The sequence below is a fragment of the Calidris pugnax genome, unplaced genomic scaffold, assembly GCF_001431845.1.
Source record: "Calidris pugnax isolate Ruff unplaced genomic scaffold, ASM143184v1 scaffold435, whole genome shotgun sequence".
Taxonomy (NCBI): domain Eukaryota; kingdom Metazoa; phylum Chordata; class Aves; order Charadriiformes; family Scolopacidae; genus Calidris; species Calidris pugnax.
The window spans coordinates 2176419-2247412 of NW_015091240.1; the positions used below are offsets into that span (position 1 = coordinate 2176419).

General features: G+C 47.4%; 2 protein-coding genes across 2 annotated transcripts; both read left to right on the top strand.

Moving 5' to 3' along the window:
- Positions 1-20050: 20050 nt before the first annotated feature.
- On the top strand, positions 20051-44652 carry TH (tyrosine hydroxylase). The gene is made up of 13 exons (XM_014960085.1): positions 20051-20154; positions 24657-24860; positions 28551-28725; positions 29494-29582; positions 29798-29865; positions 31610-31660; positions 32539-32684; positions 33082-33217; positions 33353-33422; positions 33759-33815; positions 34430-34525; positions 34694-34827; positions 37768-44652. The coding sequence occupies exons 1-13, from the start codon at positions 20065-20067 to the stop codon at positions 37925-37927; spliced, it is 1476 nt and encodes a 491-aa protein (XP_014815571.1). The 5' UTR covers positions 20051-20064; the 3' UTR covers positions 37928-44652.
- Positions 44653-54524: 9872 nt separating this feature from the next.
- INS (insulin) lies at positions 54525-57815 on the top strand. The gene is made up of 2 exons (XM_014959946.1): positions 54525-54711; positions 57679-57815. The coding sequence occupies exons 1-2, from the start codon at positions 54525-54527 to the stop codon at positions 57813-57815; spliced, it is 324 nt and encodes a 107-aa protein (XP_014815432.1).
- Positions 57816-70994: the final 13179 nt, after the last annotated feature.

The following is a 70994-nucleotide window of genomic DNA, read 5'->3' on the forward strand; positions in this document are numbered from 1 at the left end:
CATTTCCCCTTCTTCTGTCTCCAAGTGTCACTTCTCAGCACAGCCAAGGAGCTGTCGAGCTTCCTGTCCCCTCTGGTACTTTGGAAGGCACCCACCGCAGCCACTGTGCCCGGCAAGAGGGAGTGAGAGAAATGGGGGCAGAGCAGGGTGGGGGGATGGAGATGACAGCAGCTGGAAGGCCCTCCATCTGCAAACGGATCAGGCTTTCAATCCCAGCCATTGTGGGAACCTCCTCATGGATCTATTTATTTATTTTTTAAAAATATTTTCTTCCAGCTTCTGAAGCCCTCCAGTGCCAAGCTGTCATTTTGCTCTTTTAATCATATTTTGTGTCTGTGCTGCTCTCTAGGCGAGTCTGTGAGCTGCTGTCAAGCTCTCTCAACACTTAACCATTTATAGCCAAAAAAACATGCGGAGTTGTTTTTCTTCTTTCTGGAGGACAGATCCTTCCCCACTTTTGCCTCCTTTTCAGAGGCTGCTGGAGCTGGTGCTACAGTGGTATTTCAGTGGCAGCAAGATTCCTGTGAAGGAGCAGGGAGAACATTTGGAGAAGAAAGGAAAGGCAGTCCTCAAAGAACACCCTTGTGGCTCCTGGTTTAGCTCAGATCTAGGGCCAAGGGAAATAAGAACTAAATATTCTCAAATCTTTGCTGTTCCCAGTAGGTATCCAAAGGGGAACAAAGGTGTGAAATGGTGGTGTGGAAGAGAAAGCTAAAATGGATTCAGTAACATGCATTTTGTGTTTGGCAGGTAGCAGTTACCAGAACCCCCAAGAGGAGGTACCCAGCTCCTGACATCCCTGTGCTCCTTCAGCTGGGTTTGCTCTGGTGCAAGCTGTACATCACCAGCAGAAATTGTTGAAGCCCAAAGGTCTGCCATATCACCTGGAAGCATGAGCCCTTCCCAACAAGTCTAGGAGCAAGGAGGCAGGATGCTATTTTAACCCAGAAGACGCTTTTCTGCACAGCATCTGCTTGAGCAATCTACAGAAGTGGCACTCAGCTGCCCTGGCACATTTGCTAGTGCCAGGGACATCACACCAAAGAGAAATTTCAAGCAGAGACAATGCAACCAGTGTGTGGAGAGCAGGAAAATACCTCCTGTGCTTTTTACTGTTTGAATTGCATCATATAGAGAGACCAATGTGAGCACATACCACCCACCACAGAGTGGTATGGAGGCTGTCCCTCAGAGCAAGGGCAGAGTAGTGCTAGAAAGAAGCTCAGACCAAGGAAAACAAGATTAATAGCCGTTTTGGGATACCCAAGTCTCATTTTTTAAATGATGGAAGAACTGCCTCTTTCCAGATGGAAAGCAGGCAGGGAGGTGGCCCTACTTCCCTAGGCTTTTTGTGCAAGTAAGTGGCTGGCTGGGCAGCAGAGCTCTCCATTCTGTATATTCGTGGAGACCCTTGTCGCTGGGTAGAAGGGGAAAAACTCATCCAGAGCTGGTGGGAAGCAGAGCATCCTACACCAGCAATGGCCACACTAACCTTTTTACATGCTGCAGAGAGACAGCTTCCAGGGACTTCAAGGGAGCTGCTCCAATGCCTGGAAGGTGTACCTCCCTCACCTTCCCCCACTCTCACATTCTGCCTGCTCTCACCCTCCCTTTCTTCCAGCTACAGCTCTCCTCTGCAGTGCGGTCTCTGCAAAGGGACACCTCTGAAATAAGAGGTCTTGCTGCATCTGCCAGTCAGTCACGTCCACTGGCTGTGGCAGCAGTGACAGTGCCCCCCCGTCTTGCAAAGACAACACCTTTGGGTTTCAACCCATTGCATGGATCAGCCACTAGGCTTACATTACTGTAAGCAGGGGCAGGTGGTGAGGACAAGAATGTTGCTGGGGTATAAACAGTGGCAGGATGTGATGGGGAAGATGGTGCACCGGTGCTGCAGGAGACCTGCTACAGGCAATTGCCTGTGACATCCAGGGTGAGTTTGCAGGGTTGGTAGTTAGATTAAAAGTGATCTCCCTCACAGAAGAGCAATTTTCCCCATGGCAGATCTCTCAGACTCAAGCCCTGCAAGATGCACGTGTGTCTGGCTACAAAAAATGCAGCTGGGTTGTGTCCTTGGTCGGAGCAGGGGAAGGGCTGGGACGCATGCCTGGGCCCCCAAAACCCCACCATGAAGCATCACTGCAGCCTCTGCTGCTTTCCCACTTCGAGTTGTGCTCCACATGCTTCTCTGTGGACCTGAAAACTTTGCTTGCCCCTCTGACTCCAAAGTGAACAGGTCCTGTTTATTCTTCATTATAATAATTAATGCTATTACTTTTATTATGGGGCTACCTAGAATCTGCCTTCCAGGGATGCATTAGAGGAGACGATGGCCAAACACACGGGATAGGACAGGCTCTGCCCTGCAGTCTTGATAGCCAGGGGTGCACATCTTCCTGGACTTGGAAACGTGTTGGTCACACTTCTAATTGACTGCAGGTGCCAATTTGGCAAAACACAGTTGTTGAACACAGTTTTATGAACATGTTCCTCCTCTTGGATTGTTTCCCACTTTGCTGAAGGAGTCACAGATAAGAAGACCTTGCCAATGCTTGCCTGAGACTTTCCAAACCTGTTTATTCTGGTCTTGTTCTGGCCATCCAAAGAATGCACTGCTGGGATGGAGATAGAATCACAGAATGGTTAGGGTTGGAAGGGACCTTAAAGATGATGGAGTTCCAGCTCCCCCCCCCGCCATGGGCAGGGACACCTCCCACTAGAGCAGGTTGCTCAAAGCCCCATCCAGCCTGGCCTTTAACACTTCCAGGGACGGGGCATCCACAGCTTCTCTGGGAGTTGTGGATTACCTGTTCCAGTGTCTCACCAGCCTCACAGTAAAGAATTTCTTCCTGATACTCTTTAAAGGGACTCTTTAGCAGGAAGTGTGGCGAGAGGAGGAGAGGTAATTGGTTTTAAACTGCAAAGGGGGAGATGTAGCTCAGGTGTGAGGCAGACCCAGGGACCCCCAGGTGCCGTCACTCCGCGCTGCTCTGTTAGCAGAGAGGCGCCTCATGTGCTTGTCATCAGCAGGGCTGTGTGCGGGGGGACAGCGCGGCTGCCCCTCGGGAGCGAGCTTGCCCGCGCTCTCCCTCCTCCCCTCACCGCCCCGCAGCCGGGAGAAGAGGGGGAGCGGCGGGCGGGGCGGATGGCGGGGCGGCCGGTGGACCCGCAGCGCCGCCCGGTGCGCTGGGGCCGTACTGCCGCCGCTCCGCTCCGCCGGGCACCGCACGGCTCGGCTCGGGGGACACCCCGCCGGGCGGGTCCCCTCTCAGCAAGGGAAGCTTTCGGGCCCGCACGTCCCTTCACGCCAGTCCCCCCCGCTTCGCCCTCCCCGGGGTAAAGCGGCCTTTGTGGCAGCGATGAGCCGCGGGGTCACTGCAGGGGCGGTGGCTTTAAGCTGGAGAAGAGCAGACTTAGGTTGGAGATTAGGAACAAGTTCTTCACTGTGAGGGTGGTGGAGCACCATAACAGGTGGCCCAGGGAGGTGGTTGAGCCCCCATCCCTGGAGATATTCAAGGTGAGGCTCGACGAGGCCCTGGGCAACCTGGTCTACTTGGGGGTGTCCCTGCTGACTGCGGGGAGGTCGGGCTAGATGACCTTTGGAGGTCCCTCATGGACCATTCTATGATGATTCTATGATCCTCTCTGCCATGGGGGTGCTGAGGCACACAGGACAGCTCACCAGCCGTGAGGGATGACTCTGAGATGCCCCAACACTCAGTGCCACGTTGAGGCCACATAGAATGATAGAATTATCTAGGTTGGAAGGGACCTTTAAGATCATCTAGTCCAACCATCAACCTAACTCTGATTAAAAAAACATCACTAAACCATGTCACTAAGCACTATGTCAACCTGTCTTTTGAATACCTGCAGGGATGGTGCCTCAACCGCTTCCCTGGGCAGCACAATACAATGACAGCTCCCTTTTGTGCCCCAGCATTTCCTTCCTGCCCATGTCCTGTCTGCCTTTGTCCAGCTCCACCTGGGCAAAGTGTGTGAGGTCCAGCTGCCGGCGGTGGAGCCCCAAAGCAGTGCACAGCAACCTTGGCCTCACAACAGGCTGGAGGTACCTGCCAATGGAAGCAGCCCCTAGGAGCAGGAGGGTTTTAGCAAAGGTCTCCCTGCTGCTCGGATGGCAGCTGCACCTCGCAGCTCCTCATGGTGCACCCTGCTAGAAAGTCACTTGTTTATCATGGCCAACTCCTTTCTGATAGTCTCAGACATGCAGACTTTGTCCCTACCTTGCAAGGGTCATCAATTTAATCAATTTTCCATCATAAAAAACACACTGCACAGAAAACTACAGATCTTGCAGTATTCACTGCACCACCAGTTCATTCCCAGTCTGCAAAGCTTACCAGCTACCACAATTTTCTTTCAAACCTCTGGTTAAGATACCAAACAGTGCTGGCCAGAGAGGATGCCATCCTCTTTTTTACCAAGTGTGCTTTGCTTTGGGCTAGTTGTCCACAGTTTTTATACCGCCCCACTACTCTGCATTTTACCTCATCTCCCTAAATAGAAAAGCTTTCAGCCTGTCATTCGGGGTACCTTAAATTAAGACTATGTTATTTGAAAGGGCTTTGCCATGTTACTGCCCCATACCAGCTCGGATGCTCTGCTCCCCATAAGGTGATGGTGAAATGGAGACCTGCCCTTGCACAGAAGTCTTTTTCCCATATAGAAATCCTGTTTTCTTATTTCCCTGCACCTCCCAACTCCAGCTGCCTCCGGTGTCACTGCAAAGCGCGACCGAAAATCTATACTTCTTCAATACTCTGTGCATCACCCAGGAAAGGGCTAATAGGCGAGGCAGACCACTTGAGAGGCCGATCGATGGACCCGCCTGATTTTGATGGTAGGTGTCTTGCGGAGCGAAGCGCTGTCTAAACCCTCAATTACCCTTCCCTCACCTCTCCCTGCCTCCTGACAGCCGCAGCGGTGAAGCCCTCTTCAGCATCTCTAAGCAGACCTCTGCCTAATAAATGGCTGCAAAATGCCAGCACATCCCCGAGCCGCTTCAAGAGGTCACTATTTAATGCTGAAAAGAGATGCAGTGGAGGGAAACCGCCCCATGCCTCCAGTTATAAGGAAAATAGGAAAAACAGGGAAGAAAGGAAAAAAGCAAGTTTTAAAAATATATAGTAAGAGGAACAGGGGATTTAAAACATTTTCGAAACAGTTTCAGGTGAAGCCTGTGATCCCAGCTTTTCTGAAAACCAGGCCCAGGTGTGTCACTTCAACACAGGTGTCTGAACTGAAGCCTTTTTGGGTGTCCTGGGTTTTGATTGTGGAGAAAGGGAGCGGAGAGGCTACAAGCCCTGCCCCACCGTGGGGCACGCTTGGCTTTGGAGCCATTCCCTGTCCCCTGCTGTGACATATCCCAGGGCTGCAGGAGGGGCTGATGGGGAGGGAGCAGCAGGCGCCCATCTGCAAAGATTATCAACAATCACCCTGAAGTGAAGCACGATCCGAATGAATGGGTAAAAACAGAGAGAAAGAGGGTGAGTGAACATGCTGTCACGAGCAGATGAGGGACAGAAGGCTTCTGCAGGCTGGGACTGCACATCCAGCTGGAGTCAGCGTGCTCGGCTTCCTGGAAATTCAGCAGGGGAATGAGATTTCAGGCTCCCTCGTGCCCATCTCCACCCATTAAATAAATGAGTGTTTACTGAAAGGAGAAGAGCTGTTCCAACCCCTCTTGTTTCAGGAAACCACTTTTTCCTTACTGACATCTCCTGGTAGAAGTGGCTGGCAGCGGAGAGGAGAAGAGGAGCAAACCTGAGAGCTGCTGAGGTTTTGCAATCCTCTTCTGTTGCGTTCCCTTCAGGCAGAGCTTGCCTGGTGGGAAGACCCATGGGAGAGCTCCGTTTTTCTGCCACACAGTCCAACCCCTGGCTGACCACCAGCAACCCATGCTGGGGCAGAGGGAAGGCTTGGGAGGAAGGGTAAGGAGAGACTTGCAACATCAGGGACATTTATGACCAATTCCTTTTGCAAACAGTGAGTCACGGTGGAGAAGGGACCTGAGAGAATGGTTTGGATTTCTCTTCACGGATGTGTCTCTGATTACAGTTCTTTGAGACTGAACAGAGTTTTGATTTCACTGACCAAAAGGCAGGGTGGAGATGGCTATAGGACTTTAAATCTGCTTTCCATACAAAGTAAAAAGAGGAGGGTTTTAGATCAGCTTTAGCTCCTATTTTAAGGTCAGTTGGCCCTCAGAGGGAGAATTCAGCTTCAAGACCATCTCCCAGATATCTCTGGGCCACCACTTCTCAAGAAAACATGAGAACTGAGTTTCTTTCAGCCATGCATATGGGGAAATGGGAAGAAATAAAACACTTCTAAAGTCCTGCACAGCTGTGGACTCTGGAAGAAGGGGATCTGCTTCTCAGGTCTTGCTAGCAAGAAGAGAAGCCTAAAAACTTACCTACCCATGGTCAATCCTACCACCTAGAGTGAGACAGGAGAATAAATGAGAGATTATCATAGAATTATAGAATCATAGAATAGTTTGGGTCAGAAGGGACCTTAGAGATAGATCATTGACCCCCTTGACCTGCTGGCCGTGCTTCTTTTGATGCAGCCCAGGATATGGTTGGCTTTCTGGGCTGCCTGTGCACATTGCCGGCTCTTGTTGACCTTCTCATTCACCAACACTTCCAAGTCCTTCTCCTCAGGGCTGCTCTCCAGCCATTCTCTGAGAGAATGGACTATGCGAGCTGGTGAGGCACCCGTGGCAAACACAATCTGTTTTGCTTACTGCATGTTGGAGGCCTGATGGGGCAACCATTACAGGAGACAGGGAAGGGAGCAGCACATGGTATTTTAATTACAGGAGAGCTTTAGAAAGGACCTGAATATGACTTTTCTTGATACTATTGAACAGAAATATAGTTATCTTCCTGCACCTTACACAAGTGGACAAATATCAGCCCTCTTCTGGAGAGACTCTGGAAGGAGATGAGGAGCCTTTCCCAGAGATAGCATCAACTACATGACCCACTGTCTCTCCTGGTCCATCTTTGCCAGCTATTGCTGGAGGACAGAAGGGGGGAGGCTCCCAGGCCATGACTCAGCATGGGGTCCAGCCTGGAGCACTGAGTCACTCTGTGCCACCACCAGCGGAGATGACAAGCCACCAGGCACGTCACAAGCAGCAGCCAGTCGCTCGTCCCCATGCTTGTTTGGCCCCGCCATTGCTCTGTCCCCATGGCTCATGGCTGCCCTGCAGGCGCTGGGGACACAATGGCACTGAGCAAGGAGCTGTGCCATTAATCTAACAGCAACTCAGATGTGTCATGGCAATTAGAAGAAAGTGGTGAGGTGTCATATTATCGACAAGAGCACAAAGTGACCCTTATGTAAAAATTCCCCCAGCAAACTGAAAAGTGCATTGACCAGCCAGAGAGAGGGCAACATTTTTTCCTTTCTCTCTCATTTTTTTTTTTCATTTTTGAGGTTTCTCAGGTGGGCTTTTCAAGAGGATCTCTTTCAAGAGCTACTATTTTAATTTTTTTTTTCTTTTCTCTCCATTGTTAATGCCAGAATGGCAGGGCAGTTCAGGTTGGAAGAGGTCTCAAGATACCCTGGTCTAGTCCCCTGTGCAGGCAGAGAAGCTGCATGGGGCTGCGTCCAGCCAGGTCCACCAGGACCCCTAGGGCCTTCCATGCAAAGCTGCTTTCCAGCCACTTGGCTCCCAGTATGTGCTGGTGTGTGGAATTATTCCCCTGCAGGGGCAGGAATTTGTATTGTCACTTGTTGAGATTCCCATCTGACCACTTCTCCAGTCTTCCAAGATCCCTCTGAAGGGCATCGTGACTGTCTGAGAAATGGAGACTAACCTAAATTTGAATCTAACTTTTAAGGTCTTGCTGGGCATGAGGAATCCCCCTGGTCCTTTTGGGGGCCATAGAAGCGATTAAGGCCCAAAATGAGACCAGTGGGAGCAACGTGCAAGGTCTTTTCCATCTTGGGGCATGGACTTCTCTGACAGAGGAGTTCAAAACACATTCTCACCTGACCAGCACCAAACATGCGATAAGCACTGCTTGCACAGGAGGCTTTTCAAATAGATCTGGACCAGGGGCAGATGTTGATTTAGGAAAAGAAGCAGCTAGGAAAGATGCTGTAAGGATAACTGGTCTCACCATTCCATCCAAGCCACCATTACTGCTCTGTGCCTAAGCTGCACTGCTTGACTGAGCGTTGGTGGCTGCCTGCTGTTCTCTAGGAGAGAGAACACTGCCAGGAGAGGAAAGCTGAAGGGCGACAAAGATGGTGAGGGGTCTGGAGAATAAGTCTTATGAGGAGAGGCTGAGGGAACTGGGGTTATTCAGCCTGGAGAAGAGGAGGCTGAGGGGAGACCTTATTGCTCTCTACAACTACCTGAAAGGAGGGTGTAGAGAGATGGGGGCCGGTCTCTTTTCTCAAGTCACAGGCGACAGGACAAGAGGAAATGGCCTCAAGTTGCGCCAGGGTAGGTTCAGGCTGAGTATTAGGAAAATTTTTTTCACTGAAAGGGTTATCAGGCATTGGAATGGGCTGCCCAGGGAGGTGGTGGAGGCACCATCCCTGGAGGTGTTCAAAAGACAGGTTGATGTAGTGCTGGGAGGTATGGTTTAGTGATGATGCTCCTTGTTTGTTGTGTGGGTGTCTATTGTTGTCAGTTAGGTTGACGGTTGGACAAGATGATCTTTAAGGTCCCTTCCAACCTAGAAGATTCTGTGATTCTGTGATTCTGTGAAAGCTTGTGCACACCCAATGCACAGCCATACCCCACTGCTGGCTCCCCGAGTTGTGCTGGAAGAGAAGATCACACTCTTTCTCCGGGGCTTTATTCTCAAGGAGCAAAATGGTGAGCAGCGCTGGATTTCAGCCTCGGGTCTGGCAGCTGGAATTGCCATGGGGACACCCCAGGAGTGGAAACAGGTGCCCCAAGTTGGGGGAGACCACAAGATGGAAATGGAGAATATGTTTTCTGCCCATCCGAGGTCTGGCAGGACCAGCATTGCCCCTGCCCTGGATGATGTCCCTTGAGACATGGCCCAGCAGGCGAGGAAAGTCTGGTACTGGGAGGCAGGATGACGAGGGGTGGTGGTGACCCAAATCAGGCAGCAGGGCCACACCAGCTCTGCACCATTTTCTCGTTTAAGGCGCCCAAAGGTGTAGGCCTCTCCCAGCGGGGATGAGGTCTAAACAGCACTGGCTCTGATGAAACAGGGGCTTAACAGAGACCTTCTCCAGGCACTACAGAGGCTGAAAAGCAGCCCTGCGTCACGGGGCGCGGGGAACAACAGGCAGCTGTCTCTGCACCAGCCCTGTGCTGCTTATCGGCCGGGCAGCGGGAGCATCTCCATTTAGGGATGTGTTTGCTTTGCCCGACTGCAGGAGTGCGATAGGGGCTGCGGTGAGACATGGGGGGCCCCACCACCCCCTGCCGCCAGTGTCAGTGCTACAGATGCCCGTGTGAACAGGCAGACCCTCGCTCCCTTCCCAAACCTCCACCAGGTCTAGCCCACGGCCGTGTGCCCACCTTCTCCGTGCTTCCAAACATGGCTGCACTGCTGAAATTGGCCCAGTTCACTCCACCCTAACCCCCACCACGGGGTGTGTGGAAGCCCCCTTACCACCTTCTAACCCCTCCATCTCTTTGAAAAGCACAGAGACATGCTCAGATTTTGTTTGGCCATTTCCAAAACCCCAGCACCAGGGTGAGAAGCTGTTTCTGCACACGGTGCTGGGATTGCATCCCAGCCTTGGCCCCCTCAGTTCCCCCCCTTACATCCCCCTCACCCCATCCTCAGCAGTTTCTTGGCCAATTTCAGGAATAAACGGCTGGCTAATGGTAGGGGAGGGGAAGGGTTGATCTGGCTCAGCGGGTGCTGTAATGACAGGTTATCAGGCACATTGATCCCTCTCCCATTTCTGAGCATTGGTGAGGAAGCTGCAGCACCCCACAGGCCCTAAAGGCAGAGCCCCCTGCAGCCTCCCAGAGCCTGTGTGCCCTGAGGCTGCCCTGGGGCATCTTTTGGGGCATGGAGGGCTCATTCTGAATGACCCAGGACTTGAGGCTGAATGTCTCTTTTGTGTTGTCACAAGGGGGACTGACTATCTGCATTTTGGAGGTCCTTTTGGAGCACTGAAATGGGGGGGTCTGATGGGGTATTAGTTGCAGTGTTGTCCCCTGCCTGCCAGGTAGTTTCTGAACTGATGGAGAGCTTTGATTAGTGCATGTTCTCCCCTAGTGCTGCTGCACCTGTGTCTCTCAGGGATCAAAAAGTGCCCTGAGCTTTCTTTAAGGTTCCTTTGTGGAGATGCCACTCAGCATCCTTACAAAATGAAATCTATTTTAGTGTACAGAAAACTACTGTCAGATGGAATATGTGAAGAATGTCAGGTGCAGTTGTGCTGAAGACAATGGGCTAAGTCTTTTTACACCCAAAGTAGTAAATTTCCCAGTATACTAAAGCTCGTGCTAGAGAAAAATTTGGAAAATATGACATTCCAGGGAAAGATTCTTGTGGGTTTTTTTATCATGGGAGCTTTTGTTCATCCCAGACACACCAAACAAGTGACTTGGGAAGTGGAGATTTGGTTACAGTCCTGAGGAGTGCTGGATCTGTAATAGCCAAACAAACCATAGGAAAGTGTTAAACTAACCTTCTGCCATCCCATTATCAAAAAGAAAAGAATAAAAAAGGAGATAATCCTTGTTTAAATATCACAAGCAGCAGCTGAGTCAGTGGGAGCTTTAGACTGGAAATGTCAGGGAGGAATTTAGATTTTCAGAGCAGTTGCTGCTCTGCAATTATCATAAGTCACTTACAAGGACCCCTTGTCTCTCGTTGCCCTCAACCACGCATTTGCAGGGACAGGGAGCAGAGACAAAACACATGGCCCTTCCGGGGACAGATAAGGGAAATAAACGCCATCCCACTAAAGGCACAAGGCAAATCCCTGCAGGCTATGGCCGGACTCCTGCTACTGTGCAGGTCAGATGGAGGAAGGGTAAGAGGAGTTGGGGGAAGACAAACCCACAGAAAGGGCGGGGAAGATATATGAGAAAGAGATTGCTGGAGAAAACTGCATGCTGGCTCCCCCCAGAAAGGCATTTATTTGCTTCTGGTGGTGTTTTGGGGTTAAGAATGAGAAGGGAGACAAAACAATGAAGATCTGGGGGTATTTTAGCCTCCTCTTCTTCTGTGGTGCTTTTCCTCCTGTACCAGCATGCCTTGTTGTCATCTAGCACGTCTCTGTTGTAAATTAAATAAGTGAAAGTACTATTAACTCTCCTGAGGCAGGCACAGCCTGCACCAACAGGGGAAGGATGAGCACTCAAAACGCATAATTTCCACCACATTAAGTGTTTCAGAGATACGCATTTTTCCAGCTGGTACACGTGGGAACACTGAAGACTGCCTCTGGTGTTTTCTTACCTGTTTTTTCTCACTAAAAATGTCAGGTTTCCAAGACCAGTCTTGACTGGGTGCGAGGTAGAAGGACCTCAGCCATGCTGTGCTGGCAGGAGTTGGTAGGGATCTACCCTGCCTTCCTGGCTGAGGACCTTAAGTACCCTTGCTCTGGCCTTGTGCTTTGTGAGATGGGTCATCACAGCCGTATCTCCTCCTGCACAGCACATGGGCTCTGATATCCCCATTAGTCTTACCCTGTCCTGTCTCTGTGTCTGATAGACACAATCTCCTAACCTGTTGTGGTTAGGACACTTCAAGAAAAGGAGAACATGGCTTTCCCAATATCCATTCAGTCTGCTCACCATCACTATTAAAAATGTATGTCCTACTGCTGACTTCAACTTTTCTTCTTTCCCTAACTTTCAGCTACTGGTCTTTTTGTTCTTCTCTACTAGATTAAAGGATTTGTATGTGTACAGGATAGTCCTGTCATTGGGAGGATAGGAAATGTAATCTCATAGACCCTGCTTTTCCATCGCGTCATCCCAGTAGCTTAATGGCAGTTTTACTGAAGTCAGGCATATTGCACCAGTATAGATCTCAGACTCCTTTCTTTACTTTCCATGACTGTGGATCAATAAAACTTTGTTGATACACCTTGAAGATCCAGAAGAGAAGCACAGGGCTTTGATGAGTCATCCTCTTAAGCCTGCTGGGTGGAATGAACCTTGCCATGGGTGATACATTTACATTCATCCTCTAAAAAGGAGAGGAAAATATTTTCTCATGCTCTTTCCCATGTATTTACTTGATGACTACCTGTTAGGAATAACAGTTGAGATCCTGAGTGGATGTGAATCAATAGGAAAGCTTTGACTTCACTCTGAAATGCTGGTGACAATTTCCAATTCAGAACTGGTTGTGTCTCCATAATAGATCTCATCCATTCCATGCTGAACGCAAAACACCTTTCGGCCTATAAACAGAACAATGAATAAACATTTGTATGAAGTCAATATGGTGACATTTTCATAGGTCTGAGACCCTTTGTGTGACTCCTAATGCTAAAATCACATCAGACCTTTTGTTTGACAGGCGGATGGTTTTTATCCTCCGGTGCCTGAGGAGAGAGGCAACCGAGTGGGTAAGAAGTTAGTGATTTTCTGTTCACACAGAAGTAGCACTGAGCTGCATTTTTCTGGTCCATCTTGCTGACCTGGAGCTGCAGTTTACTGCAAACTTCTTAAGGCTGGGACTTCCAAGGGTCTGGAGAGCTAGTAAGCAGTACACCAGACGTATTCAGCAATGCAGAGACCTATGCAGTTAGACTACAGGCAAGAGGACTGAAAGGAGGCAAGAGCCAAGTATTTCCATCTATTTCTGCATCTATTGCCCACTATTAACTGGCTCTTGGCAGTTGAAGGTTATTGCAATTACCAGCCTCAAGGCAGAGGGCAAGAAAGAAAGGCAGTAAGTTAAACGACTTGCCCACAGCAGTCAGTGCCCCATGTTCTCTGCACTGGTTGTTGGCAATAGGATTAGTGCTGGACATTTGATTTTTCTTGTCATAATGTTTCTGGTGTTTTCAGGCAGTTGTTTACCTATGTAACCTTTTTTGTTTTTTTTTTTTTCCTTTTTCCTCCAGAAAACCAAATTCACTGTCAAACTCAATGTTCAAAAATTCTGTGCCAGATCTCCATATGATAATTACTGTTTCTGGAGGGTTTTCTCACCTCTGTAGGAGCTCCTAAACTCCTTTTCAATCTTTATTCTGTTCTCTAAAAGGCTGCCTTTAATTTGTTATTAAAAAAAAATAAAATGCTGACTCCAGGAGCTAGGAGTGGGTATCACAAACATAAATTAAATTCACAAGGACTGGTAGTTCAGGAGGAGAACTGTTGCAATACACATAGGCTACCTTTCTGCATGAAGGTGACATTTCCTGACGACCCTGTTAAAGAAGTTGTCTACAAGTTGAAATACAGTGTGCCAGAGGTGTCAGCAATTAAGTTTACAACCCCACAAGATGGCATGTTTCAAGAGATGGTGCATTTTATTCCCCCATTCATGACTGTCTGCTTGCTGCTCAAGTTTCCAAAGAGAAAATTGCTCCTAAGTGCTTCCCCATTGATGCGAGACAAGGTGGTCATTTTGGATTCTGCTGTAGCAGGTGAATCATCAGTACAATATTTCTGAATTTTCACTCGCCTATTCTACATCTATTTCCAGAAACAGAGAGGGATTGCTGTTGCATTTTTTTCTGAAAACTCAGGGCTAAATTCTCGGTTCCTGGGGAGAAGCTGATTTTTTTCTCCATCCAAGTAGCCTCCCTTCCTTCTGAAAACCCTTTCCCCAAACAATTCTTTATTTTACTGGAAATCACATTATTTTCCTCTGAAAAGATGATTGCTGTAAAAACTTCCCAGAATTGCATTTTCATTGTTGGCCAACAAGAGGAAATTTGGTGTGTTTTCAGGCAAAATTTGAGCAGCATGAGTACAAAATTTTGAATCTGAATGTGGGGATGAAAATGGAGTTGTGAGATCGGCCAGCTTCAGGCTTCAAAATAGGGGTTGGAGGGTCATTTTATGTGTGTAATAGGAATATTCTCAGATTTAGCTAAAACCTGACCTGGCCTTCTGAAACGTGAAATCTCAGACACAGAGGTTTGCATTTAGCTGCTGAGGGTATTGGCCTTGATCCTTAAGTCATTGTTTTGCACCTGTGGAGCAGATCGAGCCCATACACCGCACTGTGAAAATGTACTGATGCATACCGAGGCAAAGAGGCACAAGAGGAAGTTGCACAGCTCTGCTCCATCTTCTCTAGGAAAGTGCATCTTCTGCCATATTTTTTTTTCTTTTTAACAGTTTTTTTTTTCATTTTGCCTTGGGATTTACCCACTGGTTGGAAGAACAGCTCCTGCAGCATGGTTCTTCATGTCCCAGTGGTCACCTCTGCAGTGGGGGCAATGGAGGGCCAGGACCCTGCATCTGGCCTGTCCACTGGACCAGGTGTGAAGCTGCTAAATCTCACCTGATATGGCAGAGCTTTTATCCCAGGGTGGCAGGAAACATCTTGCTGCCCTTACTGAGGAGGTAGCACATCTTTGCTGCTTGCACCCCCCTTCCCTTGGGCTCGTCAGTTGTGAGAGAGCGCGAGCACGAAAGTCAACATTTTCTAGATAATAGGCTGCAAAGTTAAGAGGGAGATGAGGTTTTTAATTATCGCTTTTTTTTTTCCTCCTGCCACTGCCCCAGTCCTAGGGAGGCTGCAATGACTTGGAAGCCTGAGGTGTCATTATGGGTTATTAAACTCCTTTGTGGCACTCAGGGATGTTGAATGGAGCTGCAAAGGGAGAAGAGAAAAAGACATCTCTTGATGGAGCTGGCTAACCCCCCTGTAATTGCTTCATGTGACAGACTGTAATTATTCAGGCTGCAGAGGGGAAGAATGAGAAAGAGCGGGTGGGTGGGAGAAAGAACAACAAGGGGACCTGGGCTTTCCATGTGGCCCTCAGAGTTGCCTTGGTAGTGATGGGAGATGGCAGCTCACCCTCACATCAGGTGACATCGTCCTTTCCCTTGGCCCTTGGTGGGGCACTCTCACAACGCAAACCCTGTCCCTGCAGCTCCCTGGGACACAGGAGAGACCCCCACCCTCTCCAGGCTGGGCTGGAAGTGCTTTTGCCACTGCTTCGCCCTGGGACTTGTGTCAAGACCACAGGATGTTGCACAGAGAACTCTCCAACTCCCAGATTGAGGGATGGTGATTTGGCAGATGGGGTTTTGCTCTCGGTCCCCATAACCAAAGTGCTCAGGAATGGTGATTATTGCAAACAATGCTTGAGGATGCACAAAATGACCACATGGATCCAGCCAAAGAAAATAATATCTTGCTCTTTTCTCTGCACAGCCAATCCTGCATCCAGTGGCAGGTGAAATGACTCTCTTGAGGACCAGCGGTGCTCTGCACCTTAATGCCATTTCTGAATCTTTTGGGGTCTGTTTTACCCTTGAGGGAAGCACAGCCAGAGCTGCTCAGTTTATGGGCTTTTCTGTCTGGGGACTAGTGCAGGAAAGCAATGTCCAACAGTGTTTGCTGTTTCTGTTTTATGTCAGATTAATCCCTTAAAACACACAGCTGGATACACATGGTACCCACACACATTCAAGGATGGTTGTGTGGTTGGAGTGGGAGAAACAAAGCAGTGATGAAGACCCATCCATCTGTTGTATTTCCTTTATAAAGCTTCCTAAAGGCTCCTCTTCCTCATTAGCAAATCTAGTAGTTAGTCAAACATGACAAAAGCTGAGACAAGCCTGGCTTGGTTTAACCAAACAGGCTCACAGATCCCAGAAGTCTTGTCTGATAACAGCAGAGTTTAAATGTGGACCCAAGGAGGTGGTTTATAGAAATGTAGACACATGAAAATATGGAAATGTCCAAGCTGTGGATGGTCTCCAAAAAGGTGAGACTTTGCCTTGGAAGGAGACAGGTGGAAAATTTGTTAGGAACTTGCATGGAAAGCAGGACTTCACTTTAGCTATGTGGAGTCTCTGTGCTGGAGAACTTTTCTGTGTAATACAGAATTCTCATCACCAGACAGGGATGGAGGGGTGACAGATTAGCAGGACTTAAAGAAGAAAAGAGTTGTATGCCTAATTTTTTATCCATATAAAGAAGATGAATTAAAAATCAAGGGCTTTGGAGTGAGATTATTAAGTAGAAGAACTGATGAGCTTAAATAAAGTACTGAATTTCACAAGGAGAAAAACAATATGTAATGAGACAAAAGAAAAGCAGAAAATATGTTCAAAGAAATTCCATCTATTCGTACAATAGTCTTGAAAATTACTCTGATGCTATTGGTGCTTTTTAAAGCCCCTGTTTGTCAGAAGAGCCTTCATATGCAATCTCTGAATATGTTACAGCCTGCAGGAAGCCTGAGTGACTCGTTCTGTTCCTATATTTGTTAAAGTACTTTACCAATTTTCTCAGTTCTTTACATGAACTGACATTTTAAGGTATCCTTTCAGCAAATTGATTACAAATTTGGATAACTGGAACTTGCTTTGATGATTGGTTTTATGTTTATCATGCCTGGCAAATGCTGTTCTAAAGAGACCTTTAAACTAAGTCAGTTACCAAAAAATAAAAGGTCTAGCAAAATGGTTCTTCCTTCTAATTTTAAGGTAAGAAAACAATATGAAGAAAAAGAGATCAAATTCATTAAATAATTTGAAATTTGTCTTTGTCTTAAAATTGAACCGAAAACCTCAAACAAAAAATGCTGAAATTCCATATTCTACATGCTGCATGAAAGGTAGTCCAATCCAAAAGAGTTCATCCAGAATTAAAAGTTTCTTTGATAAAAATATTCAAATGCAATTCTTGTGACTCTCCTAGCCAAGTCCCTTTTTCCTTCCTAAAGGAAATCCCAGTGAAGTTGGCCTGATCTTGGCAAGGCCTTTCATTGACAATGCTCATATTGTAACACTGTAGCACATTAGCAAAGTCTTTGAATAGTTTAAATTAAACATTTCTTGAGTGCTTATCTTAACTACGGCTTTCTGCCCTTAAAGCGTTTGCAGCATCATCCAGGAATACTTAACACCACCACTGCATGAAATGGCTCTGTGTGGCTGTAAAGCTGAACAGGACAACTTCTTCAGCAAAGCAAAAAGGCAATGGCTGCAAGAGGCATCTTCTTTGCTTTTTTATGTGTTTACTTTACTGGTATTAATGGATTTACAGAATCCCTAGTGAGGGCTCTCCACTGATGTATAACATGAAAGATACGTAAGTTTTATTTTTGTGGCCTCTTTTGGAATTGGTTCTTCTTCCTGACAGTCTTCATAGATTATCTTCAGATATCTAATATGGTCATAATTTGCTTTTTACTCATATATTTCCACATGAGATCTACTTTCTACATACTAGCAACCATTAATTGCAGAGTGGATTCAGTCTTCCTAAGGCAAGACACTGGTGTAACTTAGGACAAACACCTGATTTTTTGAAGCAGTGGTTTCTGACAGTCTACTGTCTTAATGCTTGCCTTTAATCCCCCCTATATCAGAAAGGGTACTGCAGATAAACTTAAAACCCCATAAAAATCCAAGGGTTTTTCCACTTGGTCTCTGGAGAGGATCAGATCTCTTGCAGGGTAAAAATCAGGATGAATTGCTGTGATTGGCTTCTGCAGGATTGTCTGGGGTGGCCATCCCTCTTCACACTCTGTGTCTGTGATTGGGGTAAAACAGAAATGTTCCAGCATGGGATTAAGCATCATACTGCTTGAAAGTCCTGTCTCTCAGATCCCTAAGAAAAGCCTTGCTTCAGAAAAGTCGGGATAGAACATGGAAACATGAAACAGCATGGGTGGCAACCTGCAGGAGATCCTAATCTTAAATTTCATGGAAAGATTACCTTCAGCAGGAACTGCTTTAAATGAATGCTGTGCCATGGTCATCCTCCAAACCCGTCATCCCCTTAGCTGGGAGGCAACCAATTCCCGAGCAGGTTGATGAGCCTGGCCATCAAAGACAGCCATCACTCCTTAGGTGGCAGCGGTCTCTCGGTGGCAGCGCCAAACGATGCCAATGACCTTCTGTTCTGTGCACTTGCTGGGAAAAATGGGCTCAAAGGGGTTTTGGAAAGGTGCAGCCTGCAGCGAGTGGAGCTGGGTTGCCTGGCTAAGGCGGCAGCGGGAGAGTGAGCGCTGCTATTTCAGAGTGGTGTTCCCTGCACCCCGACTTCTCCGGCTACCATGGTCCACCTTAGCCAGTGGCACAAAAAACCCACTGTAGGATTGTGCTAATTTCTATCCCCCAGTAGGGGGGTCCTCAAGGCCACCCCAGCAGCCAGGAGGTGACTGAGCCTGCAATGCTGCTCGTTGGCCAGCTGCTGGGCGGTGGTGATGACTCAGGACCTGCCCCTACAATGTTTTCTGAGAAGACTCTGCGGCAACAGGCAGAATTCCCCTCCATCAGTTTGGTGGGTTTTTATCTTGTGTTTCAAGCATCCAGGGTTTAGCAGAGGGCAAACAGAAGGTTTAGGAGACTCAGAGGGGATTAGGAATGAAATTAAAGTAAAACCACGGGCTGCTCTCAGTGTGCAAGGTGGTACCACATGGGAGGACACAGAGGCTAGGAAGAGAGGAGCCCCGATGGCTGCTTAACTCCTTCCTCTGGTTACCACTATATTGAACAGCAGGTTGTCCTCAACACCCACAATAAGAGAAACTGCTCCACCTGAGTTAATTTTTTTTTTGGCTTACAGCTGAGCCAAATCTTTGGCTACTGCCAACTGCTCGCTTCAGCTTCAACTTCTACCAACCTTCAGCCAGTTGGGGCTTCCCAAGCTGCTTTGGTGGGGCTGGCAGCTTTGATCATGCTGTCTGCTACCCAGTGCTTACAGAAGATGGCAAACATCAAGAGCTTTCCAGCCTCAAGGAGATCAATGGGATGTTGATCCTCCAGAGCTTTTGGTACTGCAAAGTCAGCAGCATGCTGGCACAAACTCAGCTGTCCCGCCACAGGAAGGACGAGCCATCAACACTAATCAGGTGTCTTCAGCAGATGTCTTCTAAAGAAATACCACAGTCAGCAAGGTTGTGGGTGAGCTCCCCGGCAGTCAGCCAGTTAAACACTACCAGCTTCCCCACTGCAAGAACTTGTGCCAGCCAGTGGCTTGTCCCCAGCATCGCGGTGGCTCCCACAAAGCAAGACCATGCATTCCCACAGAATTTTTTGGCATGGGACAGCTGCTGCAAATCTTCTGGGAGGAAAAGACCACTTTTGCTTACAGCAAAGCAGAGTCCTGGGATGGGTCCTGGGTTGGCACCCACTGTCACAGCCCCAGAGATTCTCAGGCATTTGGTCTCTTAGGAATTACTGCAAAAGGAGCAAAGCTCTTGGGAAAGCAGGGTTGAGAGGGTTTTTTTTTTCCAGGTTATTTTCTTTAAAGCCTTTTTCATCTCTGAGGACTCAAGAGATCTGATTCTGTAGTCCTGCTGTTAGTGTTACCTGGCCAAAGAAAGACATGAGGTGGTGGGAGAGCACCGAAACTCGTTTGCAAGGGGCCAGACACTGGGAGGTGTGTATGTGAGAACAGTGTCCAGTCCTGCAGCTGCCTTAGGGGAATCAGTGTTATTTTTCTATTCATTTGCTGCCTCAATGACAAGGCAAACATGGGGAAAAGAGAGCTAGAAGGGGCTGAACCTCTTCCTTCCTTTGATTTTGTCTTTTCACAGATCAAAATCCTTTTCTGCACCTTACAAGCTGGGAAAGCAAATGTGTTGGACTGAAACACGGCACAAGAGTCAACTCCATCCAGGAGAAGAGTAGGAAAAAACAGAGTAGAAATCTTTTGGGCACAGGCAAACAGGTGGGGGGAGCGTCTGGTCTGCGAAGGCAGGGTGTCTGCAATCTTTGTAGCGATTAGATTTAATGGGACAGAAACGTTTCTCTCCTTCATGTCCCCTCCTCCTCTCAGCCCGAGGGGGAGAAAGGAGGGAGGTGGTGATGGGGAGGTGGCGGGGGGGAGAGAAGATTTGAAAGAGTCTTTGACGTCAGCTCTGCCCTATAAAAAGCTGGCAAGGAGCTGGAAAGCAGAGATCAGAGCTCGTGGAAGAGCAAAGATGCCAACCCCGAACATCTCCACTTCTGCAGCCAAAGGCTTCCGCAGGGCGGTGTCAGAGCTGGACTCCAAGCAAGCTGAGGCCATCATGGTAAGACAACCCTACCCCACTTCTTTCCCCCCCTCTCCAAAAACTGCAGCCTCTCCCATAGATAGGCAGAGGCAGGCAGGGATAGATGGACAAACAATGTCTTTGTGGGAGTTGCCTCATATGGGCACCTCCGGGCTCCAGGCTGGCAAAAGGAAACTACCTGAACAGCTCTCTCTTACATACTGGTACATGTGAAATGCAGACATTCAGGGGGATGAAAGCTTGAACTAATGCAACACCCCCTCCAACCAAAAGCAAGGTAAGTAACTCGTAGACTTAAGGCAGGAATAACAAGGAATCCCCGGTGTGAAAGGCAATTTGAAAATCTTAATGCTCTCCTGATTTCAAGGCAATAAACTGCAGAGATTTCACGTGTTCCAGCATAATGAAAAAAGGTGGCTGTTATACCAGACAACATACAAGGCACAGGCAATTTAATCATTTGTTCACCGCTGCTGCATCCTCAGTTTGCCTTTCTCCCAGCACATCCTTCCCCTCTTTCTGTTCCCAGCCCTCCCTGGACGTGCTCTTAGCCCTGGGAATGCTCTGCACACACCAGAGCTGTATGTGTCAGGGAAAGGAGGGGAAAGCTTCCTGCTGAGCTGTCAAGTGCCTTTAGAAAGCTGAGTCTGGCCAACCCATTGGACTGGATATAAGGACAGGGACATTTCACCTCCTAACCCAAATTCTGGGGCAGGCAAGAGGAGCCTGGAGACTCCAGGCATGGGACAGTCCTGTGGGTAAGAGATCTGGCCAGGCTGCCCAGGGCAGCCTATGGCAGCGGGTGCACCAGGAGGGGACTCCCTTGGGATGCTCAGCAGGAGAGAACTGGGGAACAGAGCCAAGTTAGGGAGCAGGTGTGTTTGGCAAACGTCTGCAGGGTGACTCCAGTAGGTCAGTTACAGAGGTCCACATTTCCCTCCCCTACAACCACTGCCTCTTTCACCTGCTCTCCTCTTAATGCTGTGTGATGCTCTGACTTGGTAAAATCAGCCACTAAATAGGCAGAGATGTGTTGTGGAGGGCCGTGTGTGCTGGAAAGGAAGGGAAACATTTAGGAAACAAGGAGGTAAGCTTGCTTTCTCTAATAAATGGAAATCAGAGAATGTTTTCCTCTCACAACACCATCTTCATTCTCGCAAAATAATGAACACTGAAGTGCTTCTTGAAAACCTGGCATTTTGCAGGCTGCTCATCAAAATAGCACTTGAGAGGCTCATTGCTGTCTGGAGAAGGGGCGAGTGTGTGGTTATTACACACTCTGGGGTGCTGCTTCATGTTTGATGGGAAACAGGCCACTGAATGAAGGGGCCAGAGGAATTTGGGCTCACCAGGTGTGCTGGCAGGAGCATGGCAGCTTACTTGGGCTGAGCAGCTCCTCCATCCTGGGGCAGACATAGAAACTCAGCCTGTCGCTGTGTGTCTTCTTTGAATGGAAATTCTCAGAAAAATAAAAAATCTCCAAAATTTAGCCCCGTTAGCATCACTCTGAGAGCAGGCTGCATGAGACCTTGCCCTTTGCTCTCACCTGGCATAGCAGCTCTCCACAATCCTGTCACTTATTTTGCTGGCTTGTACTAGGCAAGAGGCATGACTCTGCATTTGCATGTGTCATCGTGTGTCCCCGACCCTCGTGGTGTTGGTGGGACCATGGGCAATCAGCCATCCAGCCCCTGCCCAGCCGTGCACCAGTTCCAGCAGGTCTGAGGTGTTTCCTTGCCGTTAACCCCCAGGGCCCAGCACCCTGCTGCAGGGGAAACTGCAAACTGGGGGGGAGAAAAGACCTTTGCAATCTCAGAACTCATCTATACCAGCAGGTATTTTACTTGTCAGCTGAGCTGGCCAAACATCAAACTCACACCATGGAAAAATCTTTTGTTAAGTATTTATTTTTTCTGCTGCTAATAGTTTTTACAAGACACCCTGGGACTGTAGCTGGAGCAGGGTTTGGTTACAGAACACACAAGCAGAGCCAGGCAGGAGACAGCAGTTGCAGGCAAACCAGCAGAAAGGAGCACCCAGGGAAGCAGGGGTAGGACATTACTGTCCCCATGCTGCAGGGAGGGGAATAGTCTTTACAATCTTTCCTACTTGCTAAAAAACAATAAACCAGGAAAAAAGCCAAAGTACTTTAGTTCAGAGCACAGTATTTTTAATGACACTGCTTAGGCAGGGTACTCTGAGCTACAGTAAATGCAAAGAATGAAAAGTTAACTAACCCATCATAAGAGGTGAATGACCGTATCAGACTCAGGCCCCAGTTCGGCAAATAAATATTTTGCAAAATCAAATGAAACTTCTCACTGTAGCTAGATATGCACTCAGGGAGCTAGTCAGAAATATCATGTGATAGTACCTTCTGGAGAAAGGAAGGTATTTCTCATGAGAGATCAGTTTGGTTAGTTTATATGCCAGATTCCTAACTTCCAGCAAAAGGCAGTAATACTCTGATGAGTGTAAATGTGAGGGGCAGAGGGGAGGAGGATGAGGTGGGGAGCGTGTGGCCAGGCAGCCTCTCCTGGCAGAGGAGGCAGCAGGTAGGCAGAGCCACCCCTTCTCCCCAGTGCTCTTCTCCCAAGCAAAATTCAGTGTTTTGTTGTTGTTTTTTAAATTTACCCACCCAAAACATACCAGCACAGAGATAAGCAACTTCCAGGACCCCTCGACAGGGACCAAAAGCCCCTGCTCCTGACTGCTGGGGGCCACCCAGTCCCAGCACGAGTCTGAGCTGTGGGGGCTGCCTCTCCCAGTGCGGCTTTCCAGCCACAGAGGTCTTCTTGCTATTTAATCTCCTTCCAGTAAGATTTCTAAATTGATTTACAGCCTAAATTGGGGTCTAATTTCCCTCCTCTCCCCTACTCCACCCCAGAAGTGAAATCCTGCTGCACCTCTGTGCCTTGGGGCACAGTGTGATGAAACATTCTTCCCCAAAGCACCGCCTGGCTTGGGATGGCTGCAGAGCCCAGTAACTGTGGCTAGCACAAAGCTGTTTGCCCTGCTTATTGCAGACTCTTTAAAGTAAACACCAGCTTAGCTTTAAACGTGGTAGCGATATAAAACACACACTTAGAGCTGAACACATGCTCACAAGCTTTTAGAAGTTATGCCTTAGGATATATATATATATAATATCTTCTCTCTTTGGGCATGGATACGGTACATTTAGACAAGCAGTAATATGTGTCTATTTGTTAGAATTTGTTTTTCTGTGCCACAAAGAATAAAGGGATTGAGGATCAGCAAATATCACTTCGGAGGTCCTTTATTAAAAAAGGACCAGACAGGAGTGCGTGGGCTGGTGACTAGACGTACTGCCTTTTTCAGGCTGCATTTAAAATGTTAGCTTTACACCTCTAAAGCATCCAAGAGGATTATCACAGGAAACATTAGTTACTGGCGGTAGGCTTTGAAAATCAAACAGAAAATGGGCTTAGTCGTTGAGCAGGCTGTCTTTTTAAAAGGAAAACATTCTCCAAATTTTCATAAGATAGGGAAGGCACTACTTGGTTAGCATCCATCTCTTTTCCAGGTATTTTCAATGCAATCAGAGGGAAAACCGCAGCCAGTCCTGCTCTATACGCAGATGCTGGGTGGCTTTATGTGCTGCTGCTTCTGCAGTGCTGCCCCAGGTTTCTTTTAGCAAGTTCTGAGGGTTTGTCATCTGGTTTGGGTATTGAACACAGAAAATTGGAACCAGCTGAGCTGCCTCTAAATGAAAAACTGGTTGTAAAAGACCAAGAACAAATAAGTTAGTATATGAACTATTTGTATAACAAAAGAACAGCAGTAATGGAGATAGTTTGTAGCTCACTATAAATATAAACAAGTGACCTAACATGACCCCAGACAAAGAGTTGCAGCATTTTAGGTGCAATTCCAAGTAGCAGAAGTCTACAGAAGTTTATTGGGACAAAATAAATCTATGGAGCAGTGGGAGGAATTTATTTTCCCAGGTCTATGGATGTGGTTCCAATTACACTTCAGTGTGCAAGCATCCACTTAATGTCAGAAGAAAATGCCATGTTGGATCTGCCCTGCGAGTACACCTGCAAACAGTTGATGTTTCCTGGCCAGGCCACAGCTGTAGGCTTCAGCTGTCCCTCATAGCATAACTTTTCTCAGATTACTTCAGGTTTGTCTAATGCCTCTCCACTTGAGTCCATCAGACTTTTGAAAACTGCATAAGATTGTTTCCTATTTTTATTTTTGAAGGCTATTGAAAACTATTGCTGGGGAAGGTGAGGGGAGAAGCCCACTCTCTAGTCATGCTACAAGGTTATTTTAAACAACTTTTTTCTAAAGCTCCACATTTCCAAAAGTTCAATTCTAAAGCCTTAGTCCTCATCACCACATCTTCCTCTACAAGCCAGGCAAGTCTGTCCAACATTCCCATTCTTACTCTGCTGAGACACATAGGTCACACCTCATCCAGCTACTGGGGATGCCTCTGATCTCCCCTACAGCTCTATCAGAAGTGTTATTTGTTTCTGTTCTGCCTCCAGTCTCCGCGGTTCATTGGTAGACGTCAAAGCCTGATTGAAGATGCCAGGAAGGAAAGAGAGGCTGCAGCTGCAGCCACTGATGCTGCAGAGTCTACAGAGACCATTGTCTTTGAGGAGAAGGATGGGAGAGCCATGCTGAACCTCTTCTTCATGCTCAAGGGAGCAAAGACTTCACCACTGTCCCGTGTACTTAAGGTATTTGAGGTGAGTACCTAACCTGTTGTATGGGACTCAAGGAACAGACTGCAGGTTTCATGGCTGTTCTGTGAGAAATATCACTGGAGTCTACTAAAAAAGACTCAGAGTAGGTCTGCCTGCTTCAAATCAATAATTAATTTTCTGATGTCCCCACTATCATGTCTTGGTCATGCCCCAGTGTGCCCTCACTTTCCGTCACTGAGAATGACCCATACATCTGTTTGGTAATGATGTTAAACTCTGGGCTTAACTTTACTTCGTTACTGGATCCAGCCACACAGTTTCACACTTACAACCCTCATGTCTTGCAGTGTACCCTGACAGCCTCCTCCACTGCTCAGCGCTTCCATTTCATGCACAGGCCTCTGATCTCACATTCAAAGCAAGCCACATGCCCTGTATGGCTACAGATTGAAGCTGCCTTACTTGTGGATCAAGGCTTTTGCAGTCTCTGAATGGCATTGCCACATTGGTCCTTGGTCAAAGAGTTACAGGAACAACTTCACCCTGGGTGTAAAACTGGTGTATTGATTTCAAAATTACCTCCCTACTTCAAGGACTAATTTGATTCACATGTTAGAGATTCTGTTGGTTTCCCTGGAGATGTACCCTGTATTTGGCTTTAATAACAAGGGAAACTGGTAACTTACTGAGCTTTTTCCCCCCCGCCAGCAATAGAATGTTGCGTTATCTAGAATCTCAGTATCATGAATGGAAAGACTGAGATAAGTGTTGCCTATTTTAACAGTAATCAAAGCATGATAACTTGCATTTATGTAGTACATTTTCATTTTCATCGTCATTTTTGAAGAATTCAAAAGTGTTTTGCAAACTGAGGTTCTGAGATATGTTTTATCTACAGTAGTTTAATTTCATTGCTTCAGCAGTGAGAGGAAAGGACAATTTGTTCCTATTAATCAGTCATGTGGGTTGTAAAGGGCCTCTGGAGGTCTCTAGTCCAACCTTCTGCTCAGAGCAGGTCCAGTCACATCAGGTTGCTTGGGGCTGTGCTTGTTGCGTGTTGAATATCACCAAGCTAGAAGTCCCACAGTACCCTCGGACCACTTGAGCAGTGTTTGACTGCCTTCATGCAAAAAGATTTTTCTTTTTTATTTTAATGTCCTTGCTTCCAGCCTGTACCCATTGCCTCTTGTCCTCCCACGGTGTACTTTTCAGGTGAGTCTGGCTCTGTTTTCTTTACACCCTCCCACCAGTTACTACTAGCCAATGAACAGATCTCTCCTGCCCCTTCATTTCTTAAGGCTGAATAAATCCAATTTCCTCAGTCTTTCTTCATACAACGTTGTGCTCCAGAACCCTGAGCATCATGGCAGCTCTCCACTCTACCTGCTACAGCACATCAATGTCTTCTTTCTATGGGACAAGGTACTCCAGATGTACTCTCCCCCATCCCAGATAGAGAGGAAGGATCACTTCCTTTGACCTGTTGTCAAAATTCAATTCTAAAGCCTCAGTCCTCATCACCAGATCTACAGTTCAGTATGTGGTTGGCCTTTCTTGTCACAAGGGCATGCTGCTAGCTCATATATTAATGCACATGCTAGTGATATAACACCTTCCACATGAAATGCAACCACTTCTGGGGTATAAAGAGTTCACCAGCAACACTATACAGCAAAACCACTACCTAACAGCTGTAAACATAAACAAAGTGTGTTTGAGGGGTAAGTATTTCCCTGAAATTGTAGCACATTCTAGCTATTCATTGCCCATGCAGTACTAGCTCTGATAATCTTATGAAAAGTGTTTAAGATCTTCAGCGATTACAAAATGTCTTGCATCTCCTCTTAGAGGACTGTTGCAAGACAAGCTATTTTCTGGGCAGCATATGGTTCTTTTCTCAAGACTGGAAGAATCTCTAAGGCAAGCTTGTCAGACAAAAGCCTTGGTATTGCCATGGTTGGGGTACCCTTCCTAGAAGTGCACAGCTGCCAGATAAGGCATGAAAAATTCACCAGTGTAACATTTCAAGTGCAACAGACTGCTTAGTGGGTAAGAAACATAGAAGTGTAGGCTCTTGTAGATTTTATGTTACACTGCATTTAAAGTCTATAATTTAAACAATTTTTAGAGCATCAAGCAAGAAGCAGAGGCAGCTTATGTTCAAATATTATTTGTTTCTTCCTGGAGCAATTTACTTGCTGCATCAAGAGCTTTTGTAGCAAAAAAGCTCTTTGAGCTTGTCGCAGAGAGAGCTTTAAATATAATAAAAAGACAAGCATGTCAAGCCACAACAGAAGAAGATTCATTTCCCAGATCCCTCTGGCAATGCAGGTACAAGATATGAAAGCAGACAAGCATAATGACATTTGCCTCATCATGAACCAGGCTGCAGGGAAGCTGGTTTCACTCTTCTGTATGTGTTACATGCAGCCAAAGCATAGGTAATGCAATCACAGCTGTCAGATTAATGCAAAGGTATTGATTGTTGAGGGGACAATGTAATACTGAATTCGGTAGGTACATTAAAAAACACGGTCCCAAATTTAATTTACCTGTGGCATCGCATCTGCTCCTTCTCATCTTTCTGCCTCTGATTAACAAGAGAAATCGTGTCCCTTCCTCTACCAAAGATCTTACATAGACTTTGGAAAGGTTGGGTCATTGCCCAGGGACTTGAGTTTGTACCGCCAGTTTTCACTGAGCGAAAGAAAATATCCACAAATCTACCAGGGCGTTTGGGAAGACTATAGACTCCCTTTTGTCTCCTCCTTATTCTTTGGGGCAGCTCAGTTCTGACAGTGAGCCCACAGGACCCCGGTTGGCAGGGTGAGCCCCAGAATAACGCCGCAGCAGACTGGGCAGGGTCCGGCCCCGCCGGTTCAGCACCACGGCCAGCGCCCCGCCGCCCGCCCACGCCCGGGCAGCTCCCGCCCCTCTAGGTCATGGCCAAGGCCTTCCTCCCCCAGCAGCACAGGGCACCTTCGCCTGAAGCGGGAGGTTAAAAGAGAGAGGGTCAAAGGAAGGGGCATCTTGCCGCATCAGTTTCCCCTCTGGATACCATCTTCTTCCCAGGGAGAAGTGGAGTGGAGCACCTCTCCTGTGAAGACAGGCTGAAAGTTGGGGTTGTTCAGTCTGGAGAGGACAAGGCTCCGGGGAGATGTCATAGCAGCCTTCCAGTGCCTAAAGGGGGCCTACAGGAGAGATGAGGAGGGACTTTTTATCAGGGAACGTAGCAATAGCACAAAGGATAATGGGTTTTAGGTGAAAGAGGGAAGATTTGGATTAGGTATCAGGAAGAAATTTTTCACTATGGGGGTGGTGAGGCACTGAAACAGGTTGCCCAGAGAAGTTGTGGATGCCCCATCCCTGGAGGTGCTGGATGGGGCTTTAGGCAACCTGGTCTAGTGGGAGGTGTCCCTGCCCATGGCAGGGGGGTTGCAACTGGATGATCTTTAAGGTCCCATCCAACCTAAACTATTCTATGAGTCTGATTCTTTGCAACTGTGGAAGTCTTGTTGATAGCTATTGACCACTGTGTGTCTGTCCAGAAGGAAAAACTGTGGAACTAACGGAAAAGTGTGTTTATCCTGGGGGGAGGGAGGGTGGGGAGAAGAAGAAAAAGACAAGGGGGAATCCCTCCCAAATGTATCTATATGGACATCTTTGGGAAGTACCAGAAGGTCTTTCAAGTGTTGTTTAATATTTTTGTTCTCCCTTTCCATATCCTGAAAGACGTTTGAAGCTAAAATTCACCACCTGGAGACCAGGCTTAGCCGGAAGCCCCGTGAAGGGACCGCTGAACTGGAGTACTTTGTGCGCTGTGAAGTCCACAGCTCTGACCTCAATACTTTCATTAGCTCCATCAAGAGGGTAGCAGAAGATGTGAGGACCACTAAGGAAGACAAATGTAAGAAACTCATGAATTTTTTCATTTTTACAGAGAGGCTGAGCTGTACAAACAGGGTGGAGACTTTGTTATTCCCAGAAAAAAGGAAGGTCTACTCTATGCTGAATTTAAGCAAAACAGAAAAGACTGCCTCAGGGACACCTGAATCCTGAAAGCCTCTTCCCTCCCTGTCCATTTCTCAACAAACTCCACAATCCATAGCCCATTATTCTGGGGCCAGATTGAAAAAAACAGAATAGGAGATGAAATTTCATGCTTTGTTCATACCTATCTTACAGAGTTCTCCATCCCTATTCCAGTGTTTTATATTATAAATGTAGTTTCCTACCTGTGTGTCAGAAACTCTGTACAGATCCAGCACTAAACTACAAGACTCTCCCCCTCCCATCCAGTTCTGAATACAGGGTGATTCTTATTGTAAAATATCCCTAGAGATCTACAGTCATCACTCAGTTGGACCTCTGGATTTGTTTTTAATGTGAAGTCTATAAGTAAAATCAAGTTTTCATCTGTTTACTTTTGTCATAAAATACTCTGCTGAGAGATGGGCAGGGAATTCATGAGATGGAGATTATGGCATTAGACCTGACTCTAGGATAAGAGCATTGAGAGCCCAGAAGGCACAGTTGCGTCATGTGCTGTTTATCATGTGTGTGCATTTGGTACACCAGGTCAGATCTATTTTATTCAACTTCACAACCCCTTCCTAGCAGGGGATGCTCCATCTTCACTTCCACAGGCAATTTTTCTCTTTCTTTCTCCCCACAGTTCACTGGTTCCCCAGAAAAATCTGTGAATTGGACAAGTGCCACCATTTGGTCACCAAGTTCGACCCTGACTTGGATCTGGATCACCCGGTGAGTTAGTCTGTGTGGGCACATCCTCATGTTGGAGTCCTGAGCCTTCCTGCAGAAGCAGGGAGCTGGAGAACACCTATTAGTGCAGTTGACCAGGGAACTGTATGCAATCACCACCATGACAGAAGTTTCTCCAGCAAGCGATAAACTTTGTTGGGTGAGAAATTTTAATGACTGATTAAAAATCTTGTCTCTGTTCCTCTTTTTCATTACAGGGCTACTCTGATCAAGTATATCGCCAGAGAAGGAAATCAATAGCAGAAATTGCTTTTCACTATAAGCAGTAAGTCTCATAACATTCGTGCAGGGATAATGCTGTGCCAGTGCAACCTGTTGGGAAGTCATTATGCTACCTTCACGAGACTTTTCTTCTTTTATGTTTTGTCTCTCCATTCAGCCTTGCCAGGTCTTTTTGTGTCCCTCTTCTCTCTGTGTGTTCCAGTTTTTTAATGAAAAAAATGGCTGTGGACATTAATTCATATATTGATAAAGCCAGAACACACCTCCTGCATAACAAAAGCCATGTATTATTCCATCAGACCTCACACTTCATTTTGAAATGTAGCATCTCTTTTAGAATGATACCTAGTTTGAGCTTCAGTGTTTCAAGTACTGAAAAAGCTACCACGTGCCCAGAAAACTTGTTCCCATGGTTCATTATCCTGGCTGTGAAAAAATGTGGGTTTTATTTCTAGACTTAACTTCAGTAGCTTTAGCTTTCACCCAGTGGATCATACATGTCTTTCATCTACTAGATTGAATTCTGCTATCAGGTTTTTTTTTGCTATGAGGGTATTTATAGACTAAATGATTCACCTCCTAACTCTCTCTGATAAATTAAATAGATTCTAGTAGTGGCCTCATCATTGTCTTATATAGATTTAAGGCTCTCTTGTACTCCTGCTTAATACTTCCATTCTGATATATGCAATGATAGCACTCAGCCTCTTCCCTACAACATCAAACAGAGCTCTAATATTCAGTTGGGTTTGTAAAATACTCCCTAGATCCTATTCAGTAACACTGCCTTCTACTGTAGCATCTCCCTCTCTGAGCAGGACTTAAAAGTAGATTTCTGTGTAGTGAGCTGGAAGCAGGCTATAGAAATTATATGGGTCACCTTCTTGAGCTACCCCTGCAACCAGTGTGATCCCAGTATGTCTTTCTGCTCTCTTAGGTTTCACGTTCTCTGCAGATTTGAAGCCTGGAATATAGACATTAATGTTTCTATCCTATACTAATACTAAATGCACAGAAAGTCACTGTGCTGGGAAGAGAGTCCTAAGGGACACAGAAAGAAATACTGTCCTAAGATGATGCACCTACTTAAGATATGTCTTCTGTCACATCTCATCTGCAGGTTAGCGTTTATGAGCCACGGTGTAGCATCCCTTCAGGCTGTTAACCGAAACGTAACTATGTTTTATTGTTATAATATGTGAATATCTCATTTGTTCAAATACAGAACACAGGATTTAGGAAATACAATTGCTAATTATGATACAGAAAAGGCAAAACTGTCAGTCTTGTTTGGTTCCCACTTATATCAATGTTATGCTTTTCTTTCCCTGCTGTCCTTAATCTTATTGACAATATATTTTTCTGCATTTCAAATGCATTTAGTTTTCCTTATTAGCTGCTTTTCTTTCCCAGCCACTGATTCGTTCTTGGAGTTATCATCCCCCTTAAGTTCAGGCATATGAAATTCATTTATTTTCACACAAAGTTTCAATTTTTTCCAGTGAAAACCAGATTTTCTTCTGGAAGATATTATTCCTGCTAAGGTTTTGTTCATCCCTTGTTCATTTATATCCTCTGGCTAGTTTAATGCTTTTCTCTCTACGTATTTGTTGCACCTGTACAAATGACCCAGTACTAGGGCTTTCTCTTTCCTGTCACCACCTTGTTTGGTTTAAAGAAGATTCATCAGCATCAGGCAGAGCTTCTCCAAAGTGCTTCCTTTTCAAAGGGAAGAGGAGCCTGGCTTGTGCTCTGCTGCTGTCTGTAACAGTGCCTTTGCCTTGCAGCGGGGACCCAATCCCTCGTGTGGAGTACACAGCCGAGGAGATCGCTACCTGGTGAGCGCTGATTTAATCTGTGACCTTTATTGGCTTCACCACTAGAAGGTGGGAATCAAAACCTAAACAGTTAGGGCGTGACCTCTTGAAAAATGTATCAGGAGTGCAAACATCCTACTTAATGGTTTTGTTATAAAACCCAGTAACTCATTGCAGGGCGTTTTATGGCAGGGATTGCATTCAGGATAGCAAGCTACCCCTAAAACAGTGATGCTCTGTCTCCTCTCTTGGGGCTGAGCTTTCATGCTGCAGCCCCCAGGAGTTTCCTTCAAAGGAGCCTCCCCAGAGAGTGAGATAGATAATTTAGAGTCCCACTTCTCTAGGGGGAGAGCTTAGTAGCAGCCTCCAAACAAAGGATAGTTATTACCGTGGCAGAAAGAAGTACAAGGCCCTTGGTGAGTATCTGCATGGTACCTGGCTGGCCTCCCTTAGGAAAATGCTTTCCTTTGAACATGGTTATTTCCAGGAGTGTTGCTGTAGGATTGTCTCTGAAAACAAGGCCAGCTCATGTGAGCTGAGTACACAGGCTCCTAAATAAGGTCATCTTCTGGTTATATTGACTGTCTTCATAGTGCAACTTCAGGAGCTAACCTACAGGGAATATTTTAATTCCAGTTAATACATTTTACACAATCTTCTGACTTTCAAGGTCAGAAATAGGTCTGTGCAGATACAACTGCTGATCTTGCAGGCTCATTGTGTGTCTGTATGTTTACATACCCCTATCAATGTGCACAGACATAGACTTAGTGCTGGAGAACGGCAAAAGGACAAGAAATGTCTTTGAGTCCTATGAGTCCTTGATAGTATATAATTAGATGACAGGAGAGGACTAGACACATCAGGCCACTGAATGTCTACCACTTCTCATCCTGAAGGAAGGAAGTGTACAGCACCCTGAAGAGCCTGTACCCCACCCATGCCTGCAAGGAGTACCTGGAAGCTTTCAATCTGCTGGAGAAATTCTGTGGTTACAATGAGAACAACATCCCTCAGCTGGAGGAGGTCTCCCGCTTCCTGAAAGGTGGGTACAAGCCTGGGAGACTCAGTCCAGGGCTCCAGCAGAGTGATGGCAGCTACAGCCAAGAAACTTGAACCTGGAGGAGCATGTGAGCTGAGATTTGGGAGGAGAGCTGGTGGGGGCTTGTACAATGGCCACAGAGGACAAGGGTAGACCCCAGGTGGTGGGGACTGCAGCTAAATACAGTGGGAAGCGACTGAAGGTCAAGCCCATAGTCAAACAATCCCACTGGGCACCTGAAGAGCAAATGTTGCTCCCTAGTAGGAGCAAAAAGATCAGGCTTGGCACAGCAGAAGCCCTTTAGCTTGCAGCACTGATGCTTTTGCTGTGTTGGGAACATGGGACACCAGCACAGCCAGTGGGCCATGCACACCCACAGAGATGGTATGCACTGTTTCAGAGAGGACTGGTTTCCAGCTCCGGCCAGTGGCTGGCTTGCTGTCGGCGCGGGACTTCCTTGCCAGCCTGGCCTTCCGTGTCTTCCAGTGCACACAGTACATCCGCCATGCATCCTCGCCCATGCACTCCCCTGAGCCGTGAGTATTGCCCAACCTCAATGGCCTCCCCTGCCCGGACATCCCAACCTGCCAGCAATTAATCTATCTCCCTAACGGAAAAAACTCGATCTGCTGTTGACTGCATTTTCCTTCTTTTCCCCTGGGCATCGGCAGGGATTGCTGTCATGAGCTGCTGGGGCACGTCCCAATGCTGGCCGACAAGACATTTGCCCAGTTCTCTCAGGTAATGTGGTCATCTGGTTTCTCACCCCCAAGAGGGAATGACAGGAGGTGGGAACCATACTGACCTGAGTCTTACCACGTACACACTTCTTGTTCCAGGATTTATTTATATTAAACATGATGTTCAGGAGCCCTAGTGATGGACCGAGAGCCCTAACACATAAATATCAGACTCAGCAGCAAAATGTTTTTGTCAGAGTACGATGAAGTCTAATGAATGCATGGCAGGGCAGGGCAACAATATCTGTAGTCTTAAGGCCATAAAACAGAGCAGTCCATGCATAAGACCTTCAGACCAAATCTGTCCTGATGTTTGCCACTTCCCTTTTCTTGCCAGGACATTGGGCTGGCGTCTCTTGGAGCAACTGATGAAGAGATCGAGAAGCTTGCAACGGTAAGTTTTCCTTTTCGCTGTACGAGGGCCTCAACCCCTTCAGCAGCACTTCTACAGTATCAGGGGGACTGGTCCAGCCTGATCTCCCCAAGTTTTCAAGCTCAGAGCCCCTACACGAGCTGCCCCAGCCCTGCTCTTTCATGATGACCGTGCAGAGCAGAGATCAGGTAAACAGCAGAGCTCACTTGCACATTAGCCCAATTTTCTTGGGCACCAGAGTATCATCAAGCATCGTATTTCTAATGACAGCACTGCTGCGACTCTTCAGGATGGGATTAAATGACATCTGCTTCCTTTGGGTGTCCCTCAGCAAGGTGACCCATCCTGGCCCAAGGGCACAGAATGGCAGCACTGCACAGCAGCCACACATGCAGGGGACCAGCCTGGGGACCAGCCCAGGGACACAGTTTCCTTCTGTCCCAGGATGGCAGCAGCTTAGTTTAGCACTTTTCTCTGGCAGCGATGGGAGCAGTGTAAGGAGAGGGGACAAAGTGCCAGGCACCGGTTCATTTGAACAACCCCAGATCCCAGCCGTGATGTAAGGGCTCAGAAGTGACAGGGAGATGAAGATAAGGAGCTGTACCCCTAATGTGCTTTTCTTTCTCCTTTCACAGCTTTACTGGTTTACAGTGGAGTTTGGGCTCTGCAGACAGAACGGGATAGTTAAAGCCTATGGAGCCGGACTCCTGTCCTCCTATGGGGAGCTCATAGTAAGTCCCAGTATAACTTGCCTCTATGCTCTAGACCCTGTACAGCATAAAAACTTCCCCTGCATGGATCCAAAGACTTTATCTGATCTGTTCTCCACCTCTGTATTTTGCATATGTGCTCTCCAGTCCCCTTAATTTCATGCTGGCATTTTTCTGCTGTGTCCATAGCACTCCTTGTCAGATGAACCAGAGGTGCGGGACTTCGACCCTGATGCTGCTGCCGTTCAACCCTACCAGGACCAGAACTACCAGCCTGTATATTTTGTGTCCGAGAGCTTCAGCGATGCCAAAAGTAAACTGAGGTAGGACTGGACAGTAAGGGAGACCCAAACAGAAGGAAATGAGTCTATAATATATTGAAACGGGGCTTGACACCATGGCTGCTTTCAGTTCAAGGTCTCAGAAGTCCTCTGGCAGCTGTTGTAAGGCCTTTCAAAGTAAAGTGATTCTCCAATTCCTACAGGTTCCAACTTCAGTCTCTTGGATTCACCCAAGAGCCCCCCCAAAATATGCTGGACTCAAGGGTATGAGTGTGGAGGATTGGGATGGAGTGGGGGGCAATCTTGGAGACAAGACTGAGGGAACGAGAAGGGACAAATCTATGTCATCTGCCTAGTTTTCATAGGAAGGATTTACAGTCCATCTCCAATTCCCTAGGGAGGCCAAGCAACATAACAGAAGTCTGGTGGTCCAGAAATTGGAGACTCAAGCCACCCAAGTCCCCTCTGCTTCTTTGCTGCAGAAGGGCCAAGTGACATAGGTCAGATACTAGCTGTCTCTCATGGGAACATCTCACCTGTATGTCTCCTTCTGAAACCTGTGCTTCTGTGTCATGTAAAAGTAAGCTCTGTGGGTGGAGGCTTTAGGAGAGAGGTGAAGACCTGCTCAAAGCAGTGGCATTCTCTGAATTTAGGTTGGAGAAAGATGTCTTTCTGAGCAGCTGCTGGACAACTTACCCATTTATCATTCAACCAGCAAAAAAATCCCAGGCATTGGTAGTAGCTTGTACACAAACTAAAAAGATTGCGTGATGGGGATAGATTTATCCATGGAACAAACAGAACTTTTGCTTCCTAGGCTAGTTGACATGGGTTAGCAGACCACAGGCAGCATCCCACCAGTGTAATTGAGTTTCCCCATCCCATGGGACTGCAAACAGGGTGGAGAAGGACAGCATTACTCACAGACACCTGTTCAGAGAAGGATTTTCTTGGCCGTAGCCAGAATTGCCCACAGGTGGAAAGCTCAGTCCTTTAATATTTGACTGACAGAGGAAAATTCTGCCTGTATCATTTTACCTTAGCTTATGAAAGGGGTAGGATGAAATGAAGTATTACACCATGTACATGACTTTGCAGTTCCTGCAAGTGGGGTATTTTATATAAATAACGCAGTGAGGACTGCTGTATTTCAACTTCTGCTTTTATTACCATCACTTGCACTGTTCTTACAACCCAGAGTCCAGCTGCTCAAAAGCAAGCACCTGGGGAGCCCGTCCTCTAACACACACCAGGCTGCTTTAAAAAAAACCAACCCAACTGTTGCCTAATGAGTCATTTCCTTGCATTTAAAAAGCAAAAATATACCACATGCACGGCCAAGATTAGGCTAGAGGGTTTTGACAGTGACAAGCGCTGTAAATTATCCTTTTTAAAGAGCTCAGAGACCACACAGATGTTAGTCTGTGAGGTGAAAACATTAAAACTTCTATATTTTTTGCATTACTGGCAGTTGCCACCACGGATCTGATTATCAGTGATAACCCTCAAGGAAAGCCTATTTTTCCCAGAAAGAAAACTTCCCATCAGCTTCATATGGTGGACATCCCACCCCTCACCATGCCCTTCCAGGGACTGATGTTTACTTTTATGCTTCAAAAGGTGTCAAGTGAACACACCTGTGTTGGAGGGCAAGTTTCTAATCATTAGCAGCTGTTCTACAGGTCATCACTGTGGCTGGTAACATTAATAACCGAGGTGAGCTGACCCTTGCCTGGGAGAGCTGGGGCGCTGAAGTAAGCTGCTTTTAGGAGCTGGACAACGTGATTATGCAGAAAACCCCCTCTGTTTGTGTTTAGTTTTGTTTTTCTTGCGAACACGGCAGCTCCCTCCCTGCAAGCACCAGCCCGCGGCTTTGGCCATGTTGTCGATGGCCCCACCAGGTGTTTTGGGAGCACCTGGTGGTGTTTTCCCCAGAAGCCGGCCATTCAAGGACCAGGCTCCCCAGCCTGGGGAGCACCTGAGAGGGGGATGCGCTTCCCCGAGCCCTGCGCCGGAGCAGACCCGCAGCAGCCACAAGAGGGTGCCCTAAGCTAAGCAATTCAGGAGCGACAGGGTGACTCCCCAGCAGAGGCGAGGAGCATGGCTTTTGCCAGTCCTATTTGTCCCCTCATCTTCCCAGGCCTTTCCAGCATGAGACTGTAGCCATGAGTGCCTAAATACAGATTCCCCGCTCCATATTTACACAGCCACTAAAGAAAAAAAGCCCAAAACCTACTTTGTCTACTGTACAAATCTTAGTGTTGGAGGTGAACGGGAGAAACTTGGGGGAAACCTTACCCATGATTTGTTTCACTTGACTGTATGCTTTTCCATTATAAAGGTAGCAACAAGGTCTACCTCTTGAGAGGTATCAGGCAAAGTCAGGGGCATCACTGAGATTTGGACTCCAGTTGGCTTTTGACTATGACTATGATAATGCAACGTTGCTCAGCCGCGTGGCTCCAGTAGTGCTATTTCCCTCCCGTTGTCCAGGTCTGAGCTATTGCCTGTCAAATTCATTCCTAATACACCTTGCAGCTATTGCCCCCTCCCCAAGCAGAGATTTGTCAATAAATGAATGTCAGAAAGGATTTAGGAATATAATACTATAATGCCACAGGCTTTCCCTGCAATTAGTTTCTAAATCTCCTTGGCATTTTTGAAAAAGAAAAAATGAAATTGAAGTAGAGGGTGCCTGGTGATGGCCACAGAGGTGACTGAGTTCTGTGTACCCTCCCTCTTGATGCAAGCCCATAGAAACCCAAAGTCAAACTCATGATCTTCCTGGCTGAATGGGAGAGATCTCAACTGCTGCTATAGCCCTGTGGATCTGGAAAGGTGAGAAACTAGAGCTTTTGTGCTAACCTAGAGACTTTGCCTAAAGGAGGTATTAGCCTGTTGTGATCTGGGTGAATGGTGATGGTCGGAGGCAGACTCAGGACCCATCTTTTGTACCAACCCCTCTGCACCCTTTCCTTGCAGGAGCTACGCAGCACATATCAAGCGGCCCTTCTCGGTGAAGTACGAGCCCTACACCCACAGCATCGAGCTCCTGGACAGCCCTCAGACGATCTGTCACTCCCTGGAGAGTGTAAGGGATGAGCTTCACTCACTGATTAATGCGCTCAACGTTATCAGTTAATATGAGAACTGGGCTCTTTCCTTCTCCTCTTCCCTTGCAGCCCCAAACCTGCCCGCTCTGCCCTCGCCTAGTTCCCAGCTGATAACTCCTACCTGTCTTCTCCAAACACTTGCACTGCTGCCTGTCATCACACAACCCCGACAGCTTTCCACTTTTGTATGTAGGGCCAGCTCGGAGGAGGGCAGAGGGATGGACCTAAGGCCTGCTGGTGTTTTGGGTAGCTTTTCTCGTGATTTAGCACAGACCAAAAACATGGCCAGGCTACAAAGTTGAAATCAAGAGCTGTGTGCTAACCTCCTGGGTGTAAGGAAGAGAAGAAAAGCATCTTTATTTAAAAGAAAAAAAAGAGAGAGAGAGAGATAAAATCTATTTTTTGCAGTTTGAGAGAGTAAATTATTCTGCTTTTTTAGCCCCAGAGCAACTCCTATAGCAACTTCATGAAGAACTCCTCAGTCCTCACCATCTCCTGCCTCTTATAGTCTTGTACACTTTGAAATGCAGAGCTGCTCTAGAAGTTTTTCTGCCTGAATCAACCCTACAAGGTTTGAAATTTCAGTTCCAAGCCTCCCCTCAACTTCTTACACAGGGGGGATGCTTAGGCATGAACCCCTAATCTGCACTGCACCACCCCATCTGGCTGCGTTGTAGCTCCCCTGAACCTCTAAATTGACCTAAGCCAGGAGTTGCCTGTCTGGCATAGAGCAGCCCTGATCCACCTGCATCCTCCCCAGCACAAGCACCACAGAGCAAGCCCTGTCCACCCCACATCAGAGCATGGGCATCCCCTTCAAGCCCTCTTTTAAAAGCTGCCACAGCAGGGAGTGCTCCAGATCCCAGCTACCATCCTTCACAGCAGATAGCAGTCACAGCTGTTGATGCTCCTGCATGGCAGGAGGTGGCCCTGGGCAGCCTTGGCATCTTCTTGGTGTCCTGAGTTTATTGGTTATTGCAGACTGAGTGGAGTCACTGGTGTCTTGAGTCTGCCAGTCCTTGGGAGGATTTCACGTGTTTTCACTTTTCCAGCCTATTACACAGGTACAGACAGCTTTGTCTTGTTCTTAGATATCCCCAAATCACTGTCACCGGATGTAGCTCAGGTGTGTGATTAACACTATTGTTGGCCATTTCTGTGAAAGGTAACACATGGTTAGAACGCTCAAACCCAGTTTCATCCAGCTTTCACTGTAGATATTAATGGCTTGATTTGACCCAAAGCTCTCAGCTTTCCTCCCCCTGCTTTTGCCCTTCTTATCTTCTTGCAGGCTGTCTCATAACTTAGCGGTTTGCTCAGAAGTTTGGCCCAAGGTTATGCAGCTGTGCAGTATCAGAGCTGGGCTTGGGATGTGTGGAGGCAGCTAAACAGCTGTGGGGGACAGTGAAGGGGAGAATTACACATACTTGTTTGCATGATCAGTTATAACATTTCTGTATAGACTTTTACCATTCTTATCCACTATATATGATTTTTATAATTTCTTCTTCAAAGAAATGCAAGGCTTAGCAGTCAAATTTTGGCTTGTAGGTGTAAGTATCCTCCAATACTTATATATACCATTGCTTTCCAGCGTTACTTCTATTGTGGTTCAGTCATAGTAGTTTACAATCCACTACACTTTATCCCATTTCAAACCATCACATACCAGTTCTCTCAAATTTTAACTACTTAGATACTGGCAGCACTTAGTCTCCCACCTGCTTCAATCCCTCCTTTCTGTTTCCTTTCTTATTTGACACCTCTCTTAAACTGCTTAAAAGACCATTACTGAAATCAGCAGTTCAACACTAGGGCTAGCTGCTTCTCCTCGAGTTGTTCCTCCTCAGAGGATTGTCCCGTAAATGAATAAAACTACTGAGTTCATTCAGTTATTGTAATTTTAGAGCACTTTTCCAAAGCTTCAGCTGTGATTTCCCAATCTGGGTGGATCCAGATCTTGAGCTGTAACTCTCAAGGCTCCCTTAAGAGCTGTAACAATTTTTAATTCAGGGTCTTAAGTTATTATTATTAGATTAAGTAGCTGGAGCAAGCTATGCAAGACTCAGGCAAGTTAGGTCATAGGTTAGCTATCTAGCCATGAAAATCTGATTGGTGACTGCAGTAAAACAGACTGAAATCAAGAAAATAAAGCTCCAAAAAAGCAAGATGTAACAATGAAGCCTGTATAGTTAATGCACAGCTTATGGCCTTGTTAGCAATAGCAATGCCATGTTACTGGCCTGCAGATCGCTGTTCCTCCTCTCCTTTGGTAGTCTCTAACTTCTGGGTTACTGCCCAGGAGTGCAGCACGGATGCTGCAAACCCTTCAGCAATGCCAGGCTCCTGATCAGGACTGAGCAGGGAGTCTCCATGAAGGTGATCACTTTCTGGTCTGGCCTCGAAACCCAGAAGGTGGTCACCTCTACTTCTTCAAAGCACGTCACAGTCATTATCTGCCTTGTTAAATGTCTAAAATTAATGCAATTTATAAAAAGACTAAAGCTGTTAATATGGAGTGAAAAAGCTAAGTTAAAAATACTCGCAATAGCAGGAGCCCTCAACTCCTCCGCCTTGCCTCAGAGTCTGCATTGCTGCTCCGTGACTCTGTCAGCTGTTGCTTGTTCGAGGAGCTGTAGTAAAATCTGTTGCCCTACGAAAATAGAAAATAAGCAAAACTCCAAGCATAAACCAGCCCCGTTAGTATGCGAGCATATAAACAGATCTACTGCAGCCGTGCAGGAGGTAAACACCACGTGGGCTGCAGCCCTGGCTTCCCAGAGATGAGGTTGTGCCGGGGAGAGCTGCGAGTGTGGGGGATCAGGCTGAACAGGCGCCGAAGGTTCCTCTCTGGGGCATTTTCTGTGTCTGTGCTCTTGACAAAGTCATGACAGATTCCAGAATTTTTTTGCCCCTTAGGGGGATATCTGAGAAACACGAACCCGTTTGTATTTACTATTGCCCTCATCTATTTAATAACTTAGAGGACGTATCCTATTAGTAACATAATAGGTCCCCTTCCATTTTTTCTCTAAGGATTGTTCCTTTTTATCTGGTTTCAAATACATTTCTTGGCCCCTTATTTCATAAGCCGTATATGAATTGGATTCTTCCCTTCTCATTTTACTTTTTTTTCTCCTATTACTTCTTCTTCCCAAGCCTTGTTTTCTTCTTTACCCTGCCATAATATTTTAGGATCTTGCACGTAGGGCCACAAAGGAACTGGCTATCCAAACAAAATATGATAGGGTTGTAAACCAGTCCTTAATCTGTCACTGTTACTTAAAGCTACTAATACTGAAGTTAACTTTTCAGCCCATCGTTTTGGATATTGTTCTACAGTTTTCTTTAGTCTATTTTTAATAGTCTGACTCATTTCTTTCTGCCAGTCTGGAGGTACGGTATATGCAGTCCTTGCTTAATCCCCAGGTTACTCATTAAGGCTCAATTTACTTCACTTACAACCTCCCCTGCTCTTTGTCTCATCCTTTCTCAGCTGCTGTTCCATACCTACAAACAACTTTCTTTAAAAGCATTATAACAGTTCCAGTGGTTGTATTGCTTTTAGGTTGAAGAGCCTCAACCCATGCTGGAAAGATATTTATGGTGACAAAGAGAACCTATTACCCTTCTTTAGTTTGTTACAGTTTATCTGGATGATCCCTTTGCCAAAATCCTTTGTTTAGCCAATGCAGTACAGTTGGCAGCTTTCTTATACTAGTCCACTTTTGCATCATTGCACACCTTATGCAGTTTTTATTTATGACGTCTTTTATTTCTTGCTTCATTTGGGGCCAAATATAAATTCTTTGCACTCTTTTCAGAGTACCCTGTACTCCTTTATGTACCTTATTATGACAGTCTAAGACAACGTGCTCTCCTTCACCCAGCCACGGTATCCATCTCATCTTCTGTTTTAGCTGATTCCTGGTTGGAGCTGCGATAAACAAACTCTGCGTCAATTACCTGCCTGCTCACTGAATTGTTTCTCACTATTGCTTTCAGTCTTCTCATGTACTTTAACATTCTTTACATATATTTTATTCCCACTCTCCCTCTAAGCTTGTAAAAAAAAAATTTCTTCAGAGTATGAGTAGACTGGGGTACAACTGGACTATTGAGGAGGAACGTCTCGAAGACTTTCACAGCCCAGACTGCCTCTAACCAGGATTTCTCATGGCCAAGGTAATTTGGTCCAGCCCCTGGAGAGGGGAGGACTACGTTACTGGTATCCATTTTCCTTCACTATTTTTCTGTAACATTACTGCTCCCAGAGAATCAGCTCAGGTTGAAACTCGTATTACGAATAATTTTCTTTTCACTGAGAATTTTAGTGCAGGAGCTTTTCAAGCAGCTTCTTTCATGTTAGATAAAGCATCATCTTGCTCTTTGCTACAGCTCCCTTCCTGATTCTTTTCCTGACATTTCCATAATGCTCGGCTGGTACTAGCAAAGATGGATACCCGCCATAAGATACTAATACAGTTATAGATATGCTGCCATAAGAAATTAAATCCTCCCAGCGCGCTTCAGAGTTGGGACCGATTAGTGGGAATCTTTATTTCACAGAAAGCTTAACCTTTCTAGCACTTATCCATCTTCTTGTTTCATCAGTTTCAGTCCCCAAGCAGCTAACCTGGGGTTGCGTTGATTGTGCCATATTCGAATCGACTTTAAATCCTGTTTGCTCTATTAATTTTAAAACCCAGCCACTTCTCTCTTGTACCTCTTCTTTCGTAGCTGAAGTCCCCCAAATATCTTCCACATAAGACAATTTCTTTTCTTTGTCCCTGGATACCATCATTCAAACACTTTTGTAACGCAAGCATGTGCAGCAGGGCAGGTGCTTAGCCCTGTGGGATGCAAGTAAAGGTATATTGTTTGTCTCTTAATGTGAAAGCAACTCTGTAAATTGCTTCTTCCCCTGCATTTTACCATATGGGAGTTTGCTGTGAATCGTGGGGGTGCATTTGTGCCGCTAGCTCTCCTAATTCATCCACTGTCCAAGGAGCCTGACTCAGCCTCGGGGCTGCCAGGGACAATGAAGCTACCTGTGCTGTGTTGGGAGTGGGTGGTTGGTACATGGTATCATCTCCTGCTGACGTTCAAACAGCTCCCCATTCTAGACTCCATCTTCCTCAAGATTATGGACTGATGTTAATGCTGCCAATTGCATCTTTGTCTTACCATTCTACTGGGCAATTTGATTAAATGCCCATGCTGGCATGATTAAATGTTCATCAAGGAGGTGTCCCATGTGTATTGAATAAAAGCTGGTGGAGCACAAGCTCTAATCAACTTACCACTTAATTACTATTTAATTCAAAATTTGAAGCAGTTTTTTTAAGTCCTACACTCCACTCTACTGTTGTGTTTTCTTTCAGTGTTTTCATATCCGCAGCTACCTGCCTTGGGGTCACTTTTTGTCATTTTAACAGCTACAGCAGTTTGATCTGCCATACCTGTCTGCTCTGGGACAGCACCTGCAGTCCTCGTGGGATATGCTGCTATTCTCAACTTCTCTTTCTTTTCCCATTTGCACATATCATCCTTGAAATCATCTTCCTCTGATAGCTCCCAATCCAGCTCTCTCCATCACTTCCTGCAGCTACTGCAGTTATTTTTAATTTTTGCATCCCAATCTGCTTTTGCAAGTGTCTAATTTTAGGTTTGCATTTACTATGATCAGGTCCCTTTTGAGCTCTCCCTTGCTCCAGGGTGAATCACTGCACTATATATGTTAATCCCTCTCCTTACTTCTGCCGATTTTCCTTCTCTTTTTCTAAATTCATCTGATTCTCTAATTGCCATTGCACCTCTTTATTGCCTTTTTGGGCCACTAGATGGTATTCATTTTCTAAAGACAAACTTATTTCAAGTCACTTGATAGATTCTTTTGAAACACAATTTCCCCGGTGAAGCAGCTGATACACTGATGTTGCCTGGGCTCAGTCGGCACGGATTATTGTTGCCTCCCATACCAATCTCACTCAGAGCGGCAACGTATCCTTAATTCTCCCTTCATCTGCTCTCCTGTATCGGGGAACATTTGGTCCCTATCGCTCATCAGCTTCCTGTGGGCTGGAGAGGCGCCCACAGCCCTTGCTGTAATCTCTGATATTGTTGGGATTTCCTGTAGCCCTCCAGTATTTCTGTTTTTAGGCATTTTCCTGAGTCTTTTTAGATTTTTCCCATGCTTTAAATTTTATCTTAAGGTATCCCTTAAGGATTGTACACAAAGCTGGTCAGATTTGTGGAGTTGCCTTGAACAAGATCATTCAGAAGAAAAGATTTTGGGGATCTACCCAGTCACACCCTCCACCAAAAGTTGTTATAAGTTCCCTTTTCCTGACAGTGGAGTAGATTTGTAGGATTATGTGGCTGCTTGGAGCTAAGTATGAGCTCATGTCCTTTGGGGTGGGTCATGGGAACCTTTATGTCATTTCCCCAGACCTCACCAAACACGGCTGCAAGTCACTATAAAAAGTGACCCGGAGAAAGCCGAGGTGATGGGTCAGCCCAGGCTAAACCCTCCCATAGACAGAGCATGGGCTGGCAAGGGAGGAAGAAAAGGAGAAACGCCTTCCTCTGAGCCAGGCCCCGCCGTACCCTCTGGTATCTGCCTGTCCCAGTGCCTCGCTGAGTGGTCTCTCGTTGTTGTCGCTGCTGCTGCTGTGGGTGGATCTGCCTGTCTGTCTCTCTGTGTAAAGAAATACGAAACAGAATTATTTTTCATTTTGGAATCGTGCTGCTGCTGACATGATATTAAGAATAAAAAAAAAATATATTTCTGGTCTAGCATCCTGAGTTTGGCTCTTGCATCCTTCTGCTGTCCAGATTCAAGTGGTGTGTTTTGCCGGCGGGTGGTACACAAACCCAACCCGGGGCCCGTTACGGCGGGCGATCCACAATGGGTGCTCATGCACAATGTTAACTCAGAGGTGGAAAATGGTCCCTTGTTTGCAGATGAGCTGATCTAAGCCTTTCTTTGCCAGGATATTACCAATTGCACAATTATTCATGGAACAGTAGTTGGGAGGTCTCTTTTTAAATAGTAACACACCAGGGGACTTGCCTTCGCTACGTGCTCTCTCCCCCAGCATTTCTCACTATTTCTGTTCAGTTCCAGTAACACTGGCCATGTAGGAACACCAGCATACACACGGTGCCTGGTAACGTAGTCTGGTTTGCGTGTAACCAGGCAATGCAATCCCAATCCTAATTGTGTTGAACATCCTTCCTAGAGTAATTAGGTGGGGAACCTACTTGTTTAAGCATAGGGCCTATTTTAGATGACCTAAGGCATCTACTGCATCCATGTGGGAGTGGTGGATGGGATACAGGATACCCAGGAACTGGAGTGCACCCCAGGAGACCAGAAGAGATGCCCAAGGCCGCATAGGTGTTTCCTACTCTGAAGTTATCCTTATGTGTAAGGAAACTAATTCCAGTCACTGCTGCAAGCTTGGCTTTTACATGGAAGCCAAACTTTTTCTCTGGTTAAATCCCTTCCAGAGTCACAGACAGAGGTGGATTAATGTATTGCCGGCACAGGTCTGGGCCATGCATCCAGGCACCCCAGCATCATCTGAGAGGGAGTTTCCTAATTTAGGACTTGTAAGGATACCCTGTATCTTCATAGTGCTCGTTAAAGTGTTACAGCTGTAATGAATTCATCTTCATTACACGCTTGGGAGGTAGAGGAGTACTCTTGTCCCCGTAAAAGGCTGACAGATAAAAGGAAGCAGTGAATCTGAGAGACTCAGACCAGGCACAGAGCCTGAAAAGTAATTACATGCCTAAACAGCTTTGGGAAGAAGCGTCTAAGTGGCAGATCTGGGGCTTGAACCTCTGTCAGGCCCCTCAGGACCAAATCTTTCTTCTTGTGCTGTGATGGTACAGATCAGAAGAACTCAATTATTTACAAATGCTGTAGCCGCAGGTATGTGCGCGCACACGCACCGGCCCCCTGGAGACGGGAATTGATTCGGGTAAGACCTGAGCTGTCATTCGTACTGCTAATCCAGCTAAAATCAGACTTGGGCTCCTCAGGGACCAGAAAAGGTACTGCACTTTCCACTGCAGAGAATTTGTTTTCAGTTTTTTCTACACTTGTTTGTTACAATGTTTAGGAAAACATTAGGTTTTCTAGGGCGAAGAGGATCTTTTGACATTTTTATGGCACGGCTGAAAGCAGAACATATCTGAAATTACTTGAAAACTGATCAGGAGGGGTTTTTTTAATTTTTTAATTTTTTTTTTTACCCGAATAGAGAGGTTTGCAAAGATTAGGTAGGGGATTTAAGACCCTGCGACTGCATTCCAGATGTGCTACCATAGCCTTGTAGCACTCTCGTTGTGCAGCTGGTAGGGTTGGAGCTGGAAGGTCAATAAAACAAGTGTTTGAAGATTAGATGTTTTTCAGTCTTGCAAGTGCTGTGCTTCAAATGACTGAGGTTTTCTTCGTACCTCTGTGAATGGATTCACTTCAACCATCTTGTTCAGGGTGTATGTCACTCAGGAGCAGCTGGAGCATGTACATGTGTTGACATCTGTCCTGCAAGCCTCCCAAAATCATGTACATCCCAAGAGGGACGGGACCCGCCCGGAATCCTCATGCATCCCCTAAATCCTCTCCTCCAGAACTGTGGAGGATTTGGGTTCTGATATAAATTTCCGGTACACAGATGCCAAATCCAAAAATACTCCCTCCAGCTCCAACCAGTCACTATCATGTGCTTCTGTGTGGTGTTCAGAGGTTTAGCTTGGGATGGAGCAACTGGTTTTGAAACTTCACGTGAAACACAGGTTTGAATTAGGCCTGAACCAGGTTTGAATTAGACCTGAACTACAGCGATGCAAGACCGGGCAGGCTCAGGGGTGAGCTCCAGAGCCTCACGGGGGTCTATCCTCATCAATTTTCCTGGAGGGATAATGATGCAAAATCTATTTTTTTAATCCTGACATTAGTTCTACCTGGTCCCTTTGTGATTATTTTCTCTGGACACAGCAGGGTGAATTGATCTACAAAATATTTGCAGGGGTGGTGGAGGATTAAGTATCTCACCCAGATACTTCAATGCAATGGTTGTTACCCGGGACGGTGGAGAGAAAAACAGGGTGGGGTAAGGGAGTTGTTCATTTTCCTTCCACTAAGGTCAGCCTTAAATAACTCTCCCACCTCCCTCAGAGGCTGAGACAAGATAATAAGGACAAAAATGTCAGAGCAAAGCACGGGGCCCCTCTATTTACAGCAAAGGCCAAATCACTAACCAACAGATCAGAGCTTGCTTTCTAAACACCGATAAGCGGCAACTTTGAATTAACAGCCCCAGTTCCTCCGCTGCTGTAAATCAGCCTGACCCTGACTGCCCGCAGCACCCCAGTGCCTCCCCCCAGCCAGGGACTGCCGGGCAGGAGGAGGGGGCTGCAGTGGTGGGCTCACCCCTCCTGGCCTCTGGAGATCCCTGTGCCTGGCTCCAGAGACCCCCCCGCCTCCCCTTCCCCAGCCCCGTAACACTAACAAGCCTTATCAGTAGGATTTACACCTCCTTGTCTAGGAACCCATAGACAAACCTATGGGCTCGTTACCGGTGTGCATCCAAATCCTTAAAGTAGCTTTAAGTGCTCAAAATGATCCACTTACTCAGCAGTAATTAATGATATCAGACCTGGGACTCCCCATGCCCTGGCAGGGGAGATCAGAGCACTTTACAGTGGGGTCCAGCTGACTGTGAGCAGAGAGGGGGGGTCAGCCTTTCTGCAAGTCCTTGGCACCTCCTGGCCCTGGCAGAGCATCCCAGGAGTGAGGAATAACCAGTGTAGCTGGCTATAATGCCAGGGAGATGGATGCCTGGGAGCAGCCGCTGCTCACAAGAACAATGGTGGGTTGGGTTTTTCGTTGCTGGGTGCCATGTTAGGAAAGGTCCTGGTCAGCGAAACACCAGTTCCCACGTGGGAGATGCTGTGGGAGCGAGGGGGAAGGAGGGAGAAACCACAGCTCCTGGTTCAGGTCCCAACCTAGCTGGAGGCATCCAAAGTGCTGAGGCTTGGAGCACCCTGCGAAGGCAAAGGAGTGAGCAGCACCTCCAGGTGGCAAACCACACCTCCTGGAGAAAAGTAGGGCCTCAGGGCAATGGCGTCAGGGCAGTGTTAGCTAAAATCTCCAGCAGCACTCAAAAGCAAAACAGGGACTTTAAAAATAAAGTTTATTCTAGAAAATGGTGTCTCAAAGCCTCCTATTTAAACTCAGCATAAAGTGTGGTGTGAGAATGAGTACATTGCTCTCAGTGTCCTCTTACAGTATCACTTGCAGCCCCCAATTTTATCATCAGAGAAACTGTGGCAGATGTCCATGGTGCTCCCAGAACTGCAGAGATGAGCAGTGGCAGAAAACATATGTATTTGACGTTTATTTTAAATCCACGAGACCACCTTACAGCAGGCAACAAATCCAGTCTGAGCCAGTGAAAACCATTCCTTCGTTTTTTAGCATTTATCTCTTTACCTCCTTGCTGCCTTGGCTGGTTATAGCACCCGTCATTTTCTGCTATGTCTGCTGCTCTCTGGTGACCTGCCCATATTTCCCAAAATCAAGGGCAAGGACCAGGTTTTCTTTGTTTTACCAAAGGCTTTTCCAGGTCATCCATGTCTTTGCTTTCCAAGTGGTGCCAGTGATGCAAGCTGCTGTGGAAGCCATAGTGGTGGCACCATGACACTTTAGTGCCTACAGTTGTGAACACTGGAGAAAACTGCCTGATGGACTCAATGGCCCCTCTCATGGTTGTGTCCTGAGGACCAGGTCAAGATCCTCTTTGGTTGTTCTTGTGAACTTCCACAACATGCAGAAGGACAGATGTGGTATCAGTGCTGAAAATGTCTATTTTTGGATTGGTGCTGATCAGGCTACTTTTCCAGTGCTTCTCCACTCTGTGGAAGTTATTTGTTACTTTTGTTGTTCATTACTTGTCCTCTAGCAGTGTGTCATCACCTCTTCTAATGTTTCTCGATCTACGCCAAGGATTACTTTTGGGCCATTAATAGCCACAGATTTAATCTTCTCCTCATTGATAAACAAACTAATTTGTTCTGCTGCATCTGCTAATAGCTATGTCTAGGAACTATTAGCAGCTCTTAGGTGCTATTTTCTCCTCTATCTTCTCAAAAAAATATGTGGCCAGTAATATTTTAATGGGGTTAAAAGGAGCATACCTGTTTTTTCCATCTGTATTTATAACCTTGCATACGCTCTTCCTAAGATGGATGGGAAAGATTTGGGGACCTTTACTCTAGAGATAATCAAATTTGGTCTATTTTGCTTGGGTGGCTGTACTTGTGTAGAGATTTGAGACTGTAGAGGGGGACTTGAGCAAGGTGCATCCAAAGCACTTTGCAGCTTCAGTGGCCCCATGTGAGCTGGGCTGGCCAAAGATCAGCATTTGCCTGCTGTGTGATGTGCTCAGGATGGGTGGCCAGAGGGTTTGGGTTGCAGGAGGCCGTTCTCAGAGCCACAGCACACCTAGGAAACTCCCTTGTTCTCTAATGAAAGCTACTAGCTCTTCGGAGTTGCTCCCTGGAGCATCTTCCACCAGTGAGTGGTGCGGATGTACTCACAACCCTCTCTGCTGTTGGCAGCTAACCCAAACCTGATGGAAACCAATGGGTAAGACCTGCTTGGTTACACCGACCTTTGAGTTGCACCCTCCATTTTATGAATCAACCCTTTGTGCTCTAAGCGGCAAGATAATGTCTCTGGTCTGGAAAAGCCTGGAAAATTGTGAAATCCATGGTCTGGCAGGAGCATATCCCTTGAGCTTGGCAGCCGACAGGGCCATGGCGATGGTTCACATGCCCTGCACCCAGGCGGCCGCCTGGATTAGTTTATAGAAGCAGCTGAGATTACTTGTATCCCAGTGAGTGGCCCCCTTCTCTGCTTGCACAATGCCCCTTTTGAAGCAAGGGCATCTCTCATTGTGTGGCTGATAAGCCTCAGAGCCTCACCCTTCGCTATAGCAGCCCCCTTTCCCTTCTGAGCCCATGGCGGCTGCCTCACCCACCACGTATCTTTGCAGGCATCACAGGATTTGGTTGCAAGCATTCCCATGATTAAGCACCCACTTAGGCACCAGGCTCATCTCCCTGTCCTTCATCTCACGCCACTGCCACTGACAGGGTGGTCACATGCTGCTGCTCCATGGATGCTTGGACACAGCATCAGGAGCACAGCTGCTGGAAACCACATGGAGACAAGGAGCACTGAGGATGCTGGATTCCCTGTTCTGCACCGTGCTGCTGACTGCTGCTGGACCCCACACAGGGAGTGGAGCAAAGCCTGGAGGAGGCAACCAGTGGGACCCAGGGAGTCCCTGCTTCCCCGTGCCAATCTAAGTGCTACACATCTGTAGCTCAAATGGCCCATGTGCTTGAGTGCATTGCCTCAACTACAAATCTCCGGCTACCAGTGGCCATACTGAGGCATCTCCCAGGGACTGGCCACCCCCAAAAGCTGCTTTTGGGGGTGCAGACCCCTATGGGTGCATCAGGACTGTGTTTCAGCAAGCTGCTAGCACAGTGCAGGGGTACATTGGCAGGCAGCACCTTCTCTGGGGCTATTTAGTTCACAAGCCACCCAATTCACACTCCAGGGAAAATGAAGCAGGCAGTTGCAGCTGATGCTCTCTGCTCTGCTTTTAGGGCAACACACGCCTGGGGGTGGGCAGAACAGCCCCAGTGGTGGCTGTGGAGCATGAGAGCAGTGGTGGGGATGCGGGTGCTCTCTGAGAACTTGCTTGCCTTCAGACCTGGACTTTGCTGTCAGTAAAACTTGCACAAACTTGTAATTGTTAACTGGTTCTCCCATAGTGGGCCTGTTATTTTTTCAGGACAGGGTTCGAAAATGCCAGACATCTACAGTAGTAAAGATTTTATTGTGCTGGCAACGGACTGTAAAACTTGATTACATGACACTAGGGATTGCCTAAACTTTGTTCCCACTGATGCAACTGCTCGGGGTCGGAGGGATGTGAGTAAGGAAGGTGGCTTCGAGTCACGTCTGGAGGTGGTTTAGCATGAAGGGCAGGAGTCAGGAGTAGCCCACTCCCACCCTGATGCTCCCACCCTTCGGACAAGTGAGCCCAATGTGGAGCTGATAACCTGGGAGGTCATGGGAGACATTTGTATCGGAAATGGTGGTTAAACATTTGGCCCATTGCTGCCTAATCACATGGAAAACATAGGGAAGCCCAACCTGGAAAGAGTGAGGTGAGATTTTTCTGTAGAAAAAACTTTTCTGTTGAGAAATGGGCTCCCCTGTTGGCCCCTTCTCTCAGTTTGCTGCTGACATGGGACATTTTCATCTAAGTCAAAACTTTCCGCAGTTTATATCCGTTTTATATCCATTTATATCACTGCTAGCATTTTTCATATTTCAAAGGGCCATTTATGGTAAGAAAATACGATTTCCAATAAATAATCAAAGTGATCATATTTTGGAAAGGGAAAAAAAATCATAGTAGGAAACTTTTGCAAAAAAAAGATTGGCCCATGCTGAACTTTGAGCCAGCAGGATATCTTTTTTCCTTCCAATAAATCTTCTGGCTTATTTCTGCACCCAAACTACAGCGAGCCAAGAGGGATTCCTGAACACTTGGGTACAGTCAGCCGTTCCCCTGCTGGGGCATGTTGCAGAAATACCACGAGTTTTTCAAAGCTACCTCCAGGGTTTTGTTTGCCTAGAGTAAGAGAAGGAACAGACTCATAACATGGCACTTCCAACACAAAATGAAATAGCTTTTTTTTTTGGTACATCAGTGGGGTAAACCATGGGGAAGGGGGAAGCCCATCAGGGAAGCTACTCAGAAGAGAGAAAGTAGTGAAGATAGCCTTCTTATAAAGTCCCACTGTCAATAAAACACGAGTTCAGGTGAGCTCAGGTAACGTTCAAAAGTGCAAGAATGAAAACCCTAAATGGCAAATCTCAGTGTGTGATTAACCTGAGGAATAATCTGCTCTGGGGCCTTTCCAAGGTGACCACTGGCTTGACATCCACTGTACCTCATGCACTGTGGTGACTGCAGGAAAACAACTGCTAAGGGGATCCATAGGGTAATTCTGCAAGTTGTCCCCTTCATGTGAGATGCTGGATGGGGGCTCCCTGCTCTGGACGAGGTGTGAGTGGCACAAGGCTTCTGCTCCTGGCTTTGACAACCTACTTCAAATTGGGTAAAATGCCAGGTTTTATCCTGTGTGGCTGCTAATTCCCCATCTTCTCCCAGGAGAAAGAAGGTCTGAGTAAGTGAATTCCCTTTACTCGTATCTTGCTGAAACCTGAGACCCTCTTCATGGGTATACACTAGGTCATTCAAGTACATCCAATATCTTTTTTGAGGGGAAGGGAGACAGAGATAGTGTTACACATTGTGCAGAAACGCTATTAACTGTAGTTGAGCATCACGACTTGGATTTATTAGCACGAGGCCAAAAGACCTACATGGCAGGGGATATAACAGATAACCTTGTCTCACATCCGTTTGAGCAAATGACCCCCCTCCCTGTACGCTCATTAGAGATTTAGCACTTCTCACAAGCCTTTTTGCAATCACAGTCATTTAGCAATCATATGATACTTCATACTTAAAGCCACACTAGAGGCATACGGGACTTCCTACCTCCTAGATGCTGATGGATGAATTGCTTTGGCTAATCAAGAAATCAAGGGTCTGGTTTGAGTCTCAAGGCATTCTGCTGATTTTGGTGAACTTCCTTCTGATTTATACTGTGTATGGAGAATCAGGCTTATTCTTAATTAAACCAGCAGCAGAGTTCAAACAGATGAAAGTGTCTCCTTTTCAATGGTGCTGAGCACTTGTCTCAAAATTGAGAGCAATGGGAAGTTTAAAGATCATCTCACCCCCATCATTTAAAATAGACCTTTTCAGGCAGGGGAAAAAAAAAGTATACTTTAAACAGAAAAAGGTGCAAACATGCTATTGGTGGCAGAAAAGCTGAGCACCAGAAGTATCAAAAAAATGGGGTAATGTTGTGAAAGGGAGAGAGAGCTAGTTCTGGTGCCAAAATCAGACAAATGAAGACAGTGGACCAGCCCTCACCCATCATCTCCTATTAAAAGTGAATTTACTGGCCAGAATGGAGATAATCAGCTATCTCCTGGTTTTCACTGGGATTTACCAGAAATGTTTCTTGGTGTCGAAGACACAATTTTGGGCAGAGCCCCAGAGAGATGAGCTAAGGGGCTCTGAGCTCTCACCTGTAAACAGGAGAGACTGAGTCTCTGCTCTGCTAACACCCAGTGGGCGAAGAGGGAAAGACATACATACAAAGTTTCACATACAAAATTTCAAATCTAATCTAATCTGACCCCGTGCTGAGCTAGAGCGACTACCCAAGGTCCCCTGCAAAATGCAGGTGTTATTCCCCCCCCAGCCCAAGCTGTGGATGTGTGCCTCTCGCTGTGCACTGCATGGCCAGTGAGTGGGGCCGCAGACAGCCTCAGCACAATAATGTGTTTTCCTTCCTTGAACACCTGACAGTAGCATGGTCTCACCGACAACTTGGTCCCATCACTGCATACTTTCCAAGGTGATATTAATCAAACAGATTAACGTGTTTGCCTTTAATTTACATTTCAGAAACAGCTGTTGAGCCACCTCAATGCCAGCAGTGCCTATTGCCAGCATTAGTGTCATTAGTAATCATTGCAGATGTAATAGCATCATTATCTCCTGCTAAAAGGGTCACTGATGGCTCAGGACAGAGCTTCAAGGAAGCAAAAACAGGTCAGATGAAATGAGATGGAAACTGCAAACTGTTGCTTCTATCTTAAATTGCATAAAGACCTGTTGATGCTACATAGAGGGAAATTAATGTGCACAAGCAGCAAAAATTTTGGCTGGAGTGTCATCAAGGAGGTGGGGCTCACACTAGCTCTTGTGTCACTTGGGCTAACGTAAAACATATAAATATTGGAAAGAGAGAATGGGGATATCACTACCAACCAAACAGTCTTCATTTCTCAGAGCAAACTTCTCTCCATCTCTTGCTGCCTCTTCTTTGGGTAAGTCTGATTGCTGCCTTTTTGGCTTCTACCTGTTTTGCAGAGCTGTTTCCTTAAGTTGATGTAGCTGGTGGTGACAACTGCAGGTTCACTAGTCCAAGAAAATGAGGTCTTCTCTGGTCTTTGAGCACATTGTGCTGGTTTTGGGCCACCATTATAAGTACCAGCCCATTCTGACTTGGCAGAGAGGGTTTTTCCTCTGAAGGTGTCTGCTGATCTCAGCTCTCCTGTGCACGTAGGCTACAGTGCTCAGTGGGATGGCTCTTCCAGTCTAGTTTGGCTGTTTGGGGGAAGATAACAGGGAGGCCAGGACTGATGTGAACATGTGGAGGGAGATGGACTTGTGATAATAATCATCAGCCGCTTACTGTGACTTGTAAAGCCTGATGCAGAAAGCTCTCCTTCTCTCCCAAGCTATGTAATCTTTAGAAGGTCCAACTACTACTTTGATCTCATTTTCATGGGCGTAAGATGCTTGATGACAATCTTTTTCTCCCTCCTAGACCTCCCTGTGCCTCCTCTGTCTCTTAAACCTAGGCCTCACCCTGAGCACCATGGCTCTCTGGATCCGATCGCTGCCTCTCCTGGCCCTTCTCGCTCTTTCTGGCCCTGGGACCAGCCACGCAGCTGTCAACCAGCACCTCTGCGGATCCCACTTGGTGGAGGCTCTCTACCTGGTGTGTGGAGAGCGGGGTTTCTTCTACTCCCCAAAAGCCCGACGGGATATTGAGCAGCCTCTAGGTAAGTCAGGCTGACCTTGAACGCAGCTATATGCTGTGCGATCCAAAAGGCAACAACCGCCTATCTTTGACGGTGACACCAGGAATGTCCTTGATGGGGAATGCCAGGAATATCTTTAACATACCAACAACATCACATTTCCAATGAAAAGCTCTTCAGGTTAAAAAGGCAGATGGGATGGCAGGCAGGGAAAGAGGATTTATGAGGCAAAAGGAATTGTGGCTGAAAACTCAAACTTGTCCATTTTTTTTTCTGTGGCCATTGTACCAGCCTGGGAGTGTTTATAGAAAATAAAGGTGGAAAGAAACCAGTAAGCCTCCTTCTGCCCCGAGACAGGATCAGTTGTCCCCATCCTATTCCTGACCCATGCTTGTCTAGTTTATTCATAAAAACCTCCAATGAGGAAGCTTCTTCTGCCATTTGAAACTGCCTGTTCCCTTGCTTAACTGACCTTATTCTCGAGTGTTTCTTCCCAATATCTAACCTGAACATCCTTTGCTGTAAATTACATATAGTCTTCTTTGAGAGTCTACTCTTTTCTTCTTTGTGGCTGCTTTTCAAAATATTTGAAGATTGTTCCTATGTCTAGTTTTAGCCTGCTCTCAGCTAAATCCCCTCTACACCCCTCCTCTACCTTCTTAGGTCATATTTTCTAGGTCTCTGTCCATGCAAATTGTTCTGCATTTGATCTGCATCCGTTTACTGACTGGTGATGCCTGGAGAAGCATACAGGACACCAGCTGAGGCCTTGCCAGTGCCAAGTAGAGTGAGCAAACTGGATTAATGATATTACATGTTTTTCACACCATGTTCCTGACTACACAGGTGGTTTGCCTTTTTCAAATCAGCACTGCACTGTTGACTGATAGTGATCACTGTCTTTCTTGGATGCCTTGGCCCTCCATTGGGTGGATAAGCAGTCCTTGAAGGACTGCTACCACAGTCAAACCCTTGTCCTGGATGTGCAATGCAGTTTTCCTGCCTACTTTTACCATCTTTCTCATTTCTTACTGAACAGCATCCCATCTTTTTAGTGTTTCTGTAGTTTCAAACATAGTTTTTAGTGCTAATCTTGCCCTTCAAGAGGCTTGCAGCCCCCACAACTTTATATTGTCTCTTATTAAATGGTGATGAAATGTTGGTGGAGCTGCTTTTGTTCCCTTCCTCAGAACTCCTGTACTACTGACAAGTGCAAGAGCTGAGAGGCAGGAGGAGATGACAGCCCTGCCCACACCCCCTCAGTGCCAGGTCACTGCCCCCCTGGTCCAGCACTTTCTGTCTGCATGGCAGTGCAGGTGGGATGAGGCACTCCAGATTGCTGCCCTTCAACATGGTGTCTGTATCCAGATGGGGCCAAGACCTGTAGTGCTCCAGCTGTAATGTAAGGATAATTGTCTCTCCTGGAGATGAGTACATGCAGTTCTTCTCAGATTTAGCTCCTCTATGAATCCAGGAAGTACACTCTCTCTTCTGTCTTCCAAGCTACTAATGGAGACTTTGAATAGATGTAGAAGAGACCCCTGCCAGAGGGGGTGTCATTTTAACATTTTCAGATGGACCATTACTTAACTTCTACTGACTATGATACGACTCTTCCACCAATTCTTTTCCTGTCACACACTGGTTTCATTTGGATCCATTTCTTTCTCTTGTGTATGCAACCATCCCATGAAATAGTCTTAGAGGTCTTTGGAAGGTGAAGCAAGGTAATGTCATAGCAGAGGGTTTGCTATGATTTTTTTGTCAATAGCCAGCTGGGCTGTTAGTTGCTCCCTTCTCTGATGATTTTTTTCTGATGACCACCATGAATGGGCTGGAAGTATGGTTAGCCAATTCCCTAAATACTGTATTGAGAATTTCATCAGAGCCAACCAGTTGGAAAGTATCTGAGGACTTTCCACCTCTTGTTCCAGGATTTTTGCCTGAGCCACCACCTCTTTGTCACATAAGCTGGTTGTGTTTACAGTCTGCTCACAGCTGGCTTAAAGGATGAAGACAAGTAAATTAAAAACATTGACTAGCTGTTTCCTCTCCTCTTTAATGTTGGACTAAACCTTTCCTAAATTTTCCTCCTAGCATACTAGCGTAATGATTTCTTGTTACTCTTGTGCCTTGTTCATTGCATCATGCTTTGGGGGCTTGGGGATTTTGCATCTTGTGCTGTACTTTCATATTGCCCTAGAAACCTCATCTCATACTTGCTTTCCAGGCATTTTCTTTTTGTTGTTAGGGCCTCTTTTCCTCCTGCAGGAAAAAATCTGTTTTATTTTCCATTTTGCATATTTTCATTGGGCAACTAAAACCTGAACAGTTCTGTCCACAACTTTTCAAGTCCCCACCAGCAAATGAGACATTCTGTTAAATTTTGTCTCTGTCCAAATGCCCTGATTCATCATTCCTTCTAAAAACTCATCCCCAGCAGTGAACACGGACACACACAAACACTTTTGCCATCAGCTTGGGGCTACATGCAGACAGCCAACCGGAGCAGGCTGTCCAGGACCAGTTGGGAAATGCTTCCAGCCCCGGGACTGGACGGTCCTTGCAATCCCTGACATCCCAGTTGTTTGTCCAGGCTCCCAGAAGAGTGGGTAACTCCCAGAGGGGGTCTGCAGTCCCAAGCAACTCATCTCTCTGGAGTAGACAAGCCCATTTTCCTATCTTAGGGTGCAGGGTTTCTCTTCTTCTCCACGTGCCTGCCTCAATAAAGCCCTTGTCCTTCACACTGCTGATAGCCACTCAGCTCAGCTCCTTCTAAGCACCATAGGATTAATTTGGCACAGGAAACACAGAGCCTGAAGATGCTACAAGCAACATCAACTGGGGAAACCATTGCAACTTCTTCCCCATTTCCAGCCAACTCTGGCTTAAAAATCTGGTGTCTGCAAAGGGGGGTCTCTGCAGGGTACAACAGCCAGGACTGATGCTGTGTGATGTCCCACAGCTTGTCTTTTTCTTCCCTGGCAGTGAGCGGTCCCTTGCATGGTGAGGTGGGAGAGCTGCCCTTCCAGCAGGAGGAGTTTGAGAAAGTGAAGCGAGGGATCGTTGAGCAATGCTGCCACAACACATGCTCCCTCTACCAACTGGAAAACTACTGCAACTAGCAGCGCGGGCAGCAGCGGGGGGCTTGCAGGCCACAGGCAGAGACACGCACTTGAGCTACTGCACCTTCAAAGCAACTGAATAAACATTGTGGATCTATTCAAAGGACGGTGCCAGTTCATGTATCCACAGCTTGGGAAGGGGGCACTGATGTTGACTTTAGGGTGTCATCATCGGTGCTTGGGTGAGGCAATTTTAAAAGGTCCTGGAGCCACCCATCATGTTACACTATTCTGCTGTCCAAATTAACTCCCTGGGAGGGAGGGAGGGAGGGAGGGAGGGAGGAGAGTTACGCAGCCCCAGAGCGTGTACACAGAGCTGGTTACCCCAGTACCCAGGGGGCGAGGAGGAGAGGGCAGAGAGGTTTGAACGAGATTTCTCTTTCTAGGGAAACATTGCAGTGGAATATCTGTGGCAATGCCGTGCTGATCAGCTTCCTGCAGTTCACAGCCCAAATATAGCGAGGCAGCTGGGAGACCGAACTTCCTCAGCTGCGTAATGGAAACAGTTCAGATTAAGCAAAGAATTAAGTCACCTATTAATTGTACCCAGAAAAATCATGGACGACAGCCATGACCAATTTAGAAAATGTGTCCAGTTCCCTTTTCTGCTTGTGGGAGGCCCGGGCAGAGTCCTTGCTGTGGGACGTGCTTGTTGCTCTCAAGTATTTGACAGGTTGCGTGCAGAAAGCAGATTTCATTCAAAAGCAGTTTTGAGTGTATCAGCCAAGAGCTGGGCATTCCAGGGCAGCATCCCTGACCCTGTTGCTGCAAACCTCTTTTGAATATCTGTCCCCAACTTCACCATTTCCTGGGAGAAAATGCTGTCACGTCAATGTCAACTGGGTGGGATGGCAGGGAGCACGGGGAAGAGTCATGTGCCCTCTGCTGAGGGTCTCCCATGCCTGTGTAGTGGAAGCCATGCAGAAGGTCCCTGTGGGATGGGCACAGCCTGGCAGAGGTGGCAGCAGTGGCTGAGGCTGCATTTTGCTGGTGGCAAATTTTGAAAACTGGTCTGAGAGGAGGCTGTGGTTTTAGCAGCCTCTTTTCACAAACTAGATTTGACTGCCTCCATCGGAGCTCTGCAGATGGAAGCTGCCATCTCATACCTGCCAGGATGCATTGCTCTTTTTCTTTTCATGAGCACAAAACTGGCAAACTGAAAGGCTGGAAGAGCAGCTGGAGGAGCTGCTGAGAAGTCAGAACCATAAAATAGGAAATCAGAAAGCACCAGTGATCCCCCGTGGTGACCATCCATATGGGCTTCCTTGACATATCCAAGAGCTCCACACCGGTGCTGCTCTGCTGTTGCTGCTCCCCCAACCACCTTTCCATCCCTCTCCATTGCCCCTTCCTCGGGGCCCTGCTGAATATTCCCAGCAGCAGAGCTTGCCACCGTGACAGGCAGCCTTGGGCCAAAATCTTGTGGTTAGGAAAGCATGGCAAGACACTTGCTGTTTCTGAGCTACTTGACTCCCACCAAACCTCACAGTATGTAACTCCAGTGATCTATAGGGTTGTCCTTAGAAACAGTTCTCCTACCTGGCCTGGTGCCACATGAGATCAGAACTGGTGTTACTGCAATAAAAATAGCAGAGATATTTCTCATGGTAAGGCCACCATCATATTCAGGCATGCAATGGAGTTCCAGCAATCCCATAAATCCATCCATCCCAAGACGATGCCACCCTGAGCCCAAAGGCAGAGAAGAGATGCTGCCGTTGGATCTGCTTGTACAGTCTGGAGGGAAAGTACATCCAAGAGAAATGCTCCCCACCACAGTTGAAAATCCAAGGCTTGTTGGAGTCACCTGGACTTGTCCTGCATCACCTAGGACCAAGATCCTGCACTAAGAATCAGGGTTCCATGGAAAGCAGGCTCTAGTGCAAATTTGCTAGTGCAAATCTGAGATTTCTGTCTGTACCTACCTGACAAAATTGTACAAGTCTGCTGGTGGGAAAGGTGGGAAGCATGACTACTGGAAGAGAAAGAGGTGGTGTAGGAGGAGCCCTGAGTGCCTGACTGCCAGACTGGTACTTGCACTTATCCAAGTGCTGCATAGTGGTGATGGAAACAGCTGGGAGAAGAGGGATACAGCAATATATCTGTGGAGATCCCTCTAGCTTCTCTAGAAATGGGGCAGATGGGTCATACTGAGGACAGGCACAGACCAGAGTCTGGAGCTCTCATTCATAATATCAGAGATACATCTTGCATTTCAGAGGTAACCTACATGCGTTCAGCACCAAAGGGACCAGTGGTCACTTGCAGCAAAGTTGAGCTCCTGCAGCAGAGCATGGTGGTTCCTGTGTTTGTCCCAGGGCTGTTTATCTGCTGGCACTCCCATCCCAGCAGCAATGTTTGGGCAAAGACAGCTCTTCAAAGATGCCCAGCTCATTTCCTGCCCTGTGCCATTGTTTGGTTTGCTCATTTGTTTGTTTGCTTTTTCTGAATGCTCTCAATTAGGACTGGTTGGGAAATTGCAAATGCCACGTTTTTCGCTGGAAAATGTTGATTCATCAAAATCAGCACTTACCGCAGGGCCGGACTGGTTTTAGCAAGGCAGGATTTGAAGGGATAAAGGGACGCAGGAGGTTCAGGTGCCCGCTCTGCAGGCATCGAGCAGGGATTTCATCCTCTGTGCCCGATTGCCCAAGACCACATGCTAACCGCCAGGCTCTGGGCTACCCCAGGGTGGACTCATCTTCTTCTGCTGAAAAATTCCAGGAGGTTTCAGAAAACATAGAGTGGGAATTGTTTTGAAATCTTAAGATGGGGCAGGATCATCCTCTCCTACCCGTCTCGAGATGCAGTCTGCTATTTTTGCAGCAGGTTTGGATGCTACATGAGATGAGGGTCTGGATATACTGGGGGCCCAGCTGGTGATTCGCTGGGGCTGGAGCAGAAAAGGGAAGGATGAGGAGCTGAAGAGAGAAGGATGAGGAGCACAAAGGGGTCATGATGACCATTCCCCGCTATTCCCCTGCCTCTGTGCCTCCTGGGAAGAGGACACAGCAGGTGCCTCAATGGGGGTGACCACCCAGGGTAGGAGAGGAAGGGATGGCCCCACGTCTGCTCTGGAGACCCAGGCAGTCCGAGCTCCCTGCAGAGCACATGCAGCTGCTGTTGTTCCCTTCCTCCCCAAAGCAAGAGCTGTCTTGGAGGCGTATGGCATACGGTGAGCCTCACCGCTCCCCGGGAGGTGCAGGAGAAAATACTGCATCCGTTTAAAAGTGGTAGAAAACCTTAAAAAAAAAAAAAGTCTTTAAGAATACACTTTCCCTTCCATAACTGAAAATAACATAAAGGGCTTGGACAGGGCCAGCTTTTCACTTTTTAAAAGTTGCAGCAAGGTGAAGGCCAAAGGAGAACAAAGGTACTTTTTCCCCTTTTTTCTGGGACCCCCGGGAAGGAAGCCTGAAGGCAGCCCTGCGCACTTTCCACGCTGGAGCACATGGCTCCTCGGCTTGCAAACGTGATGCTGCCGGCTCGCTGGTCCTGCGCTGGGGCAAGGTGTGCAACGTTAGCCCCCTACCCCCGCCAAACCTGAGGATGGGCAACAACCCAGAGTGCCCTTAAATGTGTTCCAGGGTGAGATTTCTTTATAAAGCCCCCCTCAAACCCCTGTGCACTTGCCCAGGCCATTCCCTGCTGTCAGATGCCAGATCTTATGGATTCCTGCAGGACAAGTGACTCAGGGACAGGGAATGCTGCATCCATTGACCTCCCTTCTCGCTTCCCCTCCTGACCAGCTTTGCATTGTGATCTTTGGGAAGCAAATGCATCCAACCCCCTTTATTCTGACTCAGCAGTTGCTTTGAAGTGATTTTTGCGGTAGCGGTGGGGCATCATGCCCAGTAAAAATATCTTGGCTCTGCTACTCTTGCAACAAACTCAGACTCCAAAGGTCTCATGCTAGCGGTGGAGGGCAATTTGAAGAGAATGCAAATAAAGACTTCGGTTCATTCATGCTACTTGAATAGAGAATTGAAAGCTGAGCCACAGAGGGGATTGCAAGACAAATTCTTTGGGCTGCTGAGTTGTTAACACTGCCTAGAAAAGAAAGGACCAAAGTCGCCCCTGTTTCCTGCATGTGTGAATCCTTACCCAAAAGGGCTCCACTCCGGTTTTGAGGAGAGTGGTCCGATGCCGAGAGAGAAGGGAATGGAAGGGACCTGCTGTGGGGCACCAACCAGCGGGGTCCATGGTGGCTGGGTGACAGACCATGTCCTCCAGGTTGCTGGATGGGCTGCATTGCTCTGGCTTATCTGGAGAGGAAGGGAAGGCTGCCACTTTCCCGGAGCTAATACCACTGTATTATTTCCTTTTCCGGGAAGCCACAAATAGAACACTGTCTCTTACCCTGGGAACTCACAGATTCACTTTATATGAGAAAGATCCAGGCTATACCCTTGGTTTTATTTCTTTTTAACCATCTTATCAGCTTTTTAGGAAACTCTAAACCTGCTTACTACAGCCTCCCTCCTTATCTGCAGAGTGATTTCTTACTAACTGACTTGCCGTGATGATGGGTTGGAAAGCATGCACTGAGCAGATTCAGTGTTAACACCCCAAATTCCCTCTGATTTAGACCAACCTCACCAAAGACACTTATTTTTGAACAAAAAACGGCCCTTCTTCCTTCTTCTTTCACCCTAGGCAGGAAGAAAGCGTCAGGCCAGGCTATAAATTGATCTGGAAAGTCATTGCTAGCACATTGTTTCTGGGTGAATTATTCCTGCATGTGGCAGGGAGGAAAAAGGCCGTTTTTTTTTTCCAAGCCCAATGCCAGGCTGGCTCTCACATCCTTCCCGGTTCTGTTGGGCAGAGCCGGCGGGAGCAAACCCGGGACAATAATGGGAAGCAAAGCAAAGTCCATAGGAGCACACAAGGAAATGATGTGAGCCTTAATCCTTTCCCTCCATCCCCAGCCAGCTTCAGGACTGGCGGTGGGAGGTGGATGAAGCATTTGGGCTCCTCCAAGCTCCTTTCTGGTACTGAAAGAGCCAGCCAAAAAATGGCTTCTTTTTTTTTCTGCCTGGTAAATGCCAGGATTTCCAGGATGAGCGTGGTTGCTCACACTGAAATTTCCCACAAAATGTTTTCAGATTTTGGAAGAAAATGGATAACAGAAATAAATTTGGCTTTTGATTTCCAGGCTGTTGTCATTTGGGCTTTGCAATGCTGGATTTTGGGGGTGGGGGTGTTTTAGAGAACTGCCAACTTCTGAAATGTAACTTTTTGTTGGAAAATAACACAGCTTCCTCTTTTCTAATCAGAAAACGGAAAATCAAATATAAATGACACCACCCACCCTACATTGACGATAAATCATTCTGTGGAAGTTTCAATGGAAAAAAATTCTACCCTTTCATCCACTTATCAGAAACCTCCTCTGCTTTGGAGGCTGGGACCCAGCAGGGTCCTGGTTCTACAGATGTGCCTGCTGGCAGATCTTGCACACCCAGATTTCCAGCTTTTCATATCTGGTATGGGAACATTTGGGGGAATTTTTAAAACTTATCCCCAATAAATGGTGTCTTGTTCACTGGGCTTCCACTGATTTTGGTGCTGAGAGAGAAATCATGGGAACAGCTCAAGATCTGACCCATACCTAACAAATGTGCATCCAGGGTGCAAATCACAGCATGCTCCTCTTCTGCCTCTGAAATTGCATTTTCAGTCACTTTTTAAATGTCTGCAAAATAAACCTGGACGCATTTTTAGAAAGGCTGACACCTTGTCCTGAAATAATGAATTCCAACCCCAAATGAGGAAAAAAAAACTGACCCCACAAAATTCTGATGAAATGTAGACAGGTTATTTTTCAGTCCTGGTCCCAGTGCAAGTGTCCAAGTGCAGGCAGGTGTCCAAAGTGCCTCTCTGTGCACTCACGTGTGTTTTGCCCGACTGAAGCTTGGGTACTTTCTGGCAGGGAGGAAGCGATGGTGGGGAGGGGATGCTGTTGACCTCCAGCTCATGCAGCCGGGGTGGGGTGGGGGCACCTGGCGCAGGCTGGTTTGTGCCAAGGAGGCGGGAGGACCACCTTCTTCTCTGAGAAAAGCTTCTCAGAAAGCGCTCCTCCAGCAGCTCCTTCACTCCTGCAAGATCAGTGACCTCACCCCGGGGACACCAAGTGGCACCGAGCACTGACGTCATGCCTGTTTTTCCTTTATGGTTTTGACTACAGAGCCCCAATGTCATTCTCGAGATGCTTTCCCTTAATCTTCACCCCACGGAGCCATTGCTTTGACTGCGTTTTGCTGTGCGTACCATTTAAGAACATAGGACTGGGAGCAGCTTTCAAGCCATTTGCCTTGGCCCTTGCTAACCTCCCATCACTGTGCCTTCTTCATCTCCAAAAAGGCTTTTTACATCCTGATTTTCTCCTTTAGCCTGTGTGCAGCTTTAGTTTCTGGAACCTTTCCTGAGGAATTCATCCTCTCCTGTTGGGCTTCACAGTCCTCACAACCTGGAAAAGATCCTGAGGTTTCACATATCTGTTCAGAGCAAGGCAATTATCCGTGGCTCTGTCACTGAAATAGGGCACCACAAAAATGCTGGGAATCTGTTGAAGCCAGACTCCTGCGACGGCTTCCCCTTCTTCTGCAGTCCCAGCTGTTGCCAGGGGATGGAGCGCCGGGCAGCCCACAGCTGGATGCAGCAGCCCTGCCTGGAGCTGCTGGGTGGCACCGTCTAGGGCAGGGCAAAGTGGCATGGGCACCAGGGAACCCCTGAAACAGGCCAGGGAAGATTAATAAACACAGACCATGCAAGAATTCCGAGGAAAACTCACTGGAGCTGTGGTGCTGGAGTAAGACTTAGCACCAAGACCATAGGAACCAATGGAGCTGGGTCAGCAAGGAGATGGCTGGAGCACAGCGAGCAAACCCATTGACTCATGGGCTGTTCCAGATCGTGATGCCAGCCCTCATCATCGTGGCCAGTGACCTGGAGTGATGATGAGTTGGGTTGCTTCTGCTCTTGCCCTGGTCATTTTGTAAAGGTGGCATTTCTCCAAGGAGGATTTTGGTTGTGTTTCTGCACACAGCTCTTGAAGCCGGGTCTACCAGCCCGGCTCTCACACCCAGAGCACCCTCAATGCCAGTCTAGTTATCACTCGCCTTGTGCTCTGGGGAAACTTTACCTGCCCAGCATTTCCTCAGATGCAGCATGTACCTATGGAGTGTTTTGGATCAGATAGGCATGTGTTTTCAAGGCAGAGATCCCCTTTTTAGAAGACCTAGGTATAGGTCCGCAACAATCTCCTGCTCCAAAGAGCCTGTGCCATACGACAAAACCCTGGGCTCTTGTGGCTCACCCTGGCACTGAAGGACTGCCAGAGCACAGAGTGTGAATAATTAATGTTACAAACAGAGCTGAGACATCTACCCAACCAGCATTATCACTGGGCTGGTACTCAAATCCTCACTCCTGCCTCCTCACGAGGCATTTGATGGCATCACGGTCCTCATCCTCCTCAGCCGTGACACAGCTTTGATCGGATATTCTGCTGTTGGGGATAGCCATTACCACACCAGACATCTCCTCCTGGTGAGGACGAGGCCCTGAGGAGGGGTTATGGAATGATGGTGTAGCCAGCAGAGGGAGCGCGCAGAGCTCCAGCCGTGCACCAGGACGGCTTGGGAAGCGCCGGGAAATATGTATTAAACCCTGGCCAGAGCGATAGGGCGCTGAAACAAAGGTATCACCAGCCTGGTGATACTCAGCTGTGAAAGGATGGGAGAATGGATCTGCCCCTGGAGACCTTGGGTACCGGCTGAGCCAGAATCAGGATCCCCACCGAGGGACGTGCTTGAGCCTCTTAGGTCATTTTGCAGCACCCACTCTAAGCTGTCAAGTGAAATTCCCCCATTAATTCAGTTCTGGGTTTGGGCTCTCACAGTTGCTTTCCAACTCAAGTAATTTCTGCAATTCAATTATTAAGGAATAATTCCTATAGCATTTTATTTCCAAAGCAATTTATACCTCCAACCCAGCACCAGCTTAGTCCTTGTGCCTCACGTCGGTGCTGGAGCCAGGAGGGACTTGGAGGGCTGGGAGCTGCAGGAAGCCCGAGTGTTTTAGGCAGAGCTTCATTTGAATTTAGGCCAAGCAGAGCAGCACACGGCTAATTTGTATTACTTTAGTGAATTAAAGACTTAACATCTGGCAGTATCTATAACAGCCTCTTATCTTAGGAAAAAGGTCTAAATTTTTCTCCGTGAAATGCCTCAGTGGTGGGGGGACCTCTCCACCCACATACAATAATAGAAATATAATTAGTTACCCAAATGCACATCAGCAAAGACTTGTGCCCGGTCCCCTCCTAACCACGCAGATCCCCCAGGTTTTTAAACTAAGGCTCTTTAAGCACCAATGGGCAATTTTGCAACTTGTGTCTACACAGATCAGAAACTAGAGGAGTAATGTAACTAAGTCAGGTGTCTCTGGGATTGAGTTAGGACAAGCCCACGAGGGGATCCTGATGTGGATGAGATAAATATGTCATTAAATCACTTGCAGAGTGAGGTTATGTGGGGAAAGCAGAGCACTGAGTGTTAGGAAGATGTTGTGGATGATGAGCACAACCACAGGCTGATTAAAACCCCTTGCAAACCTGATAAAAAACAATGGGCCACATTTTCACCACTAAATACATCAGGGATGAAAGGGAGCTCTGTGAAGAAGCAGAAAAGAGCAGCAGGAATGACCTGACCAGCCTGAAGCCTGCCTTTCTGCCAGAAAACAAAGCAGCTTGCTGTACTTACCTGGGAAAAGGTTGAGACACACTTGGTGACAACCAAGACGGTGGGTGTGAGAAGAGTCCTCATGATGAACAGCGGCCAAATGCCTTACAAGATGTAATGCCTGGAAGGTGAAGTTAAGCCCGTCTGGACTGGAGTGGTGTTTGGTGGGCAAGAGGCAACTGCTCAGCGGGACAGTTCAGTTGTTGCCACAAAAGATTTGCATCACTTGAATCAATGGAAGATGAAGCTTGTTCAGTGGGACCTGGTTGCTCACCCACCATCTGGGATGGCATGTAGAAAATCTCCCTTTCTCCACTGAAAACTTGTATTTGGGGCTTCCCATGTGCCTGATGCTCTCACTGCTGCTCCAGACCCATTGCCCCTCTTTCTGCTTTGTCCCCTGAGAAGAAGGTGAGGGCGGCAGTGAGTATTTACACCCTACAAAGAGGGGGTGTGGGAGCTACTGGGGAGTCATGCTATTGCTGTGAGGGACTCCTCTGCAGAACAAAGCAATACACGGATGAGGCATGGTCAGTGAAGATCTCTGCTGGAGAACAACCCTGTTTTGCAGCCCATAGGCCCCTCACAGCTGAGACATGTCAGTGAACCCTGCCACCAGTCCAGGCAGCCTGCTGGTGTTACTGTTCCCTTCCCAGAGCCAGGATCAAACAAGGAGAATAAATCCCTGTGAAGGAAAAGAGAAGTACTTGTTCCCTCCTCCCTGCACTTTTTCTCCAATTAATCTTCCTCCCTAGTGAAGAAAAATCTCATGCAGCTCTGCAGCAGAAGACACTCTCTGCCTTACCGATGATGTTGTCTGCTGTTAGCTAGTCCCAGATTTTAGGTGGCAATGCCTTGACCCAAGACAGCCTGGTATTTCCAGCCTATAGCTACTCAAAATAAAATCTGAGAGGAGAGCCAGCACTTGCTTGTGATGTGGGTGACTCTTTCAAATCCTGAACCTGTCTTCATCTCAGCAAACCAGAACTGGCAAGTCTTCAGAAAGGTGAGGTGGTGAAAGCTGCAATGGGTTCAACGAAGAAATAGGGAAAAAAAAATCAGTGCAAAATGCCTCAAGCAGTTATTTGTTTGGACTTCTGTTAAGGTTAGCTTCAAATCAGCAGGCACAGCCAAGCTGTCAGCAAATCCATTTTAGACATGAGCAGCCCTTTAAAATTTCCACCAGTCTTAGACTATAATGTCCTCCACACATGCTAATACAAATCCCCTTTTTGACAACACCTGATGCCCAGTGCAGAAGAGAGAAGACTTCATCCCCCAGGGCGGTGGGAGCTCCGGTGTGATGCCTTTCCCCTTGGCTACCACACCGTGCCTCTGTAATAAAACCTGCTCTGAAATTCATTTTATCTCACTATTTCTGGTCACCAAAGCATGTATCCTCTGGACAGCCCAGCAGAGATGTGGGCACTGGCATACCTGTCCTGCCTGGGCACTTGCCGGGGCACAGTGAGGTTCAACATGCTGGCAAGGGTCCTGCAGGAAACCTCTCATGGCAGCAGCAGCAACAGGGCTGCAGATCCCCTGACCTCATCGCAGAGCTGTCCTTCTTCACTCCATCTGGGATCCTGGCTTGCACACTTCGCTTTCCCTCCCTGACAAAGTCACAAACCACAGCAGGGTGGCTGCAGAGCTCGGGAACAGCCCCTGGAGGGAAGCCCCAGGGGAAAGTGGTTGTCTGTTGGAGACAACCAGAGCATCTTGTATGATAAAAAGAAATATGCCTGTGGCTAGGAGGCTGGCTTCCCACAGCCTGTGCCGTGGCAAAGCCAGAGCAGAGGCAGGTGAGGAAGTAGCCGCTGTTTGGGTAAACAGCGTGGCAACGATGCCTTCCCAGCCAGGTGCTGAATGCCCAAGCTGGCTGGAGCGGGTAGGTTAAACCAAGGGAAGTGCTCACACCCCACAGCCTGTCGTGTCCAGTCTGAGTGGCTCTTGCAGCATTGCGTGGGTATCCTTGCCCTCGCACCACTTCCATCTCCCACCCCACGACTGTGGAGTTCCTGCCCAGGGCAGACAGGTTCAGGATGCAGGGATGCTGCTGCCTGAAAGAGAGCTCCATCCTCCCTCTGGGCTTGAGAGCTTGCAATGCTCTAGCCCCTAGAAGATGGTATTTTAAAAACATCCTGGTGTTGGAAATCAATCCTGGTGCTGGAAACCGGTGGGCAGAGAGAGGTAGGTCACAGGTGCTGGCACGTTGGGTAACTGGAGGCTACATGGCAGTGGCAGGGAGAAGAACAGCCCAGAAGGTGGGAACCACTGCTGAAACCCTCCAAGTGTGGTGGAAATTATTTCCTCTGCCCCAGCCCTACACAGTAGCTTTGTGCAAATCATGCAACTCACTTGCAAGCTAGTACTGTTCCCTGGCTCTCGCCTCCCCGTGAATTACCATCAACCAGGGCAGACCCTCCAAAGCAATTGCTGAAGCTCAGAGGCTGGTTTCCTATTTTCTTGTGGGCATCTGGGGCTGTTTTTACTCCCAAAACCAGAACCTGGATTTGGCCATTGCTATGCTGGCAGAATCCTGCCCAGAAAAGCATGCTTCATTTAAAAGCCAAATGCCAACATCCCAAGCTGGTTGTTTAGACTAACTGAAAAGTTTTCAGACAAAAATCGGTCTGACTTAAATTCCTCCCCCTTTCCCCAGGAGATTGCTCCCTATCTGCTTGCCTCTCGAAGGTGGGAGCAAAGGCTTCGTAGTGAGTCATCTTTTACTTTGTATACACTTCGCTTTCCCTCCCTGACAAAGTCACAAACCACAGCAGGGTGGCTGCAGAGCTCGGGAACAGCCCCTGGAGGGAAGCCCCAGGGGAAAGTGGTTGTCTGTTGGAGACAACCAGAGCATCTTGTATGATAAAAAGAAATATGCCTGTGGCTAGGAGGCTGGCTTCCCACAGCCTGTGCCGTGGCAAAGCCAGAGCAGAGGCAGGTGAGGAAGTAGCCGCTGTTTGGGTAAACAGCGTGGCAACGATGCCTTCCCAGCCAGGTGCTGAATGCCCAAGCTGGCTGGAGCGGGTAGGTTAAACCAAGGGAAGTGCTCACACCCCACAGCCTGTCGTGTCCAGTCTGAGTGGCTCTTGCAGCATTGCGTGGGTATCCTTGCCCTCGCACCACTTCCATCTCCCACCCCACGACTGTGGAGTTCCTGCCCAGGGCAGACAGGTTCAGGATGCAGGGATGCTGCTGCCTGAAAGAGAGCTCCATCCTCCCTCTGGGCTTGAGAGCTTGCAATGCTCTAGCCCCTAGAAGATGGTATTTTAAAAACATCCTGGTGTTGGAAATCAATCCTGGTGCTGGAAACCGGTGGGCAGAGAGAGGTAGGTCACAGGTGCTGGCACGTTGGGTAACTGGAGGCTACATGGCAGTGGCAGGGAGAAGAACAGCCCAGAAGGTGGGAACCACTGCTGAAACCCTCCAAGTGTGGTGGAAATTATTTCCTCTGCCCCAGCCCTACACAGTAGCTTTGTGCAAATCATGCAACTCACTTGCAAGCTAGTACTGTTCCCTGGCTCTCGCCTCCCCGTGAATTACCATCAACCAGGGCAGACCCTCCAAAGCAATTGCTGAAGCTCAGAGGCTGGTTTCCTATTTTCTTGTGGGCATCTGGGGCTGTTTTTACTCCCAAAACCAGAACCTGGATTTGGCCATTGCTATGCTGGCAGAATCCTGCCCAGAAAAGCATGCTTCATTTAAAAGCCAAATGCCAACATCCCAAGCTGGTTGTTTAGACTAACTGAAAAGTTTTCAGACAAAAATCGGTCTGACTTAAATTCCTCCCCCTTTCCCCAGGAGATTGCTCCCTATCTGCTTGCCTCTCGAAGGTGGGAGCAAAGGCTTCGTAGTGAGTCATCTTTTACTTTGTATACCCCAACGGTGCTATTACTGCTTTCATGTGGGTCTCCCGGAACGGCAAGGGTGGCGGTAGGTGGGAGAAAGCAGCCATGGAACAGGTATCAGCCACCGAGGGGGTTTTGTGCCCCAACTGCATGTAGGGGGATCAGTGAGACATCCCCAGAAAAATTACCCCACCCAAGACGATTCTGGTTTGGGGCTGGACCTGCTGCCCTAGACGAGTGGGTTTAAACAAGGGGTTGGGATGGGAGCTCTTGAAACACTCCAGTGACTCAGGCAAATACAAGATGACTCTCATGTATGTTAATTGGGGAGTGAGGGTAGTACTCAGCCTGCCCGAATGAGCCTGAAGCCCCTGGGCTGACTCACTGGAAATAGGGAGGTTCACCCAAAAAGGGGACACCGAAGTGGCTTGTAAGAAACAGCAGCTGCAGGCACTCATCACCTCCGATGATGGGAACCCTGGAGTAGGACCCAGCAGGTCTGGCTTGAAACCATTCCGCAGCCTCAACACTAAGGTTTCCTGAAGGGAAAGCAACTTTCCTCTAAAAGTCCCTTTTAGGAG

Excerpts from the sequence above, each read along its gene's own strand:
- TH (XM_014960085.1), top strand. The coding sequence starts at position 20,065 with ATGCCAACCCCGAACATCTCCACTTCTGCAGCCAAAGGCTTCCGCAGG. Across the intron at positions 28,726-29,493 it reads GACCACTAAGGAAGACAAAT|TTCACTGGTTCCCCAGAAAA; the intron begins GTAAGAAACTCA and ends TTCTCCCCACAG. Across the intron at positions 34,526-34,693 it reads CCTCCTATGGGGAGCTCATA|CACTCCTTGTCAGATGAACC; the intron begins GTAAGTCCCAGT and ends CTGTGTCCATAG.
- INS (XM_014959946.1), top strand. The coding sequence starts at position 54,525 with ATGGCTCTCTGGATCCGATCGCTGCCTCTCCTGGCCCTTCTCGCTCTT. Across the intron at positions 54,712-57,678 it reads GGATATTGAGCAGCCTCTAG|TGAGCGGTCCCTTGCATGGT; the intron begins GTAAGTCAGGCT and ends CTTCCCTGGCAG.